The sequence below is a fragment of the Papilio polytes genome, unplaced genomic scaffold (genome assembly GCF_000836215.1).
Source record: "Papilio polytes unplaced genomic scaffold, Ppol_1.0 DF824269.1, whole genome shotgun sequence".
NCBI classification, from domain to species: Eukaryota; Metazoa; Arthropoda; class Insecta; order Lepidoptera; family Papilionidae; genus Papilio; species Papilio polytes.
Window position 1 is genome coordinate 4046914 of NW_013524935.1, and position 61332 is coordinate 4108245.

Genomic DNA, 61332 nt, shown 5'->3' on the forward strand with positions numbered 1-61332 from the left:
TCCTAACCAAATTTAGCAAACCGTTTAAGTTAAAAAATATTAACAGTGGTCGAGCCCGCTTTAACATCTTCGCACGGATGGTTCGGCTTGCCCGGTGTAATACCACGACCACACAGAAAACAGGCGTAAAGTAGAAGCAATTCCGCGTTTCGACTGATGAGTGTGGTGTCGGAGGCATAATTTTAGTCTCTTTCGCTTTCTACCCTTTTCTTCAGAGGAAAGGATGGGAAAGAAAAGTGGATTTGACGGTGGAGAAGACGCATGGGAAGGGGAAATGTCCTCTTTATGTGCGTCTCCTGATCCATCAATTAAGGGTAGGCAACGCATCTGCAATTGCGGATGTTTATGGGCAGCGGTCGCTTTTCATTTCGGTGGATTCAGGTGGCCGCTTACTCGTTTGCCATCTTATATTATAAAAAAAAGTACGCCAATGTTTCTGCATGTAAGTAAAATCTCATTTCGTTTTCAGTTAGAGCACGTTTTTATTCATCAAATAAATTATAATTAAGGTATATATTAACCACTAAATATAGCATGTGGGTCATAAATCACCTTTTTCCATACCGTTTCGTATTGTATGGGTTTTTCCAGCATTTGTTCCACTAAGTCTATTGTTAACAAAAACTAGGCGCAACTTCGACTTAACACGTCTCGTATATAAGTTAGATGAGTAATCATTTACGTACATTATGTAAATAATGATTTTCCGTGATTTCTTACACGGATGTTAAAAATCGATTAAAAGCGCTTATGACCGCTGTATTATGAAGATATTCTAGAAACCAAGTTTTAAATCTCTACTTTTAACAGCCTTTGATTTTTTTTTAAATAATTTGTCCTATTATAGTATATTCTCAATTGTTTGAAAAGTTCTATTTATGTTAATTTAACATTCTATTTCTCCATCCAGGGATGGAGAAGACTAGCTAGGGACAGGGAATTATGGAAGAATCTAGGGGAGGCCTATGTCGAAGGACAACCTGACAAAGTAAATGTCAATATAATATGTCAATATAAGGATGCTGAAAATAACTTGTATACATATTGTTATTTCTTAATTTTAAATCATTTTTTTTCTGTACATCACATTTAAGAGTTAAATCTATGTAAAAAAAAATTGTCAGAGAATAAAGGCTTATCTTATCTTATCTTAATATTCTATTTGAAAATATTAATATGTGTGCCAATATGGTACAATTTAACTAACAAACGCGTTTATTGTTGTAGACTTATTTTCTACTAGCTGTTCTCTTGCGGCTTCATCCGCATGAAATTATGAAAATTTATTATTGTTCACATTTGTCAAATTATCAATATCAAATGTCAAAATGACATGAGATGATGACATAGCATCGCAACCTTGCTTCCTTGATGTTGGCAGCAACTTATGGTCTCTTTCCCACATTAGGGTTTTTATCCAAAATAAGTTTAATAGCGTGAAAATATATAGCCTAAAGCGTGACGCAAGTGTAGGACTTTTTATTAAAAAAAAGTATTATTCAAAGATATGCTGTAGTTGCTGACATCTTAGGCAACGAAGAAGTGTGTGTTTACGCTTTATTATAATAGTATAGATAGCTTTTTCTCGCAAGGCTTATATAGTTTTCATTTGTTCCAGGCAATTTACCTCGAAAAGAACAAGATGTTATTCAAAAGTATATCAGAACGCGTCAGATATCTTCCATACACGATGGGAATACCGGATTAGAACCGACAACAGGTTTTAATGAAAGAAAGTATGCAACGTAAAATTATAGCGGTGAGAGTCTAGCGATATATTTATTAATAAGGGAAAAAAACACATTGTAAGCCAGAACCTAGCCAGGTTAGTGGTAGCGAATGGAAAAGAGATTAAGGGCCTTTCCCACCACTGGCTGATAGAGACTCAATGAACTTAAAAATGACGTCCCTGTCAGATAACGTAACCAAATCCGACATTTTACACATTGGATTGGTATTAAACAATTTACAATTATGTGGGACAGGTCCTAAATCTTAAGAATACAAACGACAGACTACAGAAACGATATTTAAAAATATAACATCTTCAATGAATGGCCATGGTTAAACTCCAAATTTCGAATCCTAACAATGTAAACGGTGCTTACGATGCGAACTGTTTAACGTTCCATTATTTAGTCGTAATTATACCGCTTAAAAATTATACCCTTTTTGGCGCAGTTTGTTTAAGGTTCTGGTCCGTCCGGAGCTGGACATTCTTGTAATAGTCGTCCTTTGTTGTTTCTGCATTTAATAGCATTATTACATTGTTAAAAAAAATGGTTTCTATCAGCTACCTTACTCAAATAGTTGACATCTTACGTGTAAAAGTATTAATTGATTGTCATAAAAACATATTCGATTGTGTATTGTTTGTCATAAAAAATCTAAAATGCCGTGAGAACATTCGTTGGTAGAGTTTTTACTAGACTTAGTACACGAATACTTCAAAAGAGGAGAGATTTGTTTGTTTATACGATTTTAGATGTACATTATCAAAAATTACACAAAGAATAGATTTTCTTAATAACTATCCAAGTATTCCAAATAAAAAGTAAGGTAAGGTGTATAAAATTAAAGCCCAGCCAATTCCTTAAGGCAAAAAAGTCTTCGTTCTTTAACTTCATTGGCATCATTCTGAGAATGTTGTATAATTTTGTATATAAGACGTGATTATTTTTTATAAATAAATCTATACTAATATTATAAAGAGGAAAACTTTGTATTTTTGTATGTATTGAAATAACTCAAAAACCACTGGGCCGATTTTAAAAATTCATACACCATCAGTAAGGTAATTTATCTGTGAGTGACATAGGCTATATTTTATTAATACTAATGTTTAGGAACTATTAATAAACAGCGTGTTTCTGGACGCCAGCGTTAAAAATTCACTAAACTTTAACTTTTCTCGCCTTACGCTGCCTAAACCGTTAGAGGTATGTAAAAATGATGTATGACAGAATTGTAGATCTTAAAAAGTTCTACAGAAAAGTCTGCGACAGCATATATCTATCTTTAACGGTTCTCTTACAATAACCACTTATTTGTTTACAAAAAGAATTAAAAACCTCACGCTATTTGCAGCGTTCTTTTATTGGTTTCAATATTGTTTCTTATCCAAATAAATGGGTTTGTTATTAGGAAAATTTAATGTAGAATAAAATTGTCCTTTCCACTATTTAAATTGGACTAATAGTTTAGAAGATATCGCAAACACAAACAATAAGGGTAATCGAAAAATCAGCTTACAAGGTACCGGGCTTAGAAATTTGGAATCTTGCATCGGTAGATTTCTGTTATTACGTAGATTACTACTTAGTTAATACTTTTGGTAATAGGTTGAAAAAAGGTTATATTTGTAATTTTACGCGGGCGAAGTCAAGAGCAACAGCTAGTTTTTTATAAATTACAATTGATTAGCTTTCGCCCGCGACTACGTCCGCGTGGAATTATGAGACAAAAGTAACTAGTATCCTATTTTTCCAGATTATTATGCTGTTCATCTGTGCCAAATTTCATCGAGATCCGTTCAGCAGTTTATGCTACAAACTCATACATCCATCCATCTAAACTTTCGCATTTATTTAAAACAAACGAAAAAGGAACCTCCATTTTACAAGTAATGAACAGCTTGTGTTCTGGATGTAAATGTTAAAGTCTATACTAATATTAAAGTGGAAAGATTTGTATTTTCGTATGTTATTGATTCATGTAATAACTACTGAGCCGAGTTAAAAATTCTTTAGCCATTAGAAAGGTGATATATTTGTGAGTACTATAGGCTATATTTTTTATGTCAAAGTCGCGAGTGACAGCTAGTATGTTATTTTTATACAGTTAAAAAGCTCTTGGCTTCGCTTGTTTTTATGTGAACAATGATAATGACAGTGAACTTTTAAAAATGCAATGCGGTCATCGGCACACGCGAAATCCGCGCGCCTTTGCCGGTTTTATTCGCTGTTAACTCGATCTTTATTTCTTTACAGATTAAATTTAAAGTGTGTATGCATGTTAATTTATTTATATTCTAATTAATTTTAATATTTTCCATCTTTATTTGTTACAACTAATAATTCTTTACTTAAATATTAGATGAAAATAGATTTTTTCATACATACAAATAAATATTCATTAGTGAAGATTTGTATGTATGAAAAAATCTATGAAAATGAAAAAATGTGACTGACTGACACTGACACATGATGACTCTGAGTGGAAATAGAGTTGCTAATGCCCGTCTTATTAACAACATTAAGGTGAAAACTAAAATGGCTTCCTTTTGCATTTTATAGGTACTTCGGTAATAAAATGTAAATAATTAACAATTATTTTTTACAATTGGTTTGTAATAGTTTTACTTATTGTAAGTATTGTAAAGGCCATGGTGGCGTTATTAATATTAACAAAAATATCCTTAAAACTCATTGATGTACAGATTCAATATAAACAAACAAACGTTGTCCACACGCAGTCGGTGTCGTCTCCCGCGCCTCTTCTAACGTGCGCGTCTCGCGGACACGGAAACAGCTTTTTAATCTGTAGTGACGTTGTTTCCCGCCCTTTTTGGTATGTTTTTTTTATTTTTTAAAAGGGCAATGATATATTCATTATGCCAATTAAATAATGCTAAATTTGTTTTGTAAAATTTTAAAAATAAACTGGGCGTTAATAGTGTATGTTTATTAATATTTTGTGAAAAACAATCATTATTAATTAAATGATGTTTTAAATTTAGATTAACTTACATGTTCGAATTAAAACTATTATAAATGTTAGAAGGTTTGTAAATTATCTAAAATAGAATGGATCAGATATTAAATTCTTGACAAAATTAATAATAACGATAGCGACAAAATCAATTAAACATTAATGTTATTTTACTTACAATCCGTACCAATCCTTATACGCTGCAAAATATCGCATTGACTGGTATCAAAGTGTGTCAACCACGGCGCGCCATATTGCGGACACCGTTATATTTTCTTTATTCTGAGATTGGTTTAGCTTTAAATGTATGTTAATTTGCCTCGTTTATATTGTTCCAGTAACAAGCTTAAACTGACTTGCAGCAAATAACCGTGGGTCTAAGCAACAAAAACGCATTATTGTCCCTGCTCGATCAGAGACACGGTTTTGTACAGGTCTTTTCGACAGTGGAAACCCACGGTGTCAAATGACAAATTTAAATAAACAATGATTAGTGATTTAAAAAAGTTTTAATAGAATTGATTAATTTTATTAAAATAACTAGCTGTTCCCGTGCGGCTACATCCGCATGAAATTATGAAAATTTTACTTTATTGTTTACATTTGTCAAATTATCAATAGCAAATGTCAAAATGACATGACATGACAAACCTTAGCAATCTTTCTTTCTTGATGTTGGCAGCAACTTATGGTTTCTTTCCCCACGAGGGTTTTTATCCAAAATATTTAACTCCTAAGTTTAACGGCGTGAAAATATGTACCCTAAAGCATGACGTAAGTGTAGGGCTTTTTATAAAAAAAAGTATTATTCGAAAATATGCTGTAATTGCTGACATCTTAGGCATTATAGGAGTTAATCTAATGCGATGTAAAACAATAGATATTTTTCCCTATTCTGACGTGAAATGGATATCGTGTTCTAATTTAATTTTAAATTGTAATCTGATTTACGATACAACTTACTTTAAATCGCTAAATTACAAAACAAAATAAAAAATGTAACTATAAGTAATTATTAAATATTGTAAAAAAAACTATATGTAGATATTCTTTTGTTATCATATTTTTATCGTGTTTCTGTATTTTGTAATTAAAAAAAATAAATGTTGTTTCAGAACGTCACTTAAAAATGATACGTTCCGCAGAGGTGAGTAATTACTTATTACGCTAAATTACTATATCATATTTACTATATGTTTTTCTTCTATTAATTTGAAATTATACTTGATACTTCATACTAATGTTATAAATGCGAAAGTTCAGATAGATGATTGTTAGTTAGAGTTTGTAGCCTAAACGGATGTACGGATTTCGATAAAATACGTTACGATACGATCGAACACATAGGAACACTTTTTTTTATATTTCAAGCAGACGGAGTCGCGGGCGACAGCTAGTCACTCGGAAGTTTAATTGTTACACAATTTCATTGATAGGGAATTATTACTAAAGATTTACTACGGAAACAAACCATGTTTTGCGAGATCGCTCACGATACCCGCATACCTTTGTAATTAATCTGAATTACGATCGATTATAAAATTCTGTAGAAGCCTACGCAAGATTTAATTGTCATAGAATAAAATATGCCTTCTTTTATTATATAATTATGATTTCCTTCCTAACTTCTTTTTTTGTTCCGCTCTATTATATGATAATCTATGTTTTTAAGAAAGTTTTAATAGTGGTAGGGTCCGCTTTAACATCTTCGCACGAATAAGCCGGCTCGCCCGGTGAAATACCACGACCTCACAGAAAACAGGCGTGAAGTGGAAGCAATTCCGCGTTTCGTCTGATGAGTGTGGGGCCGGACGCCTAATTTTGGTCCATCTTCCTTTCCACCCTTTTCTTAAGAGAGAGGGATGGGAAGGAAAAGTGGATTTTACGGTGGACGAGACGCATAGGAAGAGGAAATATCCTCTTGATATTGTCTCCTCTACTGTCGATTTAGGGTAGGCAGCGCATCTGTATTTGCGGATGTCTATGGCATTTCGACCGTTTCAGGTGGCCGCTTACTCGTTTGACAGTTAATATTATATAAAAAACGTCAAAAAACACTAGAAAAAAATTAGGTTAAAGATTTACGTGGGTGTAATCAAAATCAATGGGAATAAGAAACTGCTTTACATGTGACTAGCACTGATTTCTATGGATTTTTTTAAGAAGTTTAGATTGATCTAAACTTCTTAAAAAAATCCATCAATGATACAAAATATGATTTAAAACAAATAAGTGTGGTCTACGGTTTTAACAATAAAATAACCACATGTGTCGCTTCTTAATAGTTTTATTTAATTTATTTTTAAAGGTTAACTATATTTTAGCTTTACTTAAGTAGGTTATGATTTAGTTCTTAAGTTATTCTTAATTTTAACACATTTCAAAATCTTGCTACTTTATGTTGATTCTTTTCAGATTTTTTATTGTTTTTTTTGTTACGACTAATTTGGTTATATAATTACGTTACTGTTTTGTACAGATTACCGAAACTGTGCAGTCAAATGTAATTAACCTTCGTTAGTTTTTTTACTCTGTTTGCATCGTGACGGAGAATAATTATTCTTATGTTTTAAACAAGAACCATGTACATAATTACACTATTTTTAGGTAATTCAGCATGTATCAAAGAATATTATTTTCTGTTAAATAGAATATTTGGGTAGAAAATAATAGTGATAATGTTAGAAAAATAGGCTGATAAAAGTGTATGAAAGGGTACATACAGTGCGGACTGTAGGGTGACCATGATGTGGGTAAAGTTCGTAAATTTGTCCATTTTGTGATGGCCTTTCATTTGTTCTCAGACGTGCCAATGCCCGATACGAGAGATAGGTCCTGCAATGGCGGACTCTTGCTCGGGGCATTCGGTACTGTTGTTCATGACTGTACTGGAAGCGTTCATCAATGGCCGCTGCGACCTTGCCGATCCTTGCAACCGCCTCGATAACAAAGACAATCCTGACGATGATTACGATTTTGTTGTGATCGGTGGCGGCACGGCAGGCTCTGTAGTCGCTGGCAGGCTCTCAGAAAACCCGCAATGGAAGGTATGTTTAGCGTTATTTCGTAGTAAAAAATCGGTCTGTAGATTCAAGTAAGATTCATTTTAAAACCCGCTTTCGTTTGTCTTCTATACATATAATAAAATTGAAGTGTCTGTTTGTAATAACAAAAGAAAAATTCTAGATATCGGGAATACATATAAATCATTACTTGCGTTGCTGATAACGAAAATCGCATTTAAAAAAAATTTTGTCTAACTGTCTATCTGTCTGTCCTCAAGCCGCGTTTGCTCCGGGCAATCTCCGAAACGGTTGGACTGATTTTAATTGGACTTTTCACTGGAGGGTTACTTACATGGACGGGAATATATGAGTTACATTTTTTTAAGTCCGCGCTGTCAAAATGGCGACCTTTATCTCTGTAACGGTTGGACTGATTTTAACGCGACTTTGGAGGGTAGATGCACACGGAAATGTTCTGCGCTAACGAAGTTTGGGGGCTATAGCTCGTTTTAAATATATATAAAAAGTTATTCGTATTGAAGGTTTTCTCTGTGTTAGGTGCTACTATTAGAGGCCGGTGGAGATGAACCCTTGTCATCATCAGTCCCGGCTTGGGTGACAGCCTACTGGGGGCGAAATGACACCGATTGGATGTATTACACCGAGCCCCAGGAGAAGGCATGTCTCGCGGATGGCGGCAAGTGCTACTGGCCTAGAGGGAAATTACTTGGTAAGTTACTTGATTATCATGAGTTAGACGGGAAAAGATTGTTATAAAATGAATCTGTACTTACTCTTAATAAGATCGGACGCACATCTGAGACTGAACTATTTTACAACTGTTTTGCGATTGTCTATTGTTTTACAGCTAATTTAATTGTTTAGTTAGTAATGTGCGCACCTCCGTATAAGCTCATAGGAATGAAAGCACGACTGAAATGTTGTGCGATAGTTTAGTCAAAGGTGTGCGTATAGAACCAAGTAAGGTTATTTATCGTATTTTGTTTTTTGTCAATTCTTGTGTGTTTTCTATTCTATTTTGCAATGATCTTTAGTAAACCTAGCATGTTGTTTGAAGCTGTTTTTTTATAATTTCACTTAACAAAGATGTGTTCTATACAGTGGTTAAGATACATTGTTTTAATTTTTTTTATGTAAGTTGTAAAAACCCACTAATAAAATCGTTATGAATAAATAAATAATTGAAGGATTAATTTTATGTTGCACGAATATCTAAATAAAATGTACAATGAATCATCAAAGCAATCTTAAGAAGAAACATTATTAAATCGTGATTTTATTACGTGATAATTATAATAGTCATTAGGGAGAGGAAAATCTACACCGGCGATACTAATGCAATGCTAGTACTATCCAATGTGCTAGTTATATAATTATACTAGCTGTTGCTCGTGATTTCGACCGCATGAAATTATGTTAGTTAACCTATATTACTTGCAGTATAATTACCTTTCTAACGGTGAAAGAATTTTTAAAATCGGCCCAGTAGTTTTTGAGTTATTTCAAAACATAGAAAAATACGAATCTTTCCTCTTTATACCATTAGTGTATATATAGATTAACTGTTTCTTGGGTAACAACTAAGTAGAAGTTACAGATTTAACATTGTTACGCTCTCTCTACAGTCGACATTTAAATAAGTTAACACGAGGGTTACCATTAACTCTAAAACACTTCCATTGAGTCCACGAATTTTAATATCGACACCAAACCAATCCCAACATAATTTTCTAGACATACATTTTATGCTTATCTTGGGTATAACATTTTTTTAAAAAAAATTGCTAATATCATTAATACAAAAGTTTAGATGGACGGATGGAAGTTTGTTAGAAGGTATCTTTGGAACTGTTCAACAGTTCTCGATAAAATTTGGCACATGTAGATCATAGCATGGAAGAACACTTAGGCCGCTTGATAAGTTTTTATTAATTCCGCGCAGACGGCTCACGTTTAAAGTCCCTTTTTAGTTTAGTTTCCTTCCCTTTTCTTATAAGGGAAGGATAGGTGGAGGAGACACATAGGAAGGGACAATTGCAATAATTTATGTGCATCTCCTCCTCCATCTCCAAAAAAGCTGATAAAAGTGGTACGTTGAATTTAAAACTAGAGAAGACTTTTAGAAGAAGAAGAAAGATTTGAAATATTTCAATATTGTCAATATCAGGTGGCTGTTCAACAATAAACGGCATGATGTACATGCGGGGCCACCCCGCGGACTACGACGGGTGGGCGGTGAACGGCGCGCACGGCTGGTCCTGGCACGAAGTCTTCCCCTACTTCCTTAAGAGTGAGGACAACAAGGAAATTGGTAGCGGTGTCTCCGGACAGTATCATAATATCGGTGGACCGATGCCTGTACAGAGAGTAAGTACTCATAAAGTTATTAGTAAATCTCTTATACCATGTACTAAATACATTGCTTTATAAATATAAGATTCCGAAAACCATAGATTAATCTTTTTTTTTGATTTTTAATTATTTTGACTAATAATTTGTGTTCCTGAACGATATACTACTTTATCATTTACCATAGAAAATATTAAAGCAAAAACAAAAATTGCATTAAATGTGATTTTTTTCGAAAGATTTGAATAAACCACAAGTTTAAAGGTTAAAGTAGCGAATGCATTTATTTATTTGTTTAAGGAAGTTTTAGTAACAACGGGAAATATGAATAATGATGGTTTCAGTTCCGTCACGCGCCGCAGTTCGCTCACGACGTGGTGGCGGCCTCCATAGAGCTAGGTTTCCCACCTACTGGCGACCTCAACGGGGAGAGCACCACTGGCTTCACACTGGCACAGGCCTTCAATGAGTTAGTTTAATTTATTTTAACTAAACAAATCGATACTCTATCATACTAATATTATAAATGCGAATATTTAGATGGATGGATGTTTGTTAGAGTTTGTAGCCTAAACGGCTGAACCGATTTTGAGAAAACTTGGTATAGATGTAGACGATGGAAGAACACATAAGCAACTCACTTTTGGTTTTTTATTTCCACCCGAACGGAGTCGCGAAAGCTAGAACTAATTTAACGAAAGACACTACTTATTTATGTAAGATGTAAGCAATCGCAGTATATTTTTGAATAATCGTTCTTATAATAAAAAGGCTTTCACCTACGACTTGATTTAAGCAGTTTTCACGATATTAAACTTAGGATGTAAGTAATTTGAAAAAAACCGCCATGCGGAAAAGAGACAAAACTACAAGTTGACATCAAGGAAGGAAGATTGGTAACGGTAATTGTTCTCCATTGTCAAAGGCCTTCGTTGTCATTTGTGCATTTTATTTTTGGTATTTCACAAACGTAAACAATAAAATAAAGTTTTTATATAATTCCATGCGGATGGAGCCGAACGGGAACAGCTCGTACTAATATTATAAAGAGGAAAGATTTATATTTTTGTGTACATTAATAACTCAAAAACTACGGAGCCGAATTTAAAAATTATTTCACCATTAAAAAGCTATATTATCAGTGAGTAACGTAGGATTTTTTTTTTCACACGGATGTTGTCGCGTGCAACAGCCAGTGTTAAATAAGATGTTACTTTAATGCAGTTATTGACTTCCTAGTACCGTAGCTGCTGTTTCCGATGCGTTCAATTACTAGAACTAATGCATTATGTTTAAATACCCGTGAAGAGGTCAATTGAAATTCAACGACCTTTGCTTTTCAAAATCGGGATTCAAAGTGTTCATACCTTTTGGAGAAAGAGTATCGTAACAAACGTACAGAAGAATTGATTATTTTGAAAGTTGACTAAAATCTTTACTAATACAAAGAAAATAGATTTGTATTTTATATGTATTGAAATTATTCAAAAAGTACTGAGCCGATTTTAAAAATTCTTTCACTATTCAAAAGCTACGTTACTACCGAGTATGTTTTATTATTATTATTTATTTATATTATTATTACGTGGACGAAGTCTCGAGTAACAACTAGTATTAAATACCTTGTGGTGCTTAGTAAAATATTTCTTGGTTTCTCTATTGGTTACAAAGATCACTTTGTATTGAACATATTTTCTCTTTTCCTATTAACAGGGGTGGATCAAGATATACAACGTCCCGTGGTTTCCTTCGTCCAGGAGCAAGACGAGCAAATCTAGACGTAGTGTTCAATGCCCTAGGGTCTAAAGTCATTGTAGATCCCGCCACTAAGATTGTTACCGCTGTTGAATATATTAAAGACGGGGTCACGAAGACTGTTAAAGTTAATAAAGAGGTAAGTAGTAATTGACTTATGTACGTATTACTTCTTACTAATATTATAAATGCGAAAGTTTGGATAGATGTTTGTTAGAGTTTGTAGCCTAAACGGCTTAACGGATCTCGATAAAGTTTGGCATGGATATAGAGGATAGTCTGGAAGAACAGATAAGCTACTCACGTTTGTTATTTCTACTTCCGGGCGAACGGAGTCGCGGGCGAAAGCTAGTTAAGTAATAATTGACTAACGTCTTACTTATGTTATGAATGCGAAAGTTTACATGGTTCGCTAGAGTTTGTAGCCAAAACTTCTGAACGGATCTAGATGAAATCTGCCGTAGATGTAGAGGATAGTCTGGAAGAACACTTAAGCTACTTGCTTTTGTTTTCTATTCGGACGGAGTAGCGGGTGGAAGCTAGTATCATATTAAAACTATTGTAAAGTACTAATTTCTGCAATATTCACTAATAATTTTATTGCCTGTAAATGAAATCTGTTTATATTTAGATTTTTAACTAAGATTAACCACTACATCAATACTACAACCAATGTTGATTTTTTTTAAATTATATAATTAACTACATGTTTAAATTCCAGGCAATACTTTCAGCGGGTACACTCAATTCTCCTCAAATTTTACTCCTCTCTGGTATTGGACCTAAAGATACGTTGAACAAATTCAACATACCAGTCATTCAAGACCTTCCCGGAGTAGGACAAAACTTACAAAACCACGTCGGAGTTAAACTGGACTTCACTCTGATGAAGGAACCGGACTTGCCTGTGCTGGACTGGGCCGCCGCTATGGATTATATGCTGAAGAGAGAAGGACCGCTGTCTTCTACGGGAATGTCTCAGGTTAACTAATCATACTGAGTCTTTAAGTGGAACTGCAGACGTAGTACAAGAAATCTATACTAAGCGACAATTTATATAATCATTAACTGTTAATACGATAGTACCCAGTGTTACGAACATCTAATTTTAAAAAATCTATTTCATACATCACATTCATATTTCATACGCAAAAGTAGTTTTGGTACAAGTCTCCGTCAAATTAAGCCCCACAGTGTTAGGTTTAGTGTGTTTCACTGTTACTTTTAATTTAAACCTCATTTTTGATCCAGTATAGCTTCTTATAGATTTATGGGATTAGTCCCAACTGTCACCCCGCTCTGTCCCCACGTGAGAATCAAAAGTTTCATCCGTCCCACCTTTTAGTCTATCACCAATTTGGTGACAGATAGAATCGTCAAATAAAATAAGTTCCAACCGTCCTCTCATCGCAAAAGGTGGGACGGATGAAACTTTTTATTCTCATCTATATCCACGTGGGAACAGAGCAGGGTGACGGTGGGGAATAATCCGTTTTGTGTACTCCAGTTGACAGGTATGGTGAACTCGAAGTACGCGCCCGCGGGCGGCCGCCAGCCCGACATACAGTACTTCTTCGGCGGGTACTACGCGAGCTGCAGCGACGGCAACACGATAGAGCCTGCGCAGTACGCCGCTACCGACCGCAGGAACATCATGTAAGTATAGTCTACTAGTACTCGTATAGTGTACTAGTATAGCGCATTAGTACAGTGTCTTAGTATAGTGTTCTAGTGTAGTACAGTATACTTTACTATATAATATACTAATATAGTACTGCACTATCGTTGAAATTGAACCGATCTAAAGATCGGAATAGCAAAATAATGTGATACATTGTTTAAAATGCGATCAAATACTTTTTCATGCTTCATTCCATAATTACCAAGTAATATAAAGTATGCATCAATCTCCAACATCAAACAAAAGAATTAACAAGTAGTCTCTGTGTTCTTCCAGACTATGCAAAATTTCATCGAGATCCGATCAGAATTTCAGGCTGCAAACTTTTACAAACATCCATCTATCTAAACTTTCGCATTTATATTAGTAAGATTTTCTCTACTTTGAGAATAACTTGTCTAATCTTTTGTACCTAATACTCAGATTGTTTTCAACTAGACATATAAGATATCTGCTTTTATTACTAGGATAGCAGCGATAGCCCTGCAGCCTCGCAGTCGCGGCTACATCACACTGAGGTCAACAGACCCCACTGCCCCGCCTGTCATGCAGCCAAACTACTTCTGCGACGAACACGAGATGAACGTAATCGTAGAAGCAGCTAGAATTGCTTACCGTCTCGCTAATACTACGGTAAGCAGATTCCTATTAGTAAAGGTTTTAGCTAGACTTTAGTTTAAAAGCGATTCAGGTCATTTTTTTATAACATTCTGCAATTTTACCTCTTGATATAATTTGACTAACTCTTTGGTATCACATCAACGGGAGAAATGTTATACAGCGTGTTATTTAATACTAGCTATAGTCCGGGACTCTGTCCACGTGGGATTAAAAGAAAATGTTATCCTCTACATCTATGCCAAATTTGAATGGTTTTAATAATGTGTTTAAGTTATTACGAGAGAAGTACGGCATGGTACCGACCCCGGGATATGGTGACAATTGTCCTGGCGGCGGAGCCAACCCCACTGACGAGTTCTTCAGGTGCCTGGCGCAGTACCAAACGGCACCTGAGAACCATCAGGTCGGAACCTGCAAGATGGGGCCGAGAATAGACCCCATGGCGGTCGTGGACCCACAGCTTAGAGTACACGGGATTGAAGGTGACAGAAATGTGATAATTTTCTTTTTATTTGTTTTTTTTTTTATAATATTAGGAGGCAAACGAGAAAGCGGCCACCTGAATCCACCGAAATGGAAAGCGACCACAATTGCAGATGCATTGTGTACCCTTAATTGACGTAGGAGAAGACGCACATAAAGAGGATATTTCCCCTTCCTATGTGTCTCCTCCACCGTCAAATCTACTTTTCATTCCCATCCTTTCCTCTTAAGAAAAGGGTGGAAAGGGAAAGGGACTAAAATTAGGCCTCCGGCACCACACTCATCAGACGAAACGTGGAATTTCTTCCACTTCATGGCTGTTTTCTGTGTGGTCGTGGTATTGCACCGGGCGAGCCGACCCTACAGTGCGAAGATGTTATAGCGGGCTTTACCGCGGTATTTTTTACATGATATTTTTGTTTCAGGTCTTAGAGTAATCGATGCTGCAATCATGCCAACCATAACAACCGGTAAGTTTGTATTTAAATGTACGACATAGTTGTACAAAGCGTTATAAAAGCCTTGGTTATATTTTTCCTTTTTCAACGGCTTAAATTCCATAAGTATGCTAAACCCTTGGTGTTACCATATTTTCTTTTGGTTAATTAATTGTGTCGTTGTTACATTATAATCGCTCAAATGGACTTGAACCCAGAGCCGTAAATATTAATAATTTGTAAAGTGTTGTCTTCGTCACGTATTTAAAGCCTAACAGAAAAATATAAAAACCCTGGCCTGGGGGCTCTTATATCGGATTTACATTCCAGTGTACAAAGAAATTACTTTCGTATTGGACCGTAATATGGCGAGGATTTATTCCTACTTCTGACTAGACGATTATATTATAGCTGTTGCTCGCGACTTCGTCAGCGTGAAATAAAAAAAAATGTATAGCTCGTGTCACACACAGATAAATTACCTATTTAATAGTGAAAGAATTTTTGAAATCGGCCCAGTAGATTTTGAGTTATTTCATTACATACAAAAATACAAATCTTTTCTCTTTCTAACATTAGTATGGAAGTATAAGCTATATATAATAAGGTATTTTTGTAACAGGCAACACAGCAGCACCTACAGTGATGGTGGCGGAGCGCGGCGCTGAGTTTATACGAAGCAGACATCAGCTGTACAAACATATACCGTTCAGCGGACATAGAAACTATTTTGGTGATAGCTCACAGCAAGACGACGATAGGTAACTATTAAAATGAAAAAGAATAAAAGAAAAAAGAAACATATTTTTATAATAATAAAAGAAAAGGAACTCATTAACGTAACACAAGAATTACGCAACAAAAAAAAAGAAAAAAGACATAAACTGTGCAAAAGAGTACGGACCAAGAGTCTGTAGATGTAGATTTCTTTTATTTCTAAAAAAAACTACTAAAAAGTACCGACGTGTGTTTCCATATGTAACATTGTATTTACAAACTTTCGCCCGCGACTCGGTATGCGTGGACGAAAAAAAAACAAAGTAGTCTATGTGTTCTGCCAGACTATCCTCTACATCTATGACATCGAGATCCGCTCAGCTGTTTAGGTTACAAACTCTAACAAACATCCAACCTTTCGCATTTGTACTATTTATTTTTTAAATCTATTTTTTACAGACATTATATTATATCCATTGATAAAGTGGAATTGCAAGAAATATCGTTAAAACGAGATTAGTGGTATTTAGAAAATATTTCTATTGGTGTTGGTTTTTTTTAATCAAGAAATAAATAAAAGAATTCTGTACTACATTGAAACAGGATTAAAGCTTCCTAAAGGGATAATTAATCACATTTTTAATAATAATCGTGTATTATTAACAGATGGCATATCGTCCACAAGGAGGAAAAGTGGGTCAACTGGAAATGGGACAGGAACTGGAACTGGGAAAACAGACGGAACGAACAAAAACCCAATTGGATCAAAAAGCAGAACACACCTGTAGCAGCTGCTAGTAATTAAGTTAATAAAAGAATACATTTCGTTAGTCACATCTCTTTTTTAATAAACCGACTGAAAATGGATATCAAAGCCCGCTACATACCGTCAGTTGACACTTTTAACTGAAGAGAATTGTTCAATTAAAACTGTGCATCTGTCTGTTTTGCTTGTACACACAGTTTTATCTGATTTTAACTCAGTAGTTCAGTTAAACTGTCAGAACCTGTCGTTTGGTGCGGGCTTTGTCGCGGGTCGCACTAGTGGAATAAGGGCTTAACACCACCAAGATACCTTATCCACAGATAAGAGAATATTTTGGTTAATAAGAAATAAAAATCAATTTAGAAACTAAACTATTTATTTTAATTTTATAACGAAACTATTACAATACGACCAGCATTATAAATAAATTGGCACATTATGTTTGAAGAAATTGTAAAGGCTGTATTCATTCACAGAATATCTGTAAAACGTATTTAACTGCTGTAAATATATTTCTGACAAATTAAAAATAACTTAGGTTACTTCTTTATTTCTTTTTTCCGACTTTCCCTTTACCTTTCACTGGTACCGGTTCAGGTTCTGAATCCGAACTGAAAACAATATTTTAAAAAATGTAAAATACAAATAAATAAGGACATTGTTGCTATCGAAATGCCCTTTACAATTTATTGCGCATAGCCGTCACTTTGTAATATGACCAGTAAGATTATAAAACTCACGATTACTCAACAGTGATACAAATACAATCTATACATACATTTGTATTACATACTAGGTTTTTCCGGGACTCTGCGCGGAATTAAAAAAATGTGTTTTTTCCAGACTGTTCTACATACTAAATTTAATTGAAAACTGGTCTTTCGAAAAGAAATCTTTTGCATTCATATTAGTTGTATGAACTTACTCTTCGCTGCCGCTAGGTGTCTCTGGTATGGTGACGTTTCCAGACTTTTGCTTCACATCGATCAATTCGCTAGAATCTTCTAGAAGAGACTGTACCTAGAATATTTTAAATATAATTTGAAATATACATTATTTTTGCTTCAACAGAAACACAACAGTACATCATACTTTTTATATTGAAGTTTTAAAACTCTTGTAATATGTTTTAATTTATTCAAACAAATTTGCAGCCTTAAATAATAAATTTAATTTCATATCCAATAGGACAGTTACACTGGCTTGGAATGATTTGTTTTGACTCATTGGCGGCAGTTGGCGAATACTTTGTAGCTTTAAAAAAAACTTAGTACTTAGTACTAATTAAGTAGCCTATGTGTTCTTCCAGACCATGCTTTACATCTATGGTATACCAAATTTCTTAGAGTTCCGTTAAGCCGTTGAAGATATCTTCTAACAAACATCCATCCATCTAAACTTTCGGATTTATTAAAGTAACATTTTCTTACAATTTCTTTATCATATACAATAGTGTGCAGCTGAGTTTCGTCCGCAGAGTCCTCGAAGATAGAATCCTGAGAACTGGCGGCACTACTGCGGGACGATCTTTTATTTTGGTTCCCTATTAAAAAAACATAATTAAAAACCTAAACATAACTATGTTTACTACAAAAGTCTATTTTAAATGGTGTTTCAACGTTTTCAATAGTTACAATTAATTTAAATCATAACATCTTTAACAATTTTAACGTTAAAAGCGTCACCAGGGCTAAGAGGACATCTCCCTTTAGAGTCGACAACCGTAAAATAAATAAAATTACACTAAAGTTTCGACTGACAACTGCCAAAACGATTTGTTACTTATTAATTAAAATATTAGAGCGTTTTGATAAAATTATTGGAATAACAAAACTAGTTTTGTTACTAGGCCCCCACCCCCCCTTATCTCCCCCTTAATTACCGGTTAGCGACGCCCATAATAGTAAGTAGAAATATTAAAATAAATAACTAATATACTAAAACTTTGTAAAACTGACAAATACCTGTTTTAGTTTTTGGTATGTCATCACTCTTTCCACTAGAAGGTGACTCAGAAGTAGAGGCGGAGTGCGTATCTCTTCTCCTTCTCACACTCACGTTGCATCTATCTTGATCATCGGCGGGAGAGAGAGATGGAGAAAGTTTGGGAGATGTCTTCTTTTTACCTTTGGATACCTGTTTTGCTGTAAATAGTTATAATTTGCATTAATTTCAAAGGAAAAATAGTATGTAAAGTGAAATTTAGTAAAAATAACACCTTATTGCAGCTTTTCAAAGAAATTGTGAAGAAATATTGATTTTACATTTAATTATACTAATTGTACTAAAACATATTGCTATCTGTGTTTTATGCAAACAGAACGGAAGGATTTTGTACAGTCAGCTACATAAGACCACATAGTTTACTAAGTCTTTTTTTAATTCAAGAGAAAACTGTCTATATACTGTGTATATAAGTTTTGAAATATTTGTAAATGTTATGTACATGTTTATTTAGCTGACTGTACAAATATAGGTGCAGTAATACCTCGATCTACATCTTCGATAGATCGTTGCGATCTAGTTCTCTTTATGCCTTTTTCAATCTCCTTTACTTCTTCTCCTTTAGTCTTTTTCTTGCTTTGTGTCTTCTTTTCGGTCTCATTTTTTTCTGTTTTCTTGGTTGTCTTCTTTTTTCGTCCTAAACACATATGAAATAAAATTTAAATACTATAATATAAATAGCGTAAATGCAATCAAAAATATTGCAAATAGAAGGGAAATACTTTGTTTGTTAATTTATTTATTAACTAGCTGTTGCCCTCGACTTCGTCCGCGTGGTATTAGAAAACATACGAACTATATAAATAACAAAAAGCTACGTATCCCTCGGGATCTGGACATTCCTCGGGGATGAAACGTATCCCGTGTGATCTCCGGACTTTGTTTTATATCTGTGCCAAATTTCAATAAGATATGTTGAACCGTTGCAGAATGATCGAATAAACATTAAAAAACTAAATTTAATGGATCCCACGGGAACTGTAACTATTCCCGGGATAAAAAGTAGCCTATGTGTTCTTCCAGGCTATGCTCAAAACCTGTGCCAAATTTCATGGAGATCCGTTCAGCCGTTTAGGCTACAAAAGCTAACAAACATCCATCCATCCATCGTAGCTTTTGCTTTTATCATATTTATATGATTATTATATGATTTTACTTCGTTATAGACAAATATTTCGTCTTTTTCACATGATTTGATTGAAAAAGTAATTATTTTTAATACATTACCTTTAGCAACTTTAGGTTTCTTGACAGGAGACACTCCGCTGCTGTCTGAATGAACTTCATTGGGATCAGTTACAGGTGTTTCACTCTCCATAGATTTTTTAGCTGATTGTAAACTTTTATTTGTATGTTCCGGCTCTGAAATATTAATAAAATTATATATGGTCGGTTATTAGTTCAGAAAATATATGTAAAAGCCTTTATGAGGATAGAAAATGGTGTAAAATAAGTAAACATAGCAGCTACAGTCACGGGCGGATCCAGCTTTGGCGCCAGGAGGGGGTCACATAGTAGTGGTCAAGTCAAGAGCTTGACCAACCAGCTCAGGGGGGGTCATGACCCCCCGCTGGATCTGCCGTTGGCTACAGTACGAAAAACATTTTGTTCCCACGAGACTTCTCAATAAGTTAAGTTAGAGTCCTAGTGGATATACTATGCGTTTTAAATAAGAGTGTTTGCACAAAATAATTTATAGTATTCTTTGAACTAATAATGATTAAAGGTTGTATACATTAGTTATTTTCTATATGTTACCATGAGAGATTTTAGAAGGCATTTCAGTTGGGGACGTCTCGTCAATTTCTGGTTCCTCTTCAACAGTTTCGTTGATAACTACATGAGTGCTGCGACCGATCGGTTGAGCTGGAAAAATACAAATTGCCATATAAAAATTGCAGTTTCTTATCTTGTATTTAAAAATATTATACAGAATGATTTTTTTCGTCGGATCAATGGTTTTGTGAAGTTAGAGGACTATACTACAAACAGTAAACTTTACATTATTTTGGATGTACAGGCAAAATTTAATAGTATATTTGATTTTCCAATTTTTTACAAAAAACAAATAACTTTAAAACTACAGAAAATCGGGCAATATACTTTGCCCTTGAATGTGATTGCGGTCCTCTAACTCCACAAAGCCGTTGATTCGTCCGTTAAGAATCACCCTGTATAGGACATAAACTAATCATACTTCATACTAATATTATAAATACGAAAGTTTAAATGGATGGATGTTTGTTAGAGTTTGTAGCCTAAACTACTGAAGGTACTTCGATAAAATTTGGCATATATTTTTATTTGTTTTTAATTGACAGAGGACGGAGTCGCGTGTAAAAGCTAGTATCTACATATATACACTACATTACATACTACAGCTATTTGCAAAATTTATGAAAGACACATATTATTTTAAATGATTTATACTACGTGATGTTTTTTAAATCTATATTTAACATAAAATTTACTAAAAAACCTTTGTTATACTAATAATCTACTGTTATAATTTCTTTTACATACATAAATACCACTTTAGAACGAAATTGGGATGACGCCTTCTTCTATCCAAGAAAGAACGCGGTTTACCTTTATTAAAACAATCTGTATAAATTGTTTGCAATGAACAGGAAGGGAAAAATTATAAATGCGAAAGTTTAGATAGATGGATGGATGGATGGATGTTAGAGTTTGTAGCCTAAACGGCTGAACGATTTCGGTGAAATTTAGTATAGATGTAGAGGATAGTCTGGAAGAACACATAGGCTACTCACTTTTGTTTTTTTAATCTCACGCGGACGGAGTCGCGGGCGAAAGCTATTAATAATATATGGTTGATAGCTAGGATGTATGGATGGATGAGGAATCTTGATGAAATTTTGCACAGAGGTAGAACATAGGCTATTTACCATGTTTTCTTTTTCAATTACAAGAGAAAGGAGTTTCGAGTTGAGAAAAAGGTAACAACAAAAGATTTAAGATTAACTGATTGAATGAAAAAAAAATGTTTCTGTTACGTGACAAAGTTTATTAGTTTTGTATACTTACGTAAAGAGGTCGTAGTTCGCCTTGTTTGTGTCAAACTGTCTTCTACTTGCATAGTTCCTTCCGATGCAACTATAAGAGAAAGTAGGTAGAAAAGCTGCATGAGAAACCTACTTTGTGTTAACTTTATACTTTGAAATAAAATAAATTTTATCATTTTATTACCTGTGGTGGAGATTTTATTGATGGAGGATCTTTCCATAGCCTCCAGCGAGCCAAGATATCTCATAAGGTTGCGTGTCGATTGCTTCTCTGTTAGATCCTGAAAATGTATAATTTAATTTTTATTAAAAAAAATACAACACGCGAGAAAGGAACAAAACTACTAGCATCACAGAAGCAATGTTGCCATGGTTACTCATTAATAATTATCAGCCAATGGCATGGCATTTGAAATTGAAAGATACTAAGGACCTGTCTCACCACTGGCTGGTAGAGGCTCAGATGGCTTAAAAATGGCATTACTGATAAGGTAACAAAGTCGATATTTCCGTCACATATTTTACACGTTGGATTGTTATCAGACAATTTACAATTTGGTGGGACAGGCCCTTAGTATGTAATGTATAAGACTATGCAACATGTTAACAAAAAATTCTGAGTTCTGCAGCGGGAAGTGTGATAGCGTCTCGTACAGCGTAACTGTCAAGTAACTTTGGGGTGAAACTTTAGTTACAATATGATGCAGTGTGTTATATCGACAGTAACCCATACATCCCGCGGCGAACAGTGTGACAGCACGCCACATACCGTGACAGCTCACTCAGGTAAGACCAAACTTTATGAGAACTCCCGGCGTGTTAACAAAGTCGACAGCGACATTACTTGGCACGCCAGAGCCGACTCCAACCACGGTGGGCAGCGGGACAGCACGCCGCACAGCTGACGGTCTCTCAAGCTAGACTTACTTTTATAAGATCCCGCAGCGTGTTAACGAGGTCAGAAGCGACTTGAGCGTCACGCGGTACGCCAGAGGCATCTCCGGTCACGGCGGGCAGCAGGATAGCACGCCACATAGCGTGACAGTCACTCAGACTTACCTTTATAAGATCCCGCAGCGTGTTAGCGAGGTCGGCAGCGACTTGCGCGTCACGTGGGGGCGACAGTAGCGCAAGCACGCGGCACGCCAGCGGCGCTTCTGGACGTGTTGGGCAGCGTAATAGCGCGCCGCACAGCGTGACAGCCATCCCGCCTTGACTGTCAACTAGCTATTAACACAACAGAAACAATACTCAATGACTGTTAAGAGTTAGTTTTAATTAATAAAATTATGCGGGGTCTACACTTAGCCAGTACAGTTGGTCAGTAGCTTAATAACTGGACTGGAAATTGAGTTGTATAGTATAAACATTAAATGGCGCCAGTGAGTCGATACAATTTATGACTGTCCAACTGTACTGGCCAAGTATGAACCGGACATAACAATGGCGGCGACATACTTCATGATTGACTCTTGTGAGTGAGACGATAAAGCGGACCACAGCTTCTTGATCTATTTCAGCGATGGGCGAAGATGAAGGTGCATTTGCTAACGCCCGTAATGTAGGTAAAGTTGCTTTCTGAAATAATGAAATAATCATGAAATATACATAAAAACATTTTGTATAAAAAAAAAAACATAAAAATTGTCTTTACCTGTATTTGTTCCTGAGCACCGTCGACGCTAATCGGATATGTTTGGAAGAAGACTCCGATAATTTGACGCAGCATGTCTTCATCAGCTAAAATGTATATAAATCGCTTATATAAATTTTATTTATGTTCAATATAATATATGATATAATTGACGAAGGGATTGCAAATTTTAAACTAAAACTTTAACTAAAAAAGACATTAATCAAATTTTTACTACTACTTATTTCACTTCTTAACTTAAAAAACTTAGACAAGTAGATTTTAAACAAAAGTAAGTTAATTAAAGAAACGTTTAACTCACCTGTAGCAGGGTTGAACCAAAGCAGCAACAGTCTGCTCAGTATGGAGGGGGACTCCAAATGACCAAGATGTATCAGTCGACAAAAACCTTCCACTATTATAAGTCTGAACGACGCACACTGTGAAAATATTTAAATAAATAAATAAAACCCTCTGTTTTGTTATCATATACATACATTTACATACATAGAATATATTTACAAAATTGTTAACAGTAAAATAAAAATTTAAATTGTGACGACTATTGCTATCTCCACTTTTTCAAAGAGAATGAAAGAGACGGATATAAAATTCTGCATTAAAAACTTACTGAGCTATCCATTAGTTGCAATAATACTTTTATAACAGTGCTGTGTGTTGGACTTAAAGATAGCACTGATTCCGATATGCTTTCTGAAATAAAAAAAAAACATTAATTTAAACCACAGAGAATAAAATACTATACTAGTATTCTACCTATCAATTAATTTAAGTATAATAAACACCATTTTTTTCTTTTCTATATATGTCTATATATACTATCTTTTGCCCGCGATTCCGTCCGCGTGGAATTAAAAAAAGCAAGTAGCCTCTGTGTTCTTACAGACTATCCTCTACATCTATGACAAATTTCATAGAAATCCGTTCAGCAGTTTACGAGGTAAACTCTAACAAACATCCATTCTTTTCCATATACTTGGTAGTTAGAATTTAATATCTATTTTTTCGAATATTTTCTACCTTCATCCACCGTATCTTCAATAGTGCGGTTAGTGGTGCGCCTCTTCATTCTAGAATCTTCTTTAGCAGCATCCGCCTCGTCATCGAACACAGTGACTCCGTGCACGCACAGAAGATCCATCACGCATTTCAGAGCTGTCGTAACTAACGGCTCGTTGCTTGTATCTATTAACTGAAAAATTAAATAAATCTATACTTTTATACTAATATAATAAAGTGGAAAGATTTGTATTTTCAAATTTTTGTATGTATTGTAATAACTCAAAAACTACTGGGTTGATTTCAAAAAATCTATTAAAACCATTAAAAAGCTGTGTTATCACTAAGCAACTTTTTTTTTTAAATTAAATATTTAAATTAACAATTTTTTAAATTAGAATAATTTTCTTTTAATAAAAAACTGTTCATTTATGACACACTAGACTTTATATTTTAACGCTATTTTAGAGGGGAGAATGAATTCAAATAAAATGTCAAGCGAAAAAGAAATAGAATAAGCCGCAAGGTTTTCATGGGGTCCTTTGGCGAGGGGTTATGTGTTATTTAATTTTTTTATACATACTTTAGCAAAGAAGAATGACTTGTATTCCTTCGCAAACTCTTTATCTAGCATCGCGTAGAGTGCGACTGTCTCTAAAGCGTTGATTTGGATCTCAACATTTTTAAATATCTCCACCTAAAATAATAATAATAAAACAACATGATAATCAGTTTAAAAATTATTAAATTAGTGAGACAATGACGTAAACACATGCATTAATATCATCGTGGAATTTTACAAGCAAAACTCCTATATAAAACAAATTGTACGGATGGATGTTTGTTATGACGCATCTCCGAAACTAGCTTAAGAGGTTTAATAAAATTGGTCATAAATGTGGAGTGTTTGACTACGGTCTAGTCACCCCTTAGGGTAGGCTCCGAGCCCCTCGGTGGGGACGTGTAGTGAGCTGGTGATGATGATGTGGAGTGTAGTCTGGAAGAACACAATTTACTTTCTAAGGTTTTTTAAATCCCGCGCGGACATAGTCGCAGGCAGAAGCTAATCTTACTTTAATATTATAAATGCGAAATTTAAATCGATGTTTGTTAGAGTTTATAGCTTAAACTGCTGATAGAATTCCGATAAAAGGCATAGATGTGTAAAATCGTGTAATTACAGTGGTAGTGCCCGCTTTAACATCTTAGCACGAATAGGCCGGTACGCCCGGTGTAATATCACGACCACACAGAAGACAGGCGTGAAATGGAAGCAATTCCGTGTTTTGTCTGAAGAGTGTGGTGCCGGAGGCCTAATTTAAGTCCCTTTCTCTTTACCACCCTTTTCTTATAAGGAGAGGTTGGGAAGAGGAAGTGGATTTGACGGTGGAGATGCATAGAAAGGGGAAATATCCTCTTTATGTGCGTCTCCTCCTCCGTCGTATAAGGGTAGGCAACGCATCTACAATTGCGGATGTCTATGGGCAGCGGTCGCTACGCCAATTTGGCGGTTTCAGATGGCCGCTTGCTCGTTTGCCACCTTATGTTATAAAAAAAAAATTGAAGAACACGGGCTATAATTCCATACAGATGCAGTTTTGTGAAAAAGTTTTCATGTCATATCTAATGTGTAATATTAATTTAATACACAAACCTCTAATTCTTTAAATATCATTCGTAGTATAGGCGTTAGGGTTATCAGCTGCGGAGTGTCCAGTGCTGCGTTTAGTATTATCAGACATTTATTGAGAGTGGCAGCATCTGATTTACTTTCTTTGATAGTCTGAAAAACAACAAAATTATAAATTAAAACAACTATATATAAAATAAAATTGGTGTGTCTGAAATATTAAAAGAAAAATTCCAGATTACGGGAAGATGATGCATTTGCGTTCCTGATAACGAAAATCGCAATAAAATTTGTCTGTCTGTCTGTCCGTAAGCCGCGTTTGTTCCGAATAATATCCAAAATGGCTGGGCCGATTTCGACCGGACTTTCACTGAAGGATAGCTGACATAGACGGTTATATTATAGGCTACTTTTTATCTTAATATTGCGTGGACATAGTCGCGGGAAACAGCTAGTAAAACACAAGTAACTTAAAAGTTAGAACCATAAACAACGCATTTGAAGTGAGAATTAATTCTGATATTTACATATTACTAATACAAATGCGAAAGTTTGTATGGATGGATGTTTGTTAGAAAGTGGCATTAGAACGGCTCAACGGATCATGATGAAATGTGGCACAGACAGGATATAAGCTGCCAAGTTTTTTTTATTCTGTGCCAATCAAGTCGTAGGTAAAAGCAAGTAAAGAAATTGTTATAATTACTGGTAAAACAGGCTGCGGCTGAGGCACAGGTTGGATATTTAGGTCTTCCAACCTTCTTTGTATATCTTCTACCTAAACAAAATAAAACACATTAAAGAAACACTATATTGTATCAATTCTCAACTAATCTATCTTACTAATATTATAAATGTGAAAGTTTAGATGGATGGATGGATGGATGGATAGATGGATGGATGTTTGTTAGTTTATAGCCTAAACGGCTGAGATCTTGATTAAATTTGGCATAGATATAGAGGATAGTCTGGAAGAACACATAAGCTACTTGCTTTTGTCTTTTTCAATTCCGCGCGGACGGAGTCGCGAGCAATAACAAGTACTATTATAAAGAGGAAAGATTTAGACGTTTGGATATTTGTATGTATTGAAATAACTCAAAAACTTGTAGGCCGATTTCAAAAATTCTTTCACCATTATCACTGAGTAACATAGGCTATGGTTGGTGTTTTTTAATTTCACGTGGACGAAGTCGGGAACAACATCTAGTTGTTATTAGATTTAGATCAGGTTTTCACATATTTGTTTATTTTTTTTTTGTTAATTTGTTAAAAAATATTATATTTACCTTAGCTTTGCATTCCGCCGCAAGAGCATAGTTCTGTTCCCTGACGGCCTCCTCTTGTGCCTCCATTGCCACATTCAGCGATACCCGGAGTCTAGCTCTCTGTAAAAGAGGGAATAATTAATAAAAAAACAATAAACGGTCATTTCGCTATTTTGGCGAATTCCGGTAGCTCACCTTGCATTAAAAAAATAGTCGAAAAATTCGTAATATAGATGGGGAAAATTATATATGAGTAGATGAATGTTTGTTACATGTCCTTTCCAGAACGGCTCAATAGATCTAAGAATTTGGCAAATACTTAAAAAAAACGTCCGGTCTTCCAGACATTTTTTCGTGTTCTTACGTTTTTTTTATTATTTTTCAATTCCCCGCAGTCGGAGTCGCGAGCATAAGGTATGTATGTTTAAAACTTTACTGCATTATAAAACCTAGCTTACGCTCGCGATTCCGACTGCGTTCATTAAAAAAATAAATTAAGTAACCTCTGTGTTCGACCATACTATCCTCTACATCTAGTATGCTAAATTTCATCGAGATCCTTTCAACCGTTTAGGCTACAAACTCTAACAAACATCCATCTAAACTTTCGCATTTATTACATAAGTAAGAAGTGAGATACACACCTGTAACTTAACCTCCGTGGACTCCATAGCTGGTAACTGAGCTGGAGACACCTCCAGCTCCTCAGGGTCTCTGAGTGCTGATATCATGGTGTTGACAGCCTCCATCCGAGCAGACACGTCCGGCATCACCAGCTCCAGAGCCAGCACAAACGCACGCAGCACTTCCGGGTTTAACGGCCCGTAGTCACCTGAAATATTTCATTTATAATACTAACGTTATCTAGATGTTGCTCGCGACTTCGTTCGTGTGAATTAAAAAAAATAATTAAAAATATAGCCTAAGTCACTCACTGATGACAGCATTTTGATGGTTTAATTTTTTTTTAATCGGCTCTGTATTTTTTGAGTTATTTCAATACATACAAATCTTTCCCCTTTATAATATTAATATTGAGTATAGAAAGAGGAAAGGTTTACATTTTTGGATTTTTGAAATTCTTCCACCATTAAAAAGCTACATTATCTAAAACTGTTTCTTATCATTTTCAACATAGCGTAAGTTTTCTTACCAGTAAGTACATCAGCGATCAGATCCTGCAATGAAGTTCTGCCGGTGGGATCAGACACATCGTAGACGCGCAGCATCAGCCCCAACTCCTGCAGCACATACTGCCGCGTGCTGAACCTCACTGGATCCTCACTCTCCAAAGGGCAGGGGGACTCTACTAGACTGGAATAGACAAAATAGTACTTTAATGTTTAAATTCGCTTGCATATGTTTATCAATTTACATAGAAATGTTTCGAAATAAACCAAAAGATAATAATTAACATTTGTCAGGGAAATGTATAAGGATGTTTTTATTTTAATTGGATTCAAGTACATTGCACATATATGCAGTCTTATTATAAACATTTTGTATTCTACTAAGATTTTAGTATGAATGTGAATTAGCTATGGAGTTAGTAATATTCCTGTTATGTTCGTGTCTTGTTATGTTTTACGTAATTTTATGTATTAAAACATCCATTTGAGATGTGTTAGATAAGTAACATGGAAGAGGGAGGTGTCATTCATGGTATGTTATAGTTACCATCAGATTTCTGCCCTATACCTTAAGAACATAAAAATCCTGATTTGTGACATTCCAACATAAATAAATTACTTCCTAATTTGCTGAAAGAATAGCTATTTTACTAATCTTAAAATTATAAATGCTATAATGTAGATTGAGGGATGTTTGTCATAGTTTGTAGCCTAAACGGCTAAATGGATCTTGATGAAATTTGGGATAGATGTAGAAGGTAGTCTGGAAGAATAGATAGGCAACTCAATTTTGTTTTTTATGATTCAACACGGACGGTGTCGCAGGCGAAAGCTAGTAAAGATCACTCACGTTCTTATATATGCAGTAAAAACGACCAAATCTGGCAACACCGTCTGCAGAGTGTCATCATCGTCGATACTCTGTAAATGTTCAGCGAGGTGTCGCCAGTACCACGCACTCTCCTTGTTCAGTTTCTCCGGTGGTATCACTCTCAGAGTCTTGTCCGTTGGCAGCCATTCCAAAAGCTCAGATATCGGTAAACGTCTGAAATTGTGAAAAATTATAAATAAACTTCTTTAATAATTATATTGATTAAAATATCATGCGTCGCAATTAAGTTACAATCTAAAAAAAACGATTTTCATATATCATGTACGAAAAGTACAAGAGATTGTTGCCCTCGACTATTTCAATCTTTCTATAGAAAAAAAACGAAAGCCGAATGCTTTTTAGCTTTTATTCTACGGGAATGAATGCAGTTTTTGAAAAAATCTTTTAAAAAAAACGTTGGTGAAAAAAAAATATATTACACTTGTCAAACATAGAGAATAATTTTCTTTACGAAAATAATCAATGTTTTTTTTATTATATATTACCGTTAAGTTGCGTTAAATTTACGAATTAATGACGATATTTTTTAACAGTGCCTATTTGACGCCATAGAGTAATAGATTAGTTTGCTTTTTTTTTAAACCCAAAAATGATAAAATCACAATTACTTGAATAATGACTCCAGTAGTTTTCCAGCAACATACTGAGAGTCCTTAGCATCAAGGGTGTTGTCCAAACGTATAGCTTTCAATAGATGTACAATATTCCCTTCAAATGAACTCAACCACGCCGGTATTAAAATCTCTTCTACGACTCGACGAACCCTCACACTGCGTTCTGTTAATCCTACCTGTAAAAAATAATATTATAAATGCGTAAGTATGTTGTAATTTGCAGTCTAAACTGCTGAACATATCTCGATGAAATTTTGCAAATATGTAGAACATAGTCTGGAAGAACACATAGGCTGCTTTCTATTTTTTTTTCCGCGTGAAACGCGGCTGAAAGCTGGTTAAATCATAAATTATAGTTCTAAAAGCAATTATCATTAGCGATCATAAGAGCTACTATAAAAATTAAACTTGAATTCTTAAGCTTCATACACACTTTTTGGTCTAAAATTTATAATGTTTTGCTCACGACATCGTCCTCGAGGTATACAAAAATCTAGAGACAAATATAGCATTCTAATAGTAAAAGAATATTTAAAAACGGTTATAGATGATAGATGGTAAATGCCGTAAAAGCCTATGTTACTCAGTGATAACATAGCTTTTTAATGGTGAAGGAATTTTTTAAATTAGCCCACTAGTTTTTTAGTTATTTCAATACCTCATAATTGTCACAAAAACATCAAAATAGAAGAAGCTAGAATAACACATAGCCTACTTACTTTTGTTTCTTTAAATACCCATGGATGGAGTTGCGAGCAAAAGCTAGTCTCTTTATAATATTAGTATAGACATACAAAAACACAAATCTATCTTGGTATAACAGGAAAAGCAGGATGTAACCTAAAAATACTTACCTTAAGTGTGAGCACTCGCTGCCTCACTCTCAGTTGTGTAACATTCATAGCGGCAATGTAAAGGAAGGCTGCGCGACGCACCGCCTCGTCCACATCACATAGCCTTTCCAACACGAACGGCACATTACGAGTGCACTTTGCTATTGACATCACTATCGCTCTGAAAATGTTTCGTATGAGTCTCCACTGTCATAATACTTGTATGCATCTTGCAAATACTTTCAAAGTTTTTTGAAAAAAAACTGAGATTACAATGCTACTGAAATTGTCATCTACAGGTCATGAATTCAAATCCCGGCATGTTTTATTTTATATGACTTTCTTCTTATAAAAGAAAATAATTAAGAATAGGCAACCCATCTGCAAATGCCGGTGTCTATGGGCAGCGGTCGTTTTACCTTGTCAGCGAATTCATGTGGACTTCCTCTTTATAACATTAGTGTAGATATGCTATACATATGGTTAATCTTAGTTTTAATATTTGAAAATGTACCTTCTAACAGAAGAACTAGGGTCACAGCTCATATGGAAACGGTACGCTCTGGTCACCTCATCATCAGGGTCCATGGGGTTCTGCAGGCGTTGTAATGCCAGCCCAGCACGACACCGTACCGCACCTCGGGTGTCTTGTAATCTTTGCATCTGTAAAAGTTTATAAGAAAGAAGTTAGAGATTACACCAATTAGGGCTTTGGGGGTCGGCAAAAAAACAGATTGTGACAATCAAGGTATGGTGGCTAGCATTTGATATGGCTGGATGAAAGTCTGCATAAAAATACTTGAATATTAAATAACAACAAACAACTTTATATGTGTACTTAATGTTAAATACCTTAGATATTTACCACACAAAAGGAACTACAGATGCTGCCCTTTAAGAAGTACACTATAAGGATTAAATACATCACCTGTGAAGCGAGTAGTTTGTCACACAGGTCATCATCGAGAGATGCATCATTACCAAGAGCAGCAAGCACAGATGCTAGTAACTGACTTGCTCGATATCTCACAGATTGCCCGGAAACACATTGGAACTAAAAAAGATACATACATTTCAACATAAAACACATATTTAATCTTTTCTTTAATAATATTGCAGTTATTTAGTATAAATTAGAACTTGTAAAAGATTATGCAAAGGTAATATTTTAAAATGTTACTAATTTTTAAAAATGTTTTAAGGATTAATGCAAAGAGACGAAAATGTCTCCTGAATATTGAAAAATTTTATGAAAAGTCTTTGATGGTTAACAAGCCATTATTTTTGCATATGTCATATTCACAAGAAATATAAAATCTTTTTAGAAAATAAGTCACCAGCAATCTTTCCACACAGAATTAATAAATACTTTATTAGTGGCATATGCATTCATCCAAATCTGTTAGCTGTTAGGTAGATAAGATATACTTACATCAAAAATGATATCAAATATGAACATAAGAAACTCTTCTTCATCATCCAAGCTTGTGCAAAAGGTGGCTACAAACTGTATTACTCTGTCTACATTAGCACTAGTGTCTCCAAATGTAAACAAGTATTGAAGGGCATTCCTAAAGCTCTCACGGAATGCATCTTGATCGGTCTGTGAAGACAGAAAAACTAGGATAAATCTGGACATTTGTTGCTAAGTTACATTTATCAAAGTATTTTATAGCTTTAACATGCTTGATTTCACTTCTAACAAGTTATAAGGAAAATAATATACCTTTTTATACAGTTTAGTCATTTCTTTAACATATTTTTTGTGTTGAACAACATTGTATTGAACATTTTGGAATATCTTAAACATAACAGGGATATTCCGAGGATTTGGTTTTGGACATGCTGAAATCGTTTGAGGAATTTGTGGATCCGATGGTGCCATCACTGATTCTTTTTTATTATTGTAAGAACATTTAAATCTTATTTGATTATTATTTTCGAATACTCTTCAGCGCTTTACATTAACGTCAAAATTGGTGAAAATTCAAATTGACATGACCGTTGTATTTTGAATACTTTGACGTTTTTGCATTTAGTGTTACCATAATAGGATTTATAAGACGTATGGTAAAAAAGTATTTGTCTATAGTAAGGTGGTGATTAATATTTTAACCTTTAAGTAGCTATGTGGGGCCTGTATGACCGCGTCAAATTATCAAGTACGAATTGAGGCAAGCAAATAAAATAACTGTAAGTATTTAAAGATTTAATATGATTTTGTTGGTTAATTAGTACAATCATGTTTACAATTACAATTAATAGTAAAACTCAGCTTATGTGTAAATTATTTACAAGTTAAAAAATCGTAATTCAAATATGTCTAAAAAATTAAATCATTTAGCGTTGATATACATATTGCTTAATATATGGCTGCATTTTCACAATACAAATAATGTAATTAAGGCGTTCATTTCACTAAATAGAATTATTCTAATTAAACAAGGAATAAAAGAATAACGTTTGACTGTTTAGTTAAAATTGCCAGTTATTACTGAGCGTATACACAGGGCATGTATGCCTTGTGTATACGTTCTCTCTCAGCCTAACATGTATATTAGCAACCTGATTTATACTAGTGGGTTTTAATTTTTTTATAATGAGTGTTACATGTAGTTAGCTCAATAATGTCAATTAACATTGCGGAAAATGGTGGGATTTTTCGTATATTAAAAATATATTCCCGCTTATTTAATGAGTTATGTAAAAAAGTAAAAAATAAATAAATGAGCTTAAAGTCCTACGTAATTAAAATCAATAGAAAATTACATGTGACAATTAAGATCTAGACTTGACAAAAAGAAAAAAGCATTTTCGTCTGATCATTTGAATTTAACTTGGGTCGTTTTGTTTCTACTTGTTCCGCAAAAAAATTAAGGTTGTCACACTTTTTTGCTTAAAATATTTGCTAGTAGTTTGGGAAAGCTTATCAATTTTAAATTACCTAACTAGTGCTTTAAATTGCTATTAAATGTACGTTAATTCCATAGATGATGCATAAATTCAATTCAACGTACATAACAGTGTATTGTAGAGTATCGAAGTTTCATCATATCACAAATAACGCATGCTATGTCTTATTCTAGATCGTCGATTAGTGAGTCTAGCTCCTTCTGTAATGTCATGGACTCCTCTCTTTGCTTGAGTACATCGTCTTTGAGTCGATCTACGTTAGCCATGAGGAGAGCGTTGCCTTTCTTTAAAGCATTCACCCTGGTTTCGTGCCTCTTGAGACGTTTTGTGAGGTTATCCTTCTTGTTTGGTAAGGGAGAGTCCTGTAATTTCAAAAAAGGTTATCCCATTAAGTTTCTCAAGTCGAAAAGATTCTAATAATGATTTTTAACTATTCTATATGTGACATACAAAAACCTGTTAAGTAGTGAAAAATAAATTTCAACCTTCCCTTTTAATATCAAAAGTTCAAATATTAAGATATTTCGCTTAAATTCATCACAAACGTTATACTTATTTAACGGATCTAATATTAATCAGAAAAATGCTGCATAATGTACACTTTATTTTTTCTCACCTCTGGTTCACTTTCGCTCTCAGTTTCGCTTTCTGTGTCCTGCTCTGTTTCGGTTTCTGTCTCCTCTTCGCTTTCACTCTTTTTCTCTTCTTCAGATTCTTCCTCTTCCTCCTCCTCTTCTTCTTCTTCATCTGATCCGACTTCTTTCATCATTGCTGCCATCTTGTCTACTTCGCGCTTCAACTCTTTGTACTTTCGTTTTTCTTCCCTGTAATGGTTTTATAAAGGTTATTAAATGGATTTGATTTTATGATTTATTACACAATAATTACACAGTTTTATGCTTACTTAAGTGCTGCCTGTTGATTCTTAAGTGCCATCTTATAACCCATACGCTCTCTCTTCATATTGTCTTGCTTTTGTTTCAAATGTGAGATCTTATTTCTCATGTTTCGTATTTCTTTCTCGAACCGCTTTTGCTTCTTCTCTTCACTTTCTTCCTGCAATTTGAGAAAAAAATAATCATCAATTATGATTCAGTTTTTCCTGCGGAGGTTTGAGACAATATGTTTATCCTAAATTGACTTAATTTTTTTGTTACATCTCGCCTTCATATTTCATATACCCTTTTTCACACATTCCGTTCACATTTTTGGTAACTCTTAATATGATTATGATTATGCCTGTGATTTAAATAAATAATTTTACCTCTTCGTCCTCGGATTCTTCCTCTTCTTCAAAACTATCATCCTTTGTTACGGAGAGTTGCTTTATAGCGTGACTGGATCGTCTGGAGCCAACACTCGTCGGCATTATTCCCTGAAAATATACATTATAATTTCATGTATTTAATTATAGACACACAGAATGCTAAATAGTGGTATTTCTTAATGATTAAAAATGTTATTCCAAGTGTATTAAGATCGTGGTCCTATATGTGTTGAATATCTTTTATCTTGTGTTTATTTATATTTTTTCTCTTACCAAAGTTAATACAGATGAACAGAAAGAAATGCTTAGTGAGAAGTTACAGATAGGATAATAACGAGAGTAATATCTACTTAATTTAAAACGGGTCTTAAATTAAATCTCATGATGTTTATATTTAAATAAGTAAAATTAAAGTTATAAAATTATGACGTTACAAAGCGGTTGACGGGATCAATTGTTTTACCTCATCACTGTTAGAGTTAGTAATAGAAGCGTTAGCAAGGTTATTGTTAGCATCAGCTTTCAGTCGCATTTCCTCAGCTTCTTTAGAATTAACATCAATGTTTAATAACCTACACTGCCTTATTATATCTAGCTGGGTCTTTTGGTAGAAGGACAAAGGTTCCTCAGAAGCTAACAATTCTTCATATTTATCCTGGAATGTTTAAAGCGGTTAAATGTTAGAAGCATTGGATGTCTTAGAATTATTAATAAGTAATTTATTACAGAAATTATTAAGCGTAAATATTTGTAGTAATAGTAACATAGTACCGATAAAGCTTGTTCCAATTTCTTTTCCAGTTCTGCGTTTCTTCTCTTCATTTCTTCTAACTCCGATTGTGCTGTATCCCTTTCTTCTGCCGCTTCTAAATATTGCTTCTCCAAATTGTCAGCTGTCTCTTTCGCTTTTTCGACTTCCATTTTTAGATTATTTACGAGTCTCTCATCGTAAGCATCGGTAACTGATATAACAGTTTTGTGTTGTTCTTGTTTTATAATAGCACGTTCTCTTGCCAATTCTGCTTCAAGATTATGTATTCTCGTTAACAGGCGCTTGTTTTCTCTTTCTTGAACTTCCTTATTTCTAATGGAATAATCGTTTTATAAGTAATTTTGCTGTTAATTTAATTGTTACAAGTATAATATACGTTATTTACTAACCTCAATTCTATTGCAAGAAGTTGTTTCGTTGACTGTAGATCATCTCTGACTTTATCAATGTCGTCCATTTCATCAATATCCTCTTCTTCAGCGGCAGGAACCTAGAGATTTCAATAAGTGTATAAATAAATGTTTAAATTAGATTGTTACTTTTATATTGAATGAGACCCTTTGTCAAAAAGATAGGTTGTTACCTGTCATTATTCCAAGCTACAAATACTGACCTCTGCAACTCCTGGTACAATAATTCCAGATGGTGAAGCGGCAAGATTTGCTTGCGACATCGATTTTTGTACTTGTTCTTCTATCGTCATTTGTCTTCTGAACTTTCTTAATCCTTCTAAATTCGGTTTACTCCTGTCGTTAGTCTTGACCTTTTTAAGTCTTATGCCTTTGGAAATTTCTTTTAGTAGTTCATTGTGCGAGTTTGGCTTTTCTGATTCGAAGATGAATTGGTCTTTGTTTTTAACAACTGTCGATCGTGTGATGATTGGGCTTGACCTATCAACAAAGATAACACATTAATCAGATTACCGGCTTATATTGTTCTTAAAAAAAGTTGAGTTTAAAGTGGCGTATTCATTCTTAGCTTTTTATGCTATGACTTTTCTAGGTTATATGACATATACGTCAAAAAGGACTGCGAGCTAGTAGTAAGATAGTTTGATGTTATTCTTCGTATCTTACAAGTATTTCTACTTACCTATCATTACAGACGACATGTTTAAGCTTCCTCCCTTGTTCTACTTCTTTCATCATGTCACTCCAGTCGGGCCTCTTCCTGGGTCTACTGCGAAGTGATTCTATTTTCTTCAATTTAGATGGATCGAGAGGCGACTTCTTAAATTCAGGCGGTGGAGGCATCTTTGGTGGCAGTGGTGGTGGCATTGGAGGAGGAGTGGGTTTCAGTAAACCTGCACGTGGAAAAAAATATTATAGGTTTTGTTAGAATTGTTAGATAAATGCTAAAATTACATATGAATTGTACCTAGTCAGTGCAATTTTATTATTTGTAAATAATCAATCCTAAATGTTACACAAAGTAATTATGTACAATACAAGTTAAAACTAAAATATAACCATTTTATTATAACTACATAACTGGATAGCCATCTAGTTAGATAGATATCTATTACAAAAACTCTAACTCGTTTGTTCTACTAAATTGTAGATTAGTGTCATCGACCTAAAATGTAAAATGTAACTACAATAAGTATAGTTAATAAATTATCACATTGAATTCCAAGACAAATAATAAATAGTTAAATGGTCATACCTCTGAAATGAAGATCGTTATTTAAATCAGGCATTTTTATCAACAAAATTCTAACACTGAAAATAGTAAATACTTGTCGAAAATTCAAAACTTTTATATTTTGTACACCAGACCAGAGACAAGTTGGCGTATAAACTGACTTGTGCATTTGCACCTGAACGAGAGAGGCGCGCATGCGACGCACGCGGAACTGCATGCGACTATTTCAGACCAGATTTAGACCACAAACGTTGTCTAGCACACAGGAGATCAAAAGGTAAAGGATTGAAATAGCGAGCTAACTCGACTAATGAGATAGCGAACGGAAAATATGACGTGCATAAGACGTTAGTGTCATGTAATCATTGTCAATTCAATGTTAAGGTACAAACGGTTATTGTCTCAGTTAAAATAAAGATTACCTTTTGCTGTATTTTTGTTACATTCTTTGTTATTATCCAAACACCTTTGTATATTTATAGCAAGAATTAAATTAGTATTCATATAGACAAATGAGTAAACACCTTAAATAACTCTGAGTAAGCATAGAAATTTACACCCACGTTGTTTAAAATTGACAAAGAATGAGAATGGACGAAAATTGTACAGTGAATACTTTTCGACAATATTGGATATTTACTAAGTGAAATAAAACTGAATTCGTTTCTACGGCACTTTAGATAAAGTTAAATTTCCAGGAGTAAAATTAATAATGAAAAATGATGTTTTCTATGATATTGCTATTAACTTTTTTTTTAATTGCAAAACCAGCGCTTGGCCACTATCCCACCTAGACCAAGGTGAAGATGTGGTCGAAGGATGGTACGCGCTAGTTTAGTAAGTACCGATTCACCCTGCTTTTGAAGGCACCCACGTTATAACTTGACGGGAAGACTGACGCCGGCAACTTATTCCACTCCTTTGCTGTGCGCACGAGAAACGATGTCTCGAATCGCTTCGTTCGAACCCGCGGCACTTCAACTATGAAGGGGTGGAAACCAGCCGTACGTCTAGATGTCCGATAGTAAAAAGGGGATAGAGGAATGTATTACTTACTTCTCAAACTTTCGTTCTTGGTTAATGTGTGTCCTTTCGGTATTTCATTTGCTAGTGTTTTGTCTATATTCTCTTTCACTCGTTCGTGCAGTGGGTCTCGCCACTTCTTCATGTTAACTTCGTCTTTTGATGGTGCTTTTTGTAAAGATGCTTTCCGTGGCGCAGGGGGAAGCTGAAAGCAACATTAGTTAAGATGAATATATTAAAACAATACACGTTGTTTTGAAGATTAAAAGAAGGTAAGGAATGATGTTATCAATTAAATCTTGAATTGGAAGCTATTGTATTTTTGAAGAACAAAAAATTGGTTTTTACACATACATGACTATTACTTGTTAATTTAGTCTGAATTAAATTTATAAAAGTTATAATTTACCTTTGCTGTAGGCTTTTCGATAGGTGGTTTAGTTGCCATTTTTGTCTTGTCTTGAGAATTTTCTTCTACTTTAGGCTTTGATGAGACTTGTATTTTTTCTTCTGTTTTTGGTTTATCAATAGTTTTTCCTTTTTCTTCCGCTTTAGAATTTTCCGATTTTACCTTTTCTTCTACTTTCGATTTAGGTTTTACCTCGACTTTCACTTTTTCTATGGGTTTTTCAATGGGTTTATTATCTTTTTTTAACGAATTTGTTGGCAGTTTTCCATTTGTCGACTTATCGGCAGTCGAATTCTGTTTTATGCCATTTTTATCAGGTTGCTTTTGATCTACAATAGTAACAGTTTTGTCTTTGGCTTTGTCATCAATGGTTTTAACACTTTTTAAAATTGGCCTCTCTGGTACTTTGTCATTCTTCTCTTCCGAGTTTATTGTCTTGACAGTTTTTAAGTTAGACTTTGAAAACCGTGGTTTCTCATCAGCTGGTCTGTTTGCTTTATCGGCCTCTTTTGCTGCAGAAGGCTTGATCAGTTTTTCTTCTACTTGATCAGACACACCGTTTTTTGTTTTTTCTTTTATTGTTGATTGTTTTTTTAGTACAGCTGTAAATAAAAATATTTAATTAAAATATATTATTGATTTTAACTACATCTCCAACAAGTTCATATTAAACACACATGTTTTGTAGGTGAATTTCGGATATGGAAACCTGAGGAGATTCAATATATAAATCGTTTCCGCAATACATATAATATTTTTTTCTGTAACGCATATTAGTAAAGATATTCAGTTTTTGATTCTACAATGTATAGTTAATTAAGAACAAGTGTGCCGACCCCATATCGGTGCATGTGATGACATTGCATACGTAAATAAACATGGTCGCTGCCAAGATGATCGACCTTCACTGGTTTAACGCGAGAAATTAACTACTTATTGATTTAACGGAAATTTCTTGAAAGACATTTATAATTTTTTGAGATAGCTACACTAGTTCTTTACTATGTAAAGGAAAAGTAGTGATTCGGAATAGGTACGATTAATTTGCGAAAATTATGCTTGAAAATTGCATTAATCTTTGGACAAGCAACCTTCCCATGGTATCATTTCATGAGATCAGTGGTAGTTGCTTGGATACTTGTAAGAAAATACAAATATTCTGCTAAAGTCTTACTATCCAAACTCCCTTTCTGTATGAAAAGCATCTCTTCTATAATTCTTCATATTGTTTTTTACATCATTCATTAATTCATCAATAGACAAAAAATAATTCTTTGTTTATTTCTGCAATTCCATGTTTAGAAGGTAGTTACTTATTTATATTGTCTTATATGTAAATTGCTCTTCGAAAATATGAAGAAATAAATTGTTTTACTGGATTATTTTCGGCGTTGAACACATAGCGCGTTTTGATAAATCATAGCGTAACCCCGACAACTTGGTTTATTTTGTAAAATGTCTGTCCTCTCTAAAAATACCGCGACTCGTTGGCGTTGCCCGTTGCCCGCCACCAAATACATATCTCCGAACAGTAAGAACGTTCCGAAATACGTCATATTACGAAACTGGCGATATTTTAATTACCCATTAAAGCAATTTATTACGTTTCAATGATTATTCAAAATTAAAAACAAACATTCTAAAATATAACATCTTTCTTCGGTTTTAAAGATAAAGTTTTCAAAAACAAGGAACAATCGAAAAAAAAATTTTTGATAGTCATGCATGTAAAAGGTTAAGGACGGTGTTGCCCTATACAGAAAACAAAACATAAATTATACAGGTGCATAATTATTTCAATACTGCTTTGATATTGAAGTATTTTTGCAAGTCATGATTATATGAAAATCTGTTAAATAAATTAATTCAAGTATACCTACGGGACTCTTGTATAAGAGGTATAACTTCTTAACTTTGTAACGCACGAAAAACTACAAATAAGTTATTAGATAATCACTTTGATCACTCCGCCTGTTTGACGTCGCCAGAATTCTCTTTCAACACCATTCGACGTTACAAAATATTCTTCGAAAACGTTAAAACAATCCCGATACAGCACTTCTCAATATCACTGCTTCCCCACAATACTCCAGACTGGCAAAACTATGAACGCTTAAAGTCAACTGTTCGAAATCCATGTGCCCTGCCAAAGTTTCGGGCGAGATGTTGACGTCACCATGTAGGTAAATATATCAACCTACATACATATGCACTTTAAAATATAGCCCTCTTTCGAAGTGGCGTCGATGAAAAAATAAACAATCTTGCCACGCGCGCGTTGCCGATTTATTTAGCGTTCTACATTTTATACGCATGCGTACTGGCTGAATGAAACTTATATTTGACTAATTTAAGAAATTAAAAAAATGTGAACAGTTCATTTGTTTTTAATATCTGTGATAAGTTCACAACCTAAAAAGAACTTCAAACTGATTGAAATTTAGTTTTCTTTGTTTTATTAGATTAGCGTTAAAGTGTATAATTTTTGTTTATTAAGCTCTGTTAAACATTTGATTTAATAAACGAATTAAGACGTTAAGAGCCGTCTTTTCGCGTCCAGCAAGCTGCGTGCGCCGGAATGTCGTTTTGATCCCATTACAATGTAAGTCCGAGCTATTTTAGTTAACATAAACTTTGAAGTCTGCGTAAAGATTAAATATTGAAATGTAGTATTGTTTTTTAAATTCGATTATTAGATTTTTGAATCCAAACAATGCAACGCCATCAATTAATTTCTTATTAAGCCACCTTGTAAAAGACCTACTTCACTTGTCTGAAGCCAAAGGGATAAGCCGTGTGTCGAAAAAATAGTCGCGCATAAAAACTTTTTACATGATAAATTATACTGTGACCTAAATTCAAACTATTTAGTGCAAACATTTTAATATAGACAAATTAACAAAAGTTATTTTAAAACAGAAAAACATTTTCGGCGCACGCTGCATATTTAAGGGTGAGTTGCACCATATCGCCGGTTACCGTTAAAGTTAAAATTATTTGTAACAGTAATATTTGGAATAACCTTAAAATTTACTAAGGATGAGTTACATTAACTAACTATAAACCTTAACCAGCACATTCCCGATGGTTACGTTTTCGGATGTTCATGATATTCGCTACACCAGTTTTGCGCTGGTCAAAATGACGTCATATTTGACACTAATCATAACCGCCCGATTTTGGGCGGTTATAGTTAGCGTTACGGTTAGTGTCAGTTCGGTAGTGTCAACTGTCACAAGCTCTTATCTTCAAAAGCACAAATAATGGAAAAAGTAATGGAAAAAGAAAATCTCTACTATTATCCTATACGTAATCCAGAAGAATAAAGTCTTGCGTGCTCGGAAATAATGAATTTCCAAGATGGAACTCGAAATTTGGCCAAACATACAGTTTGGACAAATTTCGAGTGTCTAAGGCCATAGCAACAGCGCTTGTCCCTTTTCTCTTATTTAAAAAAATGTCCTCCATAAAAGGTCAATTTATAATATGCATTGACAGGACAATTTATAATATGGAAAATAAATAAGATGCATTTATATTTGTATAATTTTATTGCTTCATTTTTGCTACATATTTGAGTAGTAAAGTAAATACAGTTTCAATAATGGCCCAAACTAGTTTATTTTCACAAGAGTTTGCCTTTTTCTCCATCTCCGTGGGCAAAAAGTTTATTTCACTATAAAATACCATGCGTATGATACATAAATATAATCGGCGAAACATGAATTTCCAAACATTTTAAAATTATGTAAATGTCATTCTTGACACCAACTTGACACTTTAGTGACATTCAGGTTTAAATGTTTCCATTGTAAAAACGAAAAACACATAAAACCTCTGTGAGAATATGTTTTTGCACTTGTAACCCTATTATAACTTTTACGATAACCAGCGATTTGATGCAACTCACCCTAAAAGTTCATAGTGTCTGCGCCTAAAACCGTGCAGTGTTTTATGTTGCATTGTTTTGGTTTGCATTTATTCATATTTTTGGCTTTCAGCCATCTATTCAGATATTGGAGTACTAAATAGTCTAATGATTTAGAAACTAGATGTCGCTTGCGATTGAGACGCCGTGAATTAAAATCTATACTATGCTAGACTGTAATCTATCTCTTTTCGAAACATCCTGAACCTTTAAACTGTTCAGGAGTTAAGTGGTAAACATCTACACAACTTTCTTATGTATAATATTACTACGTTTATTCAGTATATGGCATGGTTTGGTGCCTATTACAGTATTAGGCACATTTTCAAATAAAAAAATCTATCAAGAAAGGTTTTATTCATTCATGATTCTTTTCCACGAGATTAGTTAAGTGATTGAAGTTACACATGCTAAAATATCACGAATCAATTCTTTGTAGAAATCCTGTTCCAACATTCCAAAGAAGCGCAATTTGCTAAAGCCGCGCATTAGCATTTAAGCCAAAGAGTTTTAATACGTTTTTTTCAAAGTTAAACGTAGATAGTGTTAAAAATATACTCACGTTTCAATGGTTTGGTTGTTGGTTCATCTACAGATTTAGTTGTGTCCATCGTCTTGGTTGTGCTGTCGACTGGTTTAAGTTTCTTCTGTGTCCATGATGGAGGGGCCTCAGTATCCTTGTCTTTGACCCAAGGAGGTCTGAAGCTATCCCGTCTCGCACTATTGTCTCTGCTCACGTTACCGATCGGCATGTTTGTCTGTGGTCAAGAGTGTAAAGTTTGTATGTAAAAGCTAACGAAAACAGAAATGGAACTCGAATCTTGTTTTAAATGAAAGTCTTTCAAACAATGCGTAAACCCGGCTTCGATAAAATTCGTGAATACCAAAAATGTTTTTGCATTGTTGTTAGCAGCTTTAATTCACAATTTCGACAAAATTACAAAATCTGTAAACAACTATTGTGTTGTGAATTCTTTCACGTTACGTTACTTTAACTATTTACTATATTTAGGCGTTTATTTGTAAGTAGGTTCAAAAAACTGTCATGTAAAGCTGTAATGAACTACGTGTATGTAATAACTATGTGAATTAATTCTAATTATATTAGAAAATACAATCAATTTAAAAACGAAATAACTTGTGAGGGCGTTATCAAAGTCGTTTGCAGTTATTTGTCTCGTATAAACGGGAGTTTCATGATTGTTATTTTTGGACAGCAACTGGAGGTTTATTTTAGTTTTTCTTATAGTTCTCATTAAAATTGGTATTTATAAAGAAGCCAGACATTTTGTATTTGTTTTGTTGTGTTGGGTTTTTATTGTTACTGTGATATTATCATCCCTTTGAGCGTGTTGTGCTTTCTTTTGGTGGCATTGTTTGGATTTAAAAGCATTCGATAGAAATTCCTTGTACTGAGATGTCATTTATTGATGTAGAGGTCATCTTTCTTGTTTATAATTGTATTGTCAATAGTAACGAAGACAAAGTTTAGTTTGCTATTGTACGTTGTAGATCGTTTTGGATTATGCTTTACAACCCTTTTTTGTGTAATATAAGGTGGCAAACGAGCAAGCGGTCACCTGAATCCACCGAAATGGAAATTGCAGATGCGTTGCCTACTCTTAAATGACAGAGGAGGAGACGCACATAAAAAGGACATTTCCCCTTCCTATGCGTCTCCTCCACCGTCAAATCCACTTTTTCTTTCCATCCTTTCCTCTTAAGAAAAGGGTGAAAAGGGAAAGGGACTAAAATTAGGCCTCCGGCAACACACTCATCAGACGAAACGCGGAACTTCCACTTCACGACTGTTTACTATGCTTTGATTCATTTAGAATTACGGTAGTACAAAGAATACCAGAACTAATTTAAACTATTTTTCTTTGGTTCGCAAAGGCATTAGTCGTATCTAATTAGAATATTGCACATTTAATTCGAATTCAATTCTATAAGTAAGCGATCCAAGTTGTAAAAAACTTTATTTTAAGTTAAATAAGTCATGTAAATACATTTTTTAAACTTTCTGTATATTATATCTGCGTAACAAGAATGTCAGAAACAACTCATTATAAAGATAGCACGTGATAGCGAATTGAGGCGAAATAGTTGGCAATGATTGTATTTATCCCGACTTTACGATACTGTTATATACTCACAAATAACAGCAAGGACAGTATTATGTATTTGCTTATTAGTTTTAGTACCTAAGAGAAATGAATTACGATTGAATATTCAGTGAAAGTTTCATGTGTCAATTGTTTTAATTTTTTAATTATATCATTATTAAATCTAAAATATAAATGTGGTTTATCATCTATACTTCTATACTATTATAATAAAGCGTAAACACACACTTCTTTGTTGCCTAAGATCTCAGCAATTACAGCATATTTTTTAATAATTCTTTTTTTAATAAAAAGCTCTACACTTACTTCACTTTAGGCTATATATTTTCACGGTATTAAACTTAGGGGGTAAATATTTTGGATAGAAACCTTAATGTGTGAAAGAGACCATAAGTTGCTGCCAACATCAAGGAAGCATGATTGCCATAGTCAGGAAATTGGTATTTTGCAATTGAGATTTTGACAAATGCAAACAAAAAATTTATAATTTCATGCGGATGAAGCCGCACGCGAATTGCTAGTTAATAAATAAGTTTTCTGTAATAATGAATAATATAGAATTATTTTCAGTTGAGACGTACTGGAGAAAAATAGTATCGAAAACTAGCACAACATCGTTGAAAAATTACATTCCAACTTAAATAGGTCAAGTACATATAATATTTGCTAGTAAATTATTTACGAAACTGTCAAATACAGTTTATTTTAATACTAGCTTTCGAACGCGACTCCGCCCGCGTCATATAAAAAAAAGTAAGTAGCCTAGTCTTCCAGACTATGCTTTACATCTATGCCAAGTTTCATCGAGATCCGTTCAGCCGTTTAGCCTACAAACTCTAATAAACTTTCGCATTTATAATATTAGTAAGATTAATTCAAATCTAATGAATTTGTTCGAGTTTTCAATAGGTACTTTTCTTACATCAATCCAATTGTGTTCGTGTTTGTGTACACAATAAATTCACTGGAATCACACACGAAATAACACTTCAATATATCAACTGGTCATATTTTTGTAAATCAGAACTAATAACAGAGTTATTAAGAGACGAAGCTACGTTGAACGCGCGTCCGCGACTACCAACGGCCAATGGTGTTCGAGTTCAGAACAATCCTGTTGAATTTATAAATAGGTGTGCCAAGGCGTGTACAACGTATTAGGAATCCGTTCTATCAACAGAGTATATTTCATTCTCAATCATGTATTAAGATGAAAGAAATTCTGACGCACTCATAGTTACACACTAAGGCATGTCTTTAGAGTATTTTTTTTATCATCTTTGTATATGTCTCCACTGAGTGGCTCGGAGCCTACCCTCAGTAAGGCTGACAAGGCAATAGTCAACAACATTGGCACACAGCGGGTTGGTTGACTTCACACATTTCTTTGAATTTCTTCGACGATAGTGTGGGTTGCATTTTTTTATAGCAGAAACCAAATAGTCTTGTTTTCCTTCCCATAATTTCCTTATACGTGTATGGGACGCATAGAAAGATGATATATCCCCTTCCTAAGCGTCCATTCCCCTGTCGATTAAAGGCATCTGATGAAAAAATCTGTGGGAGGCGGTCGTTACTATTTTAAACAAATTAAGGGTGAGTTGCACCATATCGCCGGTTACCGTTAAAGTTAAAATTATTTGTAATGGTAATATTTGAAATAACCTTAAAATTTACTAAGGGTGAGTTACATTAACTAACTGTAAACTGATGACTGATGGTTACGTCTACGGATGTCCATGATATTCGCTATACCAGTTTTGCGCTGGTCAAAATGACGTCATATTTGACACTAATCATAACCGCCCGATTTTGGGCGGTTATAGTTAGCGTTACGGTTAGTGTCAGTTCGGTAGTGTCAACTGTCACAAGCTCTTATCTTCAGAAGTACAAATAATGGAAAAAGTAAAGGAAAAAGAAAATCTCTACTATTATCCTATACGTAATCCAGAAGAATAAAGTCTTGCGTGCTCGGAAATAATGGATTTCCAAGATGGAAATCGAAATTTGGCCAAACATTCAGTTTAGACAAATTTCGAGTGTCTAAAGCTATAGCAACAGCGCTTGTCCCTTTTCTCTTATTTAAAAAATGTCCTCCATAAAAGGACAATTTGTAATATGCATTGACAGGACAATTTATAATATGGAAAATAAATAATATTCATTTATATTTGTATAATTTTATTGCTTCATTTTTGGCGCTACATATTTGAGTAGTAAAGTAAATATAGTTTCAAAAATGGCCCAAACTAGTTTATTTTCACAAGAGTTTGCCATTTTCTCCATCTCCGTGGGCAAAAAGTTTATGTCACTATAAAATACCATGCGTATGATACATAAACATAATTGGCGAAACATGTATTTCCAAACATTTTAATTTGCGTAAATGTCATTCTTGACACCAACTTGACACTTTAGTGACATTCAGGTTTAAATGTTTCCATTGTAAAAACGAAAAACATATAAAACCTCTGTGAGAATATGTTTTTGCACTTGTAACCCTATTAACTATAACTATAACTTTTACGATAACCGGCGATTTGATGCAACTCACCCTAAGATGGTCATTTGTTTATTTGACACTTTATAGTTAATATTAAAAAAAAAAGATTTTTATTCTTACTAAATCTTCAAAATTTTATAACACAATATATAATTTCGATATGGCATTAACTAACATACTATATTAAGTATATCGTTACAAAAAAAAAGTATGAAAGCAAATGTTTTATTGTTATTTCGGTTAATGAATGAAAAAAATGACAATTTTTTTTATTGGTGTTTTGGAAAACATTTATTTTCATGTAACTGTAAATGTATGAGTTATCAAATAAATATTTTTGGTATATTTTAGTCTTACAGTTATTTGGCATGTATACAAAATGTATCAGTTCAAATATTTTTGATAGATAAAGATTTTTCTTGTGAGTAATCGCTTAGATTAGATATTTTGTTTACACTTTTTTATGTTAATTACGTATGCAGCTGTAAATAAAAATATTAATGCATAGTATAAGCTTATCTATAATCTTACTAATATTATAAATGCGAAAGTTTAGACGGATGGATGTTTGTTAGAGTTTGTAGCTCAAACGGCTGAAGAGATCTCGATGGTATTTGGCATATATAGAGGATAGTCTGGAAGAACACGTAGGCTACTTGCTTTTGTTTCTTTTTATTCAAGCTATTAAAGCTAGTATTGCTATAAAGAAGAAAGATTTGTATTTTTGTATGTATTGCAATAACTCAACAACTACTAAGCCGATTTCAAAAATTCTTTCACCATCTACGTTATCAGTAACTAACATAGGCTATATTTTTTAAGGAGACGAAATCGCGAGCGACATCTAGTAATAACTAATGTTTTATAAATTGATATAAAGACCATATTAGCTTATAGCTATTTGACGTAGTTGTAACAACCCCAACCCAGCTTTGATCATCGGCTGGTCACGTACATGCACATGGGGAAAACAGTAAAGCTGCAAACTGAACCATTTTAGAATGTATGATTATGAAAATCTCATATGAAACCTTACGTGTGTGGCCTTCATTAAGGATCCCCTAGTGGAAGGTATGTTATTTTAGTTAAAACGCTGCAGCTGTTAGAGCGCGCGCACACCATTAACTAAAATATCGCACAACTGTTCTGTGATTTCTCTAAACTTATATGGAGGTGCGCACACTACTCGATTTTTAGCTGTGCAACTAAACAGCTGAATTGGCTGCGAAACAATAGACAATCGCACAATAGTTGTTAGATAATTTAGTCAAAAGTCTGCACCCGCTTTTAAAATTGCAGTAAAAGCAAATTAAAATAAAGCTTGCATTGTCGTGTTGTATTTTTTTTCGACCGGATGAGTTTTAAAATAAAATCGTTCCTCCAGCGTCACAAGAATCTATTTTAGAAGATTTCCCGTCTCGAGTCTGCGTCGTTTACATCGGATTAACGACTGAGACTTGTTATTTTATTTATTTAAAGATATAAATAACAATAAAAGAAAGAACAAGGTTTTTTTTTCTCCGTTAACAGAATGTTGGAAAAAATACTGCATAGAGAATATTTTTAGTATTGGTCAAGTAACATAAAAAATAATGAAGTTTTTATGCTTTGGTGTTTTCCAATAAACAAAAAAATGTATACACAGTGGTTTAAGTTTGCCTTGATCGCTATCGAATTATTTATTGTTATGCCTGTTTTTTAATGAGTTTGAGAGTAGCCCCACTGGTGGAGAAGGTAAGGAGTAACAGGTTAGCATGGGCATGTTATGAAGATGGATGTATCGCATGTTACAAGAAGAACGTTAGTTATAAGAGTGGAAGGGTACACCGGTAGAGGTAGACCTAGAAATAGATGGATGAATTGAGTGAAAGGTGACGTTATTAAAAATGGAATGATGACTGAGATGACTGACGTATGATAGTTATGTGGAGGACAAAAACCTGTTGCGCCGTCCTTACGGGAGTATAGAATAAGGAGGAAGATGATGTTTTTTATAATGAGACAATGACAATATTTACATAGTCATTCTACGATGGAAATCTATCAAAAATATAGGCATTGTTGTGACAGAGGTCAACTATCTTTGTCATATATTAAGATTTACAGCGGAAGGATATATTTAATTTACCATATTACAAGTTTGTGAAATAACGTCTCATCATTAACATTTAACCGCTGGACTTTCGCCAACAATGCTGGAGTTATATCCGTGAACGCAATTTGACGAAGGCGTGTCCATTCTTTCGACGCATGACGTTCTGCTGCACTGATTATGATAGTTAAAATATTTTTAATTCCCCTTTCCTAACCTAGAAAAGGCTCCTCCCCTTCTTAAATATATCCCCCACATACAATATCACTGAGACCTGTATTCCCGAGGTTCTGTGAAGGTATTTCATTTAGAGGGCTTTCGGTGTATAATATGACTAGCGTTCTCCCGCCACTTATTCCTCGTGGAATTTTTTTAAAAAAAACGAAAGTAAGCCAGCCTATGTGCGTTCCTCCAGACCTACGTCCACCTATAAGTTCCATCGTGATTCGTTCAGGCTACAAACTCCAACAAACATCCATTCATTCATCTAAACTTTCGCATTTATAATATTATAGTAAGTTAAACTTTCATGAAGTTTCTATCCTGAAGATACCGTAATGTTTTAGTTTATCAAAATAGCCGTAATAAGTCTTCATTTTCATGATCGCATTACGTAATTTCCGGTACGATTCTAATCTTTGATTGTCTTTAGTCGGCGCCGAACTTCCGGCATGGCCACGCCTATGCCCTCGCATTACTAACTTATTAAGGGTTGATGAATTATGTTGGAGAAAAAGAAAGATTTTAGGTATTTTTAATTTTTTTATACCTACTTAAAAAAATCTAAGGAAACTTATTCGCGTCTTAATCGAAGCATTCAGGTTTGGAAAAGTCTTTGTTAGAGAAATGGTTATTGTGTAAAAATTAATTATTATTTGCTGTTAAAATACCTGAAGCCAGAAACAAAATGAGTGTAAATGTTGGTTTTGTGTGATATTAGTTTGGCAACCCTAAGTACATGAGTTGTTAGGCACACCTATTGATAACCATTGAACCGCAGAAGATTTATTGGTTATAATCTTTGTCTACATGGAAGATGAAGTATCTAGTATAAATTGAAGGAACAACAACTAACAAGGTCGTCTTTGTGTGATCTGATATAGTTTCATAAACTTACATTATTAATTTGGTTTTTATTTTGGTAAAATAAATTACTATAATTGTTAATTTTTAACTATTAACCCTAATAGAGTTTTCAATCAACTTTTTCTTTTGAAATTAGAATCAAATCTGTCCCACGTTGAGATTTCATTGAATAGCGCTTGTCCAGGGCATTCTGTTTCCTTCACTTGTCTATGTCCAATCAGTTTGTAGTCACGACTGATGTAGCCCAACTCAACGCCTTTTGCTATCAGCTTTTTCGCAGTTTGAAGCTGATGGGCTGGTGGAACTGAAGCTGTTAAAACAAAACCAATGTTATTTATATATGTTAATGTAATAACCCTTCTTGCTTGAATCAGAATGTATTTTATTACTTAATAATAAAATTAAATATTCAAGAGCCTGGTAAAAACGATTAGCAAATGGTCCTAATGAACATTTGCTATTATTATAGTCTAGTTTGGTATTTAAGAGTTCATTGGTCTCTAAGATAATAAAGTTTTAAAAGTGTATACTCACAGACCCAATCTCCTATCAGCACGATACCAATGCTGACCGAGTTATATTCTGAGGCATGTGCGCCAATGTTAGTCCAGCCCCGACCTTCGTACACTACGCCATCCCCTCCCACTGCGAAACTGCAAAATTAAAAGAAATAATAGAAAAAAGTCATCAGTGCCCACGTTAGGGTATGGCGCGGTTGTAGGTCCGCCCACGGCGCCGGAGTGACTGGGTCGCTAAAAAATGCGAATTACCTGTCGTATATAAGCGTGCTAACGTTTTCCCTTCTTTTAAAATATACTAAAAAGGTGTGCCGTAATTATCTAGCCCAGGGCGCTTATAACGCTTGTATCGGTACTTTAGTATTTAGTGACGATAGGGTACAGTTTACTATTTATTTTGGTATAGTATATATGTGATTTACTACATTTAAATTGAAACATAAGCAGCTTGATTTTACGTACGATATCGTATCGTTTGCGAGTAAATAAACATAACAATGTTTATTTACACGCGAACTGCTTTCGTATGTCAACAAAAACTAAGTTGTACGTCGTGGCCTCAATAAGAGAACACTCAACTTAGCAGTTTATTTCCTTAGCACGGGACAGTACCGGGCCATATAAAAACCTAACAAAGTAATCGACTTTGAACTTTTACTTTTTGTCCCCTGAATACATTAGGACCCAATTCAAAAATGTAAACGATTATAGGTACCGAACATGGGTCACCATTATTCCTAATGTATGCAGTAATCACTTTGTATAAAATAATAGGTTATACAGCCAAATTATATCTATACTTATATTATGAAGAGGAAAGATTTCTATTCTTGTATGTATTGAAATAACTCAAAAACTACTAGTTCGATTTTTAAAATTCTGTCAATATTAAAAAGCTACTTTATCAGTAAGTGACATGAGCTATGTTTTTTAATTCAATGTGCACGATGTCGCGAGTAACAACTAGTATGGAATTATATCTAGCATTGATGTCATGTTAGTTTTGTAATTTACCGGGACAAAAAACCGGTCAGATTGCTGGTAACAGTATCACTTACTTGTAACCAATATCAACCCAATTTCTTGTAACTTGATGGAACTCCTGCATTGAACGCATTGCTTCCTTGCATTGGTCTGATGTTTGACATGCAGGTGGGCTGTAGCTGTGATGGATAATGACGTAAGGGACAGGCAGAGTCAGTGGTCTGACGCTAGTCGCTGGTTTGGCGCCCCAATCGCTTCTTGTTTTGAATGTGAATGTATCGTAATCTAGAAAAATAATGAATTAATGCAAAATTAGGTTGTAACAGGCATTAATAACGATATTTTTAAATAAATCTATACTAATGTTATAAAGAGAAAAACTTTGTTCGATTGTATTTAATAGGCTCAAAAAATACTGGACCGATTTTAAAAATTCTTTACCTTTACAAAGGTAATTTATCTGGGAGTGACATAGGTTATATTTTACACTGTTTTTTTTTCTAATTTCACGCGGATGGAGTCGCGGGCAGAGCTAGTGTAAAATATTACATATTAAATAAGAAAATAAAGATATGAAATATAATAATAATAAATTAGCAAATTTTAATTAGAAAAATATACAAAATTACTTACCAAAGTGTTCAGTTAAGTAGGGTTTAGAAAATACTTGTGCGAATAAAGCTAACGTTACCAATATAAACAACATTATCACTGCAATAAAAAATATAGTTAAAATATTGTGTTAATATGAATACTGTGACTACTTTTATACACAAATAAGGACTAAATGTATTAGCATAAAGTGACCAGTAGAATATTAAGATATAAAAAACATATAAAACAAGTTCGGTATATCTTCGAAAGGTCGCCACAGTAAATGCCCCTTATTTGAGACACAACTGACATAGAATGATAATATTTATAACGATAAATAACGAATAAAGGAAACCAACAAAAGCAACAAAATATTGTACATTTAAAAAAAAATGTGATTTGTTTAAAAGTGATTGACAACATGTACTCAGCTTTAAAATAGATGGAAATCATTGCGAATTAAAATTTACAATATCCGATATAAAGACCGCTACAAATGCTCAGTTTTAATTGACGGTTTTAACTTAATGTTCAATTAAGAATGAATGAATGACTTCTTAATTAAAATACTCGTACTCAGTCATATAATTGTGAGTACTATTATCGTTCGTTTATCGATATTTCTAGATTTCAACCGCGATTCGGTCTGCGTGAAAAAAAAAATTAAGTAGCCTCTGTAATCTTTCAGACTATCCTCGACTCGTACATCTATGCTAGACCACTAAAGCAGATTAAACTACAAACTTCACAAACATCCATCCATCTAATCTTTCACATCTTTCTTCTTACTAATATTATAAATGTGAAATTTTAGATGGATGGATGGATGTTTGTTAGAGTTTGTAGCCTAAACGGCTGAACAGAATTCGATGAAATTTGGTACAGATGTAGAGAGTACTCCGGAAGAACACATATGTTACTCACTTTTGTTTTTTTTAATGCCACCCGGACGGAAACGCGGGAAAGAAAGCTAGTTTATAATATTAGAAAGATAGAAGTCTTACCTAACGTTTTTTCAAATTTCTAACATTTAAATATAAAATTGTACTAAATCGTAGCCGTGTCCACTGTTTGTGATTGTTAGTCTTAATGATGTTGCTGAGCGAATGTTTCTTATATAAGTATGTATTGGAGATCAGATCACCGGACCATGGGTTCTTTACAAGTGAATTCGGATCGGTATTGTTGGCGCGTCATCTCCGCTTATTACTAATTCACCGTGATTCACCGTGAGATCTTAAATTGTTTTGATAGAAAAATGATTTATGAGGCTCCTTGATTTGGTTAACACATGCACTGCTATAAAAATAAGAATATTAATCGGGAATTTTTTTTAAGATGAATTTTCTCTAAGTTCAAATGACTGTATGCATGGATATTTGTGTTATTATTTTTTTTTTTAGTATGTTCGTTTGCATTCGAATGATTGGCAGTGAATGTCTCAGCATATGGTTTTTAATGTATTTTCTATTGCTGAAAAATCTGTACAAAAATAATGTCATGAAATCCACTTTTAGTAAACAACTAGGAAGTCATAGAAATTTATTGTTATATTCCGTTATTATTCATTTTGTTTTGTTTCGAAATGCAAATACATTTAATTGTAATGCAAAATTCTGTTAACTATTATTATGTGTGTAATTAAATTGTTTAAAATAATAAATAACCGTTATGCAGTTTTGTTCACGTATACCTTGTGGAAAACGTAAATATGTGCATTATCACGTTGTTTTTATTAAGAACTGTGACACTACGAGGTTATGCACGCCACTCCGTCCACGCGGAATTAAAAAAACTCTTAGTAACTCACGGCATACATGCAATCAATGTTCAATTCAATCAATTCTAAACTAAATGTTCTCTGTTTATGCTAAATTTAATCGAAATCCGTTAAGTCCATCGTCCATCGAACGATGTTTGCACTTTTATTATAGTAACGTGAAGTAAGATTTGTTAAAGCCTTAAACATGACAGGTTTTTTTTTAAGTATTGATACTATTTGAGACCCAAACACAAGACCCAATCAAATAAACATTTGGTTAATTTTTCGACTACACTTCATTTCTTAAAACTTAGTACGAGAGCAGGGACTGTCTATTAACTTTTAGTGATATTAGTACTTATGATTAGTATGATATCTAAACTTCCAGTTTTTTATCACTTGAAGTCACTTTTAACTATTTTATTTGATTTTTTGTTTTGCTGACTATGTGGCTGCGATCTCGCACGTGTGAACGTGTGTATCAACGCGTCCTCTCCGAACCCCCTTCTTGTAACTGATAATTCCGTTATACGTCATCGATTAAAAAACATTTTGTATCGGGTATTTAACAAGAATATACCAAAGTGACGTATATGTGACGTTCTTGAAGCACGTGTTAATATTTATAATGAATTAAAGACGTAACGAAGTCGTAGCGTGCTTGTACAGTGTGCAAAACAGTTTAGGTCATGTAATGTGAATCAAATGGACGTATTACAGTTTTCTCGTAATAAAAAGGTGAGTAATTACTTTGTATATCTATTTTAGTTATATCAAAGTTATCAATGCTAGCAATAAAGGATTCAGATGTAATATCGAGGATCTTTGAGGAATTCTCTACCGAAGATAAAAGATACTTATCGAATAAATATAAAATATGTTACTTTTCATTTAAAAACAAAATATTCTCAAAAAAAACAGTACACTAAAAAGTAACGAAATAATTCCTTGAAAATAGTAGACCACCCTTATTGTAGCTGTTATGTCTATATTGTACAATTATTATTACTTTGATGTTGGCGTCAATCAAATTCTTCCATACATCATTTTTATGTAAGTCTTATAGTTTAGGTAAGCAAAGAAAGCAAAAATGACCCTAAATTTCGTCGCGCGATTCTGAGCTAAACTATTTAACTACGTCGTAGTCTTTGACTCCAAAAATCCACCTGAAAGCATTATCTTTCGGATAAAAAAACAATTATCAGAATCGGTCCACTGGCGGCGGAGTTATTCCGTAACACACATAAAAAAAAATAAAAAAAACATACAGACGACTTGAGTACCTCCTTCTTTTGGGAAGTCGGTCAAAAATATCATATACACCTTTGAATAAACTGTCGCAGAACTGTTGAGCGATTGTCGATTGTTTCTCAGCTAATTCGACTGTTTAATTGCACAATTTAAAATCTAGCAGTGTGCGGCACCTCCATGTAACCACATAAGAATCAAAGCGCGAGAAAATAGTTGTGCGATAGTTTAGTCAAAAGTATGCCCGCGCTCTAAATGTAAAATAAACTAAACGTGTAAGTGTTTAGAGTGTTTATTAGGTGAGCATTTTAATATCGTGTGAGCGTTTGTTATTAAAGTCGAATCGATTGTGGAAAATTTCCATAACAAGTCTTATCACCTCTATTGATTAAGTCATTGTCCGCAACAACGTAGATATAATTATTATGTGAACGATGTTACGCCATTCGCTTATGTTTCTGTTTTTTTTACTTGTTAAACTTTATTATGTTCCTATCTACATTGGTATTTTTTTTAATATGATAGAAGGCAAACGAGCAAGCGGCCATTACCCATAGACTTAATCGACACAGAAGTCGCATTTAAAGAAGTTTCACAATACTCAATGTTCCATTGGACAGGCTATTAGCCGTGGTATTTTGTGCCTAAATGACTGTTATCGTTTTAGCGTTGGAAACCCGATATGTCGGTTATCTCCCTATTGTCGCAACAGTGATCTCAACTGGTGCTTTTATATACCTACAAGGATCTTAAAGCCTTTATGACGTTAACAAAACGGTGCCTGCTAGCTTTTAGAGTTACTAGTAAGCAAAAAATTTTTTTCGAAATTCTCTCAAGTTGCAAACAAAATAAATCTGTATGATATTTTTGTTTTTGTATTCGAATTTCGAAATTGTAAAAATGGCGACATTCACCCGTGCAGTTGCCGCTCCTTCATTGGTCAAAATATGACGCTGTCAAGATGACATTTTTATTTCATAAAATTGTCAACTGTCATTTGACCCTAGTTGGTTAGAACAAAACAAAAGCAATCATTTCCAAGCAGAGACCAGTCCAGAACATATTTGTAAAGGTCAGTGCTCTGCCTACTTTGATTCACGAAATTTAAAATTTTTCAATTATTAACAGTACAGATATAAATAGAAGATTATAATTAAATGGCCATAGCACCTTGACTTATGAATGATTCATAAGATGTTATCCTAAATAACTCTGGCAAATTAACTTTTTTCTTAACGGTTCGCGAGTTCGTGTAATGGAACGACATTATGTAAGCTTCGCGGTGATTCCCCTTAAAGTATGTTACATAATCGTAACAACCATTTTTTAAAATACCTGTTAACTTTTTATTTTTATTTAATTTAATCGTTTTTTGTTTTTTATAAGTATGGGTTATAGTCGATTTTATTAAATTATTAATTTACCTCTTTCTAAAATAACTATGGTTGTTTTTATTCAAAATTTTGGATCCCATGACTTCCAAAGAAGTCTAAATTTCATTCTTGACTTAACTTAAAGTTTTTTGAAGGCAAATTCTTAGCTTTGGTAAAATGACATATGTTTGCTAATCAGTGGATCCTAGTCTATATATCTAATTCAAACTAAATGTTGTAATGCTAGTCTTACGAACTTTTTCTGTGAAATGAATTGTCAGGTTATAATAAAAAGCTATCAATATATCTTGCATTTATCTCTAACTAATTTAATTTCTTTGATTGTTTTCGCGTTATAAATTTGTAAATCTATCCCACGTCGTGATTTCCCTGAAGAGGGCTTCGCCTGGGCATTCGGTTGGGTTGACTTGTCGGTGTCCAAGTAGAGAGTAGTCCCGACTTATGTGGCCCAACTTTACACCACTCGCTATCAGTCTTTTAGCAGCATTCAGTTGTCTTCTGGGTGGTAAACGAGCTGTAACAAACGATAATGTGAAAACAAAGAAAACTAACTATACTAATCCTTAAAGAAAAAAATAGAACAAAATTCACCCAGTGAGAAATATGACCTATTTTATACAGACAAAAGTTTTTTTTTGTGTTTAATGTTGGTACTCCTATATCTGATTTAAAATATTTAAATAAATACTAGTGATACTTACAAACGAAATCTCCAATAAGGACGATGCCAATACTGTCGAAATTGTACCCCAGAGCGTGTGCGCCCACGTTGTTCCAGCCACGGCCTTCGTACACCACACCATCACCCCCGACCGCGAAACTAGAAAATAAAAATTGTGTTATAAGTATTGTAAGAAAAATGCATGTAAAGATTATTTTAAATACATATCGCCGAAACAAATTGAATCAAGAAATCTACTTGTTGTAAACTAGCTGTTTCCGTGCGGTTTCTAAAATTTTAATTGGAAATGTCCAAATTCAAATGGTCAAATATCAAAAAAGGCTCTTGCCGTTGTCTGAAATTGTGAGTAATCATGGCAACCGTACTTTTTGCTGTTGGCTTGTAGTTTCGTCCCTTTCTCGCATAGCAATTTTATCATTGTTTCAACCCTTAACAGCGTCAAATATATAGCCTAAAGTCGAACGGTCTTTTTCATTTAAAAATACGCTGTCTGCTGATTGTTGATACTACATAATAAAGAAGTGTGTGTTTATTTGTTTCTTATTAGTTTAGGATTTTTATATACCAGACATTTAAGATTGTGGTTTTTGGAATAGTAGTAGTCAAGCAAACTCTTTCGCGGTTTATACTTACTTGTATCCGATATCATCCCAGCCATGTTGCAGTTGATGTGAGTTCTGCATGCTCCTCATGGCATTGATGCATTGGTTGGTTGTCGAACACGGGCCGGGTATGTAGCTGTGGTGAATGATGACGTATGGCACTGGCAGGGTAAGACGAACGGTGCGCACCGGCGGCCGCGCACCCCACGCGTTACGAGACATGAACGGGAAGTCATATGCTGGAAACATCATGTTATAGGTTAAATTGTATGCTAAAGAAAGCTTTAATTTGAATTTTTATTAGTCAAATATTTTTTTTTGCAATGTGGCTAATCAATTGTGAAGAAAATAAAAGGTTAAGAGATTTGGAAGGTACTTAATAGGTGATAAATTTGAAATCTTCTTACCGTTAGAGGGCGCGCACCGTTGACTAAACTATCGCACAATAATAATCTCGCTTTGATTCTAATAAGCTTACATGGAGGTGCGCACAGTATTCGATTTTTAGCTGTGCAACTAAACAGTTAAATTGGGTGTGGAACAATCGATAATGTCACAACATTTGTGCGATAGTTCAGTTAATGGTCTGCGCTCGCTCTTACTTAACAGTTGTTTAATTGTTAGTTAACTTGTTAATTTAATAGTTTTTATCGTTGAGAATTTTATTAAGATTTGAGGACTGAAACTCCTTTAGAGTAAGCAATTTGTATCACTTACCGTAACTTACGTCCTCGTCATAAGGTTTTGGGAAACATTGTCCGCTCGCAACCAGCGCAAGGAGGATGACACACTCGTAAAATTTCATTGTTTCTGAAAAAGAAAGTAAATTTATTTTATTTTTAAAACCATAAATGTTTATCATATTGCTTTCGCTTTAAACATTATTATTTTACTAGTCAATATCTCATTTCAGAAGCCTACGCATTTTAATAGGCATGATGTGTCAAAAATCGTTAGAATACAATATAAAAAGGTTGATGTTTGAGCTAAAATGTAGTTGAAACACTATCCAAGTTTTTTTATGATAAGGCCCTTGTGTTTATTTTAACGTATCATCGGAAGACGAAGCAATTAATCGATAATTATATCAGATATCTAAAGATCTCGTAGATTCCTTTTAGATTGCAACGATTATCTAGAAAATAGATGAAGCTAGATAAGACTTCTACGTTTATAATTTTAATATGATAATATATACCTTTAATTAATAAATACCTTTAATTTAATTAAACTGCATATTATTATTCAGTTTAATTATATTAAAGCACTTATTGAGCTAGCGCGCTCTATCCTTCGGCCGCGTCTTCACTTAGCTTAGGTGGAGTCGTGGTCAAGCACGGGTTTAATTATGTTAAAAAAAAAACTTTACACACCGATTGATTTGTAAATCAATAACATACATTCATTATTTCCTTCTTTTAAGAAACATACGTTAACAGTGTGTTTTAGTATAGAAATTTCAACTGGAAATAATCTTTTACTATTCAAGGTTTGTACAAAAGCATAAAGGCGTATTAATTAAGGTAACTACTAAAAATGCTTTTTAAGAAAATACGTAAATAGAAGATAGAAAATAGTTCATCGAATATTTTACACAAACATAACATTTTTTTTTAATTTGTTAGTGCAATTTAAAAGTTTGAAATGTAAGTTTAGATTTCACTTGAATGTAACTTAGTATCTGTTACGCAATCCCAGAAAGTTTTTTAAACAACAATATGGCATATAATTTTATTGAGAATAAATAAAAGAAAGTAAGTAATTTTGGACATTAATATAATTGCATCAACGATTTTTTTTAAATAAAATAACTTTATTAATTTCCCCTTGGGCAGGGGATTGGTGTCCAAACAAGGGTGTAATTCGCGCCCTGTGTAATTAAATTTACACAAACCGCTACCTCCCGCCAAAATGGAACGATATCCTTAATTATTCCGGAATGACATTGACAGATGTCATAGTGACGGGACGTGTATGCCGATGACCTAGTGTTGCTCGGTTTTTTGTTTTGATTATCAAATACAAGCTCACACTTTGCTATAAAACGCTATATACGCTGAGTCCTAACTGCATGTGTATGCAATGATTTAATTGTTAATTGATTACAGTTAAAGTTTATTATGTTAAAACTGACATTATGTAATATGCTAACTTCTACAGCAAAATTTGTACTAATATTGGCTTACACTCAGTTTATTCCTAAGTTTAACTTAATACCGTATTTATTAAGGCTGTTAATATTTTTGATGGTATTCGAGGGATGGAAAAAGGAGTCGGGGTTGGCAGCAAATAACATGGGAGGACGACTTTAGGTTGACTGCCAGTCACATTGGAGAAGAGTTACGCGAGATAGAAAACAGTGGAAGAGTTTGGAGGAGGCTTACGCCAAGAGGCACGCTGAAATTAGGGACATACTATAAGTCACTATATTTAATCTAATGTCAGAATAAAATGCTATTTTATTATAATATTATTAGGTTAATAGGGAAACGTACCTTGTTACTTAATTTAATTGATATCACAGTATAACTTAATGTCAGAAGCGACTATATTTCAGACTAACGAACTCATGAAAATTGTATCGTATATATTTGTGTGATAGCCGTGATAAGTTATTGTTACCTCTGATTGATCAATGAATGATTATCGCTACTTGGCTGATAACAGTTTTAACTTATGTTTTGCGATTTGTACGCACAGATTTATATGATAAGAGATCTTATATTAAATGATTAAAGCCCGTTACACATTTTAAATTTGAACAATCTATGTGCAATTTAAACTGAAGTGTCATGTACCAGTAACAATGATGACAGTTAGTGGCATGATAGCGTTTACATAATGTAGCGTATGTAGCTTGCACGTGCTTAACACGTTCACTACTTAACAGGCCGATATCGACCTGACACGGTATTTAAGTAGGTGCGGACGAAGAAAACTATGTCCCTCTCGCTAACGGGAAACGATTTTCTCAGGTGTATACATTATGTTTCCACAAAGTAATAGTAATTTAATCTATCCTAGTGCTGGTGGGTCTACAAAGACCTGCCATGCACTGGCAGACATATCATTGGGGGCGCATTTTGGCCCGCCGCCGCATCAGCTTAAGCGTGCGTTCGCACGGGCAGACTTTGTACGCCGCGGTAAAGTTCAAGGTCAGCAGACTTTTTACGCCCACGAGATAGGTGTT

The 61332-nt window shown here is 34.1% G+C and overlaps 5 protein-coding genes across 6 annotated transcripts; 1 reads left to right on the forward strand and 4 right to left on the reverse strand.

The window, feature by feature from the left end:
• The first annotated feature begins 4461 nt into the window (after positions 1–4461).
• LOC106108721 (glucose dehydrogenase [FAD, quinone]-like) lies at positions 4462–16916 on the forward strand. Its single transcript, XM_013289984.1, has 14 exons — positions 4462–4569; positions 5826–5857; positions 7515–7757; positions 8274–8445; positions 9904–10103; positions 10430–10554; positions 11799–11979; positions 12562–12822; positions 13348–13496; positions 13989–14154; positions 14414–14624; positions 15051–15095; positions 15685–15823; positions 16446–16916. Exons 2-14 carry the CDS (start codon positions 5840–5842, stop codon positions 16582–16584), a joined length of 2049 nt encoding a protein of 682 aa, XP_013145438.1. The 5' UTR covers positions 4462–4569; positions 5826–5839; the 3' UTR covers positions 16585–16916.
• Positions 16917–17063: 147 nt separating this feature from the next.
• LOC106108703 (condensin complex subunit 3) lies at positions 17064–32600 on the reverse strand. 2 transcript variants are annotated; one of them, XM_013289966.1, is made up of 29 exons: positions 32322–32600; positions 32028–32198; positions 31524–31649; positions 31110–31258; positions 30617–30776; positions 29757–29938; positions 29107–29301; positions 28280–28440; positions 27771–27958; positions 27148–27246; positions 26565–26636; positions 25883–26011; positions 24812–24925; positions 24250–24421; positions 23840–23922; positions 23531–23648; positions 23230–23315; positions 23034–23153; positions 22635–22802; positions 21760–21856; positions 21598–21666; positions 21073–21138; positions 20308–20415; positions 19777–19911; positions 19034–19186; positions 18510–18689; positions 17976–18088; positions 17471–17565; positions 17064–17156 (listed from the first exon to the last, which is right to left on the reverse strand). In XM_013289966.1, the coding sequence occupies exons 1-29, from the start codon at positions 32478–32480 to the stop codon at positions 17093–17095; spliced, it is 3732 nt and encodes a 1243-aa protein (XP_013145420.1). In that variant the 5' UTR covers positions 32481–32600; the 3' UTR covers positions 17064–17092. The 2 variants fall into 2 exon arrangements, with proteins under 2 accessions (XP_013145420.1, XP_013145428.1); XM_013289974.1 differs by lacking the exon at positions 21073–21138.
• Positions 32601–32823: 223 nt separating this feature from the next.
• On the reverse strand, positions 32824–45771 carry LOC106109505 (DNA ligase 1-like). The gene is made up of 12 exons (XM_013291028.1): positions 45600–45771; positions 43114–43309; positions 38624–39225; positions 38248–38419; positions 36640–36850; positions 36161–36437; positions 35937–36037; positions 35547–35859; positions 34773–34883; positions 34413–34564; positions 34125–34332; positions 32824–33870 (listed from the first exon to the last, which is right to left on the reverse strand). Exons 2-12 carry the CDS (start codon positions 43301–43303, stop codon positions 33673–33675), a joined length of 2535 nt encoding a protein of 844 aa, XP_013146482.1. The 5' UTR covers positions 43304–43309; positions 45600–45771; the 3' UTR covers positions 32824–33672.
• A 4649-nt stretch (positions 45772–50420) lies between these two features.
• LOC106109513 (peptidoglycan-recognition protein LB-like) lies at positions 50421–53543 on the reverse strand. The gene is made up of 5 exons (XM_013291041.1): positions 53459–53543; positions 52494–52571; positions 51935–52145; positions 50893–51011; positions 50421–50668 (listed from the first exon to the last, which is right to left on the reverse strand). The coding sequence occupies exons 2-5, from the start codon at positions 52564–52566 to the stop codon at positions 50472–50474; spliced, it is 600 nt and encodes a 199-aa protein (XP_013146495.1). The 5' UTR covers positions 52567–52571; positions 53459–53543; the 3' UTR covers positions 50421–50471.
• Positions 53544–57141: 3598 nt separating this feature from the next.
• On the reverse strand, positions 57142–60702 carry LOC106109518 (peptidoglycan-recognition protein LB-like). Its single transcript, XM_013291055.1, has 5 exons — positions 60638–60702; positions 58860–58952; positions 58174–58381; positions 57560–57678; positions 57142–57372 (listed from the first exon to the last, which is right to left on the reverse strand). Exons 2-5 carry the CDS (start codon positions 58945–58947, stop codon positions 57191–57193), a joined length of 597 nt encoding a protein of 198 aa, XP_013146509.1. The 5' UTR covers positions 58948–58952; positions 60638–60702; the 3' UTR covers positions 57142–57190.
• Between the last annotated feature and the right edge of the window lie 630 nt (positions 60703–61332).

Coding starts and splice junctions, on each gene's coding strand:
- LOC106108721 (XM_013289984.1), top strand. Junction 7,758..8,273: donor CAGAAAACCCGCAATGGAAG/GTATGTTTAGCG, acceptor TCTCTGTGTTAG/GTGCTACTATTAGAGGCCGG. Junction 11,980..12,561: donor CTGTTAAAGTTAATAAAGAG/GTAAGTAGTAAT, acceptor TTTAAATTCCAG/GCAATACTTTCAGCGGGTAC.
- LOC106108703 (XM_013289966.1), bottom strand. CDS start 32,480: ATGGCACCATCGGATCCACAAATTCCTCAAACGATTTCAGCATGTCCA. Junction 30,777..31,109: donor CCTAGTTCTTCTGTTAGAAG/GTACATTTTCAA, acceptor AAACATTTTCAG/AGCGATAGTGATGTCAATAG. Junction 23,316..23,530: donor TTGGTTCAACCCTGCTACAG/GTGAGTTAAACG, acceptor TATACATTTTAG/CTGATGAAGACATGCTGCGT.
- LOC106109505 (XM_013291028.1), bottom strand. CDS start 43,303: ATGCCGATCGGTAACGTGAGCAGAGACAATAGTGCGAGACGGGATAGC. Junction 34,565..34,772: donor AAGAATCCGAGGACGAAGAG/GTAAAATTATTT, acceptor CTCAAATTGCAG/GAAGAAAGTGAAGAGAAGAA. Junction 34,333..34,412: donor AATCAACAGGCAGCACTTAA/GTAAGCATAAAA, acceptor AAACCATTACAG/GGAAGAAAAACGAAAGTACA.
- LOC106109518 (XM_013291055.1), bottom strand. CDS start 58,947: ATGAAATTTTACGAGTGTGTCATCCTCCTTGCGCTGGTTGCGAGCGGA. Junction 58,382..58,859: donor TGACGAGGACGTAAGTTACG/GTAAGTGATACA, acceptor TGATGTTTCCAG/CATATGACTTCCCGTTCATG. Junction 57,373..57,559: donor CCTTATTGGAGATTTCGTTT/GTAAGTATCACT, acceptor CGTTTGTTACAG/CTCGTTTACCACCCAGAAGA.
- LOC106109513 (XM_013291041.1), bottom strand. CDS start 52,566: ATGTTGTTTATATTGGTAACGTTAGCTTTATTCGCACAAGTATTTTCT. Junction 51,012..51,934: donor TGGGTTGATATTGGTTACAA/GTAAGTGATACT, acceptor TTAATTTTGCAG/TTTCGCAGTGGGAGGGGATG. Junction 50,669..50,892: donor GCTGATAGGAGATTGGGTCT/GTGAGTATACAC, acceptor TTGTTTTAACAG/CTTCAGTTCCACCAGCCCAT.